General features: G+C 45.6%; 1 protein-coding gene across 1 annotated transcript; it reads left to right on the top strand.

The window, feature by feature from the left end:
* Positions 1-22,861: 22,861 nt before the first annotated feature.
* On the top strand, positions 22,862-58,356 carry sbk1 (SH3 domain binding kinase 1). The gene is made up of 4 exons (XM_088937029.1): positions 22,862-23,907; positions 45,343-45,554; positions 50,184-50,386; positions 51,209-58,356. Exons 1-4 carry the CDS (start codon positions 23,870-23,872, stop codon positions 51,986-51,988), a joined length of 1,233 nt encoding a protein of 410 aa, XP_088793155.1. The 5' UTR covers positions 22,862-23,869; the 3' UTR covers positions 51,989-58,356.
* The last annotated feature ends 9,483 nt before the right edge of the window (positions 58,357-67,839 follow it).

The following is a 67,839-nucleotide window of genomic DNA, read 5'->3' as shown; positions in this document are numbered from 1 at the left end:
CTGATGTTCAGCGCACACGTCTGCGTTGAAAAACCAGTACGAGCAAGCCTTTCTGTGCGATTGGAGTCATCTTTGCGAGCAATAGATTACGTCAGCAAATTAAGCCCGCATTTATTTCTCTTCGTCTTTTCTCCGCATGTCTTTGTATACCAGGATTCTCCTTGCGAATTGCATTCTTTTTAAGGGGACTTAGAAAAGGGTTTTAACACTTATTTTTTTAATGTTTATATTAAATAAACAGTAGACTCCATCGCTGGATTTCAAACTCAATGCGGCTACATGCAATTTGAAATAACGATAACGCTCCCATTTCTGCATTGAAAAAAATGTTTTCTCCCTTAGTTTCTATTTAACCGCCCAATGGGGTTTTTGCAATCAAGGGTGTTATACATAACAAATGATTACTAATTTATCACCCACCTGCTCCAGAAATGCATATACCCGAATTTCTCCACCCTTGCTACTGCACTATCTGGGTAATTTCTGTGTTTCTTAAAGGCATAGAAATTAGTTAGCATGCAAAAGGAAAGTGACACTGAAAAAAAGCATCACAGTAACCTCACCGCGTATGTAGAGGTTATTAATGAGGTCACAGGCCACATTTGAAGTTGTCAGCCTTCTTCAAAGGGCGAGGTGTTCTCATGATATCATCCACAGTGTTCTGTGTGCGGGAATCCTCTTTGAAACATTATGTCCAGCTAATGCCTTCAATGTTCAGATTGAGAGGAAATATGTAGCGCTCACAGAAATACTACCTGAAATGATACTGTTACGGACGTTACAATGGACATTACAGTAAATTTACACTTCTCTGGCTTCGAAGCACGGAGTAAAAACAACGGATCGAAGACACGTTTCAGGGGGTCTGAGTGATATTGATCAAATTGGACTGTCTGGTTTACCTTGGTTAATTAAACTCTTTGTAAGTCATTACAAGTCATTAACAGCCCAGGACCACAAGATAAAAGGTAGGTGAGCAGAAGCAGGAAAAACACAGGCCTTGTTTGAATCAACCACAAAGGCCAGATTCTAGTTAGGTGTTTGAATCTTATTTAAAAGTGCTCTCCGTTCTGTTATTTTAATTTTTGTAGGAAACTCTGATTTCCTCCATAAGGAATCCCCAGGTTAAAAACGTCCTCCCCTCGTTAGGGGATGCACATTTTTAGACAAGGGAAATAAGGCCACATCCTCTTTGGATCATCTGGATTTAAAGGAAAGGACATTTAATTATGGGTTTTATTCTGTTTTATTCAGGATAGGGGTTTAGCTCTCTTATGGGCCTGTTTAGGCATTATATATAAGTTTTCTGAGCACTGGGTTAGCTGTCTGGATTTTTCTAAGTTGGTCAGGACGTTGTCCTCTGAGATGCCTTGTTTGTAAGAAGCGTTATGTTTTATGTTGTATGTGTGTAACTTTGTGTATTGTCTAGTTATTGTCTTTGTTGGTAAATATTTGCATGTCTTAGTTTGCCTCTCGTCACCAAAGTGCCAGAGAACACAGAACTCAGGTGTCTGTAACTATGCCAATCTCTTGAGGATATTCTTAGCATATCTTTTTGGGTGTTATGATTATTTATTTTAATGATTGATTATCCCACTCCGTATTTTCTATTTTTATCTCCTCTATTTGTAACAATACGATTCCAGTTCAATAGATCCAGCAGGTTTCACTGAACTCAAAGTGGGGAGCCTAAAAAGACTATTGGTTTAACATGCTCCCAGCTGGGGAGGGAAATGTTTTCCATTTGTCACTTGGGACTTTGACCAGAGACGTTGCATTAGAGAAGCAGGGGATTTAAATTTCATCTGCCTGGTAATTAAAATGTCAAATATAATTTGCGTCTCAGAAAGCGCCTGCGAGCAGGATGTCCTGGTGAAACCCCCCGAGATGAAGTCCCACACGCCGGCCGACATTTCATTTCTGCTTCTCTTCCTTCACACTGTCCAGATGTCCTCAGTGGGGGAGTTTGTCGCATTTCTCATTTTCGGTCTTTGTCGAGCTGCTCCTGAAGTGACTCAGGTCTGTCTCGACTGGCGGAAAGACCTGCTAATGTTTCAGAATGTTTCCTTTCCGACTTTCACTCTGTCCCAGTCAAGTGAGCTTCGATTCGGTTTCTTCTTCTGCTTCGGGCTGTATTTCTGTTGCACTCTTCCTCTCATTTACTCGGTAATTGGATGAAGACAGATCGTCTTCAAATGTAACCGATACGTAGGCATGGAGGAGCTGGGAGTGACATACACAGGCAGGCGGTTATAAAGATATAAGGTTTAGTTAGATTTGAAAAAGTTGAAGCCACTGTCCTAAATTCACCTCAGAGAGAAGGATCCCAGGTCAGCCATTTGCTGACAAGTTACCCGAGATCCTCCGAAGCTAGCTTCTTCTGAAACTGGAATTGTTCGTGAACTACCTGGATAAAAATATTGATTTGGTCAAAGTACAGCTGAGGCTGAAAGACTATTTCTGGTCTGCTTTTCAGACCTAGACCCGCAACAGGACAAGAAAGTGTGCTCATTTGAATGGCTGGAACACCGTGCTCTGTCCATGTCACACACCTCAAACCTCCGCAAATAAAGCAACATAATAATAATAAATTTCCACTGAAAGGACTCCCCCCCGCCACCAATGTGCAGCCCCCACCTGGATGATGTGACGGCAGCCATAGTGCACCAGTACACTCCCCACACACCAGCTCTCAGTGGGGAGGAGAACAGAGTGATGAAGCCAGTTCAGAGATGGAGGATTATTACGAGGCCATGACTGGTAAAGGTCACAGGTGCCAGGATGGTAGGTTAACATTTCTACTCTTTTCAAGAAATGCCCTGAGATTTTTAATGACCACAGAGAGTCAGGACCTTGGTTTTACATCTCATCTGAAGTACAGGGCCTTTTTTCTAATGACCACAGTTTTACATCTCATCTGAAGGACACTGCCTTTTGATTTTACATATCGTATAGTGTCCCCATCGCTATACTGGGGCATTATGACTCCCACAAAGGCTTTTTGTATACAGCAATGGCTCCTGCTCACCCTTTTAAATACTTTTTCCCCATCTTCACTGCAGCACTGTTGGTTCCGGATTTCTTCACATCTTACACACAGGAGTTTGCAAACACCAAATACCAAGTTTATTTATCTTCAATTCAATTCAACTTTATTTGTCATTGTACTTACACGGGTGCATAGTATAGTGAAAAGTGTTTCTCATTAGTCTCTCAGGTTCAGTGTATAAATAGAACAGCAGACAAAACAGTAGACAGAAATACAATGACAATAACAATGTAAACATCAGGATGTTGAGTATCTTGAGCTTGGTGTTTTGTTTGGATGGACAGTATGCATGTACTCTGTACTTCTTATTATTTAGGAAATTGCACAAAGAAAATCACCAAATGACAAGGCTCTGCCTGCAATAATGCCGACCCTTAATCTGTTTTGCTCAGATCGCAGGTGGAAAGGCGGGATCGCAGCCATGTGAGGATTTTTCTGCTTTGTTCCTGGCATTTTTCTCCCGTTCAATATCGGATAAGTAACCTGGCCATGAGCAAAAGGACAGTGTTCCCAGAAAACGAGACGCCTGGAGCCAGTCATTCGAAAATCAATTCCCATGTCCAGTGAAGGCCAGGGAAAGGCCGTGGTTTTTCAGTGGAGGAACAGGGCGTATTGATCTTTGCTGTCTGTGGGGCCAGAAGGAGATTTGACAAGATTCATAAACATCCTATAAAACTCTATTAGGGACTTTAGCCCATAAATCAGTATGAGTTCCTCCATTAATCCAACATGGGCCCAAGACTGGGGACAGAGATAAGTCAGACAGATTTGCACCGCAGACCTGTTGAAATCCTATAGGGTTTTGCTCTGAAACCCATTACCAGTAATCTTGCAGTTCTTTTTTTTTAGTCTCATCTGCCTTTTTCCCCCCTCCACTCTATGACACAAGAACTATGTTGCAAACAGCGTGGAACACCTCCTGAAAACTTAAAATTCTTGTTCTGTTCCACGTTGTCTCGCTAACTTGTGGAACGATTTTCCCAGTTGTGACGGAACCGCAGTGTACAATCCACTCGTTTCTGGTTAATGCTGAGAAACAGGCAGGTTTCCTGTGGGAAACATGAAGAAGTGGTAATATCACAATCCCTGATATTACTGTGACGACGTGCAACATTATTACTCTGTAGTTCTCGTCTCTAAATCTACCCCTTCCCCTCGTTAGCTCTCTCAGATCCACACCTCGTCTTTGCTCTGCGGCTAGAATGCCTCTTCTATGTTTTACCGTGAATAACAGACACGGGAGAAGAAAGCCAACTTTGTCGCAATGCAGAGCACCGAAGAAAATGTCCTAATCACGATGACTGACTCCCCTTCTGTTTCAGACACAGATCTCAGAGGGGTGGCCAAGGCGCTAGCGAAAATGAAACCAAATTACTCTGTGCTGATTCCCTGGGATCCTTCAAGAGGCTAAAAAGTCCCAGATCAATAAGTTGCTGGGCGCTGCACGCGCGTTAATGGACTGCTAGGACTCGCCTTGCCTATTAGGTTGTGTTGATGAAGGGGAGAGGCCGAAAGAATGTGGCTTTTTGATCGCTCAGCTCCCTGGTTCTGTCGATACAGCTTCGCAGAAGTTACCAGCCTCCAGTTGCCAGATATGTATTAATCTTCTTCTGGGGCTTGGCATTCATGTGGGAGGAGGGATTCTATAATGCATCTGGGCAATAAATGCAGGAGACACTCTGGCCAGGGAAAGAGTCACTGTCTCCTCTTCAGAATGGGAATAAAACAAGGGAATAAGAATCTGATTCCTAGATTCATCGGCTTTAAGGTCTTTTACAAGACTCTGCCTTGATCCAGAGCTGCAACACCAGCCAACAGCGCTCCAGTGGATTTGTGAAAGATGGGCCCAGCACAGATTGCTGTTTGCTGATGTCAGTGCACGAGCAAGCATCCACTGGTAAGTCCTGTCACTCAGATACAGCCTGTCTGGTGATCCTCAGTGTTTCCTAGTGTTTTGTGAATGAAAAGCAGTACCCATGTTCTTGAAAAGGTACCTCATTTCCACACTCTTTCTTGGTCCAGAACTAAAGTGCTGAACTTATCCAGATAGAACTGAACCTAAAATTGACAGCAAAATTTGGATCCCCCAGAGCGGAGGCAGGGATTGAAATCTGTTTTGTTCTTCAGTGTGAATCTGGGAAGTGTCATACTCTCAAGACCACTCTGAGGAACGGCAGGCGCATGGCTTGGTGACAGAATGAGATGTACCTTTTCTTTCCTCCAGGTCTCCTCTCTGTGCGGGTTTTCGGGTTGCTTGAGATGATGATGCAAACTGGGAACAGTATTTGCCACAGCCACGGAGTGCTGCTATTGTTTTCAGTAAGGGTGGAGAGGCAGGACCGGAAAAGACAATCCGCTCTCATTTGGATGCGGTTGCTCTGTTTCGCTGCATGCCGGGCAATAACTCTGTTAAAAAAAAAGATGAACAGGAATTACAATGCAACAGAAACATCAGTGGGGTTAGGGCCAGGAGAGGTGGCAGGCAATGAAAACGATCAAGTGAGTGCCCGGGACGCTACTGTTTTTAATTTAACAAAGTGGCGAGTAATGAAATCACAATGCAGCTTTCTGTCTCTGTTGTAGTTCCTGCATGAGGTTTGACTCCAGGATGGAGGATGGAAATACAACATGCTTTTGGAAAATTAGCTGACTGTATCTCAGATGTAAATACTTCTAAGACTATTTATTCTACAGGTTTGTTTGCCACTTAGTTTTGTATCAGTTATTATACTGCAGTGGTTTGTGGCCAGAGACGACTGTCCTGGTTTTACAATGTATCACGAATGAGGTAGTAACCTTTGGTCAAAACTTGCACGTAAATTTAATAGCAGTCCCGGCTGCCTGGAATACCAGCACAACCTCATCACTGCTCATCATACTCTTGAAACTTAAAAAAAAGTATCTTTCCCCAAAAAGAACAGTACACATAAGAAATTCAAGCTTATTAGATTCTGCTGTGGAGTTTTCTGCTTGGTTGACAATCAGACTCGTAGTATATCTTGCTTCTCAACAGAGGCGTGCAATGGCCAAATTCGAATGCAGTCATTCCTACCACAGCTTCCTACTTTTCCTTATAGGAGAGATTCTATCCTGGGGAGCTGGTTAAATTCCACTCCAGGATTGCATGATATGGCCTCCATAATGTTCCTCTTTATTATAATCCTAATCAGGTGCTCCTCCACCGCTATGTAGTGGGCCTGCTGGTGCAGAATGGCTGCTGTACGTTACCCGCACTTCAGTGCAGGGTGAAGAGGGTCCTCTTTCATGCAAAGTGCTTGGGGATGAAAACACTGTATAAATGCGAGGAATGCAAATACAACACAGGACGTCTTCTTTCATCGACTCCACATCTCCTTCACTTTTTTTTTGCCCACAAAACAAAGATCATGTGTAGGACCTGTCAAATATTCTGCAATGCATAACTACAGGTGCCCAGATGAATGTCTTAAATGCAGATGATTGCAATCATCAGCCAGTAGACTTATCACCTTGCAGTACACAGCTGGCAGCCCACTGAAGCTCACCAGGTGTGAGCCTGGCCAGTACCTGGATGGGAGACCTCCTGGGGAAAGAGGTGTGACTGAGACCGGCAGGGGGTGCTCACCCTGTGGTCTATGTGGGTTCTAGTGACCCAGTAAAGTGATGGGGACACTATGCTGTAAAAAGGCGCTGTCTTTTGGATGAGACATAAAACCGAGGTCCTGACTCTCTGTGGTCATTAAAAATCCCAGGCCTTTTCTCGGAAAAGAGTAGGGGTGTAACCCCGGTGTCCTGGCCAAATTTCCCATTGGCCCTTACCAATCATGGCCTCCTAATAATACCATCTATGAACTGGCTTCATCACTCTGTTCTCCTCCCCACTGATAACTGATGTGTTGGGAGTGTTCTGGTGCACTAAGGCTGCTGTCGCATCATCCAGGTGGGGCTGCACATTGGTGGTGGTGGAGGGGAGACCCCATTACCTGTAAAGAGCTTTGAGTGGAGTGTTCAGAAAAGCTCTATATAAGTGTAAGCAATTATTATTATGATAAAAAATGCACATCAACTAGTGTTGGAGAGATGAGCGGTTGTCAGAGTTCTGCCCCCTCTTGGGTGCTCTGGGTAAAGCACGACCTTTGTCAGTGAGGCTTGGAAAAGAGGGGGGCAACAGGGAGAGAGCAGGAGGGAAGAGCCTCTTGGTGTAGTGGAAGAGCTGGCGTTCCCCCTCAGGGTGTCTCTGTACAGCAAACGGCTGCCGATTCGTTCTGACAGCCGGTTGACCTCGGCAGCAGGCAGGGCCCAGCCCGGAGGCGTTCTTCCAAATTGGAAGAGGACGGGTCCTGGCAGGGACGTTTAATGCTAACCCACTAGCCCTCAGCACTGCAGGAAAAGGTCAGGGTGTCATGTTCAGGAGAAGGATCTGCTCGGGTTTCCTGTCGGAACGTCGGAACAGATCTTGGGCTGGCAAACTCAACCTTTTACGACACACAAATGAAAGGCCAGATGATGTGCTAAAAGGTCTTTTTTTTTTACAAAAACAATATAACATGCAATTAGTTCGCAAACACTCTCTAACTCACCTCACTCTCCTAAGAGGCTGTAAGTGCTGTTGGAAAGAGGGGAAAGAAAGAAAAGAAGTAGGAAAAGTAAAAAAAAAAATAAAGGAAGTAAAAAGTAAAAAAAAAGGAAATTATTTTAGGTATTGGATTGATGTGCAGTAGCATGTTGATTTCTGCTTCATGTAGTAGTGCTAATTGACAGTCAGGATGAACTCATTATAAGCCAAGCAAGGCAGGAAAGTGGTTAGCATTGCTACCTTTCTGCTCTGGGGTCCTGGGTTCAGGCTGGGATGTGGGCTGCTATCTGTGTGGAGTTTGTATGTTCTCCCCGTGTTTGTGTGGGTCCCCCCTGGGTGCTCCGATTATCAGGTAAACTTCTCTTGTGAGCAAGGCCTTGGTGAGAGAGAATCAAAAATACACAACTGCTATTTGTTTGTGTTTCAAGTACCTGAGCTCTAATGTAGTGAATTTGGGGTACATTTCTAAACATTATTGTGCCCGTCAAAAGGGAGTTATGTATTGTAATGCTGGAATGAATGATATATTCAGTGCTGATATTTCAATAACCAGTTTCCTCCAGTTTCCTTTCACAGTGCACAGACATCCTGGTAGGTTAATCGGCTTTTGGTGTGAGTGTGTTTGCGTCTGTGTGTGTTCTGTGACGGACTGGTGTCCTGTCCGGGATGTAGCTTGCCCTGCACCCATTGCTTGCTGGGATATGTTCCTTCTCCCGCGTGACCCTGAATTAGAAGCAGTTAGAAAATGGATGAAAAACACAAAGAGCAACCTAAAATTGTGTGGACATAGGGTGTGATTCAGGTCCAAGTGATCTAACAGAAAGAGGCAGGAGATGTTGGTTCTGCTTTAGTCCTACTTTATCGTTACATCTGTGCCAGTTTTCCTCCCTCCAGCCTGCTCTGTGTGAATAGCCCGTGATTTGTCCCAACACACAATTGCTCTCCCTTTCTGTCTCTCTCACAACCACGGGCACCGCTCCAGACAGAGCCAGCCCTCCAGGCAGAGCAGCAGACCGGTCAACCCCACAGGCACCGTGTGGCATGATGGGATAGAGGAATGGAGTCGCTCTGCCTGTTCTGTTCTGGTAGGGGAGACAGACAACCCCGTGACGTCTGCAGGTCAGTGAGGCTTCGCCATGTTCTTTTCTCCCCTAAGCGTTTTTGAAAATGCATTTCATTCATTGTGCCCGTTCGCTGGCTGCCTTATTTCATTGGCCGTACTGCTCAGTCAAGTGTAACCCCCTTGTCCTAGGCAGCCGCGTACTGTGAGAGGCAGACTTCTGTGGGGTACACTGGTATTAGTTAACCATAATTGCTCATATTTGTTTTTCCCCTACTGAAGTTCAGCATCCTCTTGGGTGACACATGGGTGCCGTGCTACCCCAGCAGCTCATTACACAGTAGATCATGAAGACATAAGGAAATGCTTCACTAGGTAAATCACATTGTACTAGTCAAGAAGGGCATTGTACCCAGCATACCCGAGTTAATACCCCCTACCCATATGTGCAGTGTCCTGGGACCAAACAGTCAGGACTCTGTTTAACATTTCATCAGAAGAGGACTTGTTACACATGTCACAGGGACATTTCTCTGGAACTTCTGGTTCCAGGGAAAGGGAAGAGCCCCACCAACTGGTCCACAAATCACTTACAGTACCAGCTTGACTTTCCTTAATGGTCTGTTGACCATCTCACATGAGATCATAAAACGTGCTGTTGAAAGTCCACTTTTTCCCACAGTCCTAGAGTGCATAATCTAGCATGATAGTAATGTGATGATTCCCCGTTGTCACCTCTTCCAACTCAACTCCACTGGTTGCCCATAAAGTTACAAATTCAATATGAAGTCTAGTGACTGACTTTCAAGGCACTGAACAATCTGGCCCCATCATTCATCTCCGAACTCCTCCGTGTTCACACTCCAGCTTGCAGGCTCCGTTCAGCTGAGGCTCACTTTACGTAGGACTAAATCTCAGACTTTTGGTGACTGTGCCTTTTCTGTTGCTGCTTCATTGTGTGGCATTATCACCCTTCCTCAGGCTCTTCAAGGAAGAGTTTTCATCCTCTTCAAGTCTGATTGCCCTACATTCTATCTGTATGAACCTGTATGTTCTTGTTTAATATGTAGTTCAAGTAGGTATCTGCCTAGGCTGCAAAGGAACAAGTAAAAGGTTTACTCTATGCTGAAAAGTGAAGAAAGGAAACAACATTTCGGCTGTGGAAAAAACCTTTTACTTGTTCCTTGTTTAATATGTTTATTTTTTTCTTTCACTTTTTTTGTATTTTGCTTTATCACTATGTACAGTGTTCTTGGGTTTGGAAAGGCGCTTTAAAAATAAAATTTCTTCTTCTTCTTAACAACAACAAGTGACGTAAAAGACTTATAACAATCTTGAGATTTGGTATTTCATTGCTAGATTTTGGACCAAAAATGTTTAATATTACTCATTAACAGGAAAGTTAAGTTAGAGACTTTATATATATGATATAGAAAGACAAGAAGAGGACTTTTTGCCCTCAAGGATTTTAATTTCTTGTGTCCATCTCTGAACAGTCGTGCTGTCATCCTTCTCTGCGAAGTCTGCACTTTTTAAAAATGGACGGCAGAGGGCGCTTTTGCACCACTGAGCGTGTCTTGTGATCACGCTCACGAGAAGTGGATCGGTCTAATCTTGTGTCGGGTTAATCGGTCTTGTTTAAAAAGGTGATAGCAGGGCAGGTGTTGTAAGATTTGAATACTCCACGCACAATTCATAAACAAGACTACACTGAATCGACACCAAGCCTTCAAAGACAAAAAGGCCAAAGGGTCTTCATCTTGTCTAGCCTTTTTTCCCTTAAAAAAATAACCTACAGTACGGATGTCCTATCAATTTCTATACATATTTCCCCATCCTCCATAGAACAACTCCAGCATTTCTGTTGACCCATTTAGGTTATTAGGTTAGTCCCGTTACTATAGAAAGATTGCAATGCAATAGCAACTAACAGAAAAGAAGAGAATCTCTGGACTAAGCAACCCAGTGAGGGACTGGGAGGTGTAAGATCATCTCAGCAGATGAGGCGGGTGGGTGGGGAGAGCTGGTTGGAGGAACGCTAGGAGGGGGGTTGTGTGTTTTTCACGTTTCTGCTTCAGTGAGTGAGAAGGAGGTTCTGTCAATAGCTGGTGTCTGCCCTCATTAGGAAACAGCAGCTGGTAAACACACACCAGGTCTTCCTGGTGCTCACTAAATCTGTGTAAAATTGCTCATAATAATAATAATAATAATAATAATGAATAATTCCTTATACTGTTCAGCGCTTTTCTGGACACTCCACTCAAAGCGCTTTACAGGTAATGGGGACTCCCCTCCACCACTACCAGTGTGCAGCCTCATCTGGATGATGCGACAGCAGCCATAGTGCTCCAGAACGCTCCCCACACACCAGCTGTGTGGGACGAGAGCAGAGTGATGAAGCCAGTTCATAGATGGACAATGTTAGGAGGCCATGATTGGTAAAGGCCATTGGGGAAATTGGGTCAAGACACTGGGGTAACATCCCTCCGTTTTACGTCTCATCTGAAGGACGGTGCCTTTTTTTCTACAGTATAGTGTCTCCATCACTATACTGGGGCATTAGGACCCACATAGACCATGGGGTGAGCGCCCCCTACTGGTCTCACTAACTCCACTTCCAGCAGCAACCTTAGCTCTCCCATCCAGGTACTGGCCAGATTCACACCTGCTTAGTTTAGGGACAATCCTCCTGGAATCCTGGGACAATGCTCCTGGAGTGCTGGGACAGCGCTCCTGGAATCCTGGGACAAAGCTCCTGGAGTGCTGGGACAGCGCTCCTGGAATCCTGGGACAGTGCTCCTGGAGTGCTGGGACAGCGCTCCTGGAATCCTGGGACAAAGCTCCTGGAGTGCTGGGACAGTGCTCCTGGAATCTTGGGACAGTGCTCCTGGAATCCTGGGACAGTGCTTCTGGAGTGCTGGGACAGCGCTCCTGGAATCCTGGGACAAAGCTCCTGGAGTGCTGGGACAGCGCTCCTGGAATCCTGGGACAAAGCTCCTGGAGTGCTGGGACAGTGCTCCTGGAATCTTGGGACAGAGCTCCTGGAGTGCTGGGACAGCGCTCCTGGAATCCTGGGACAAAGCTCCTGGAGTGCTGGGACAGCGCTCCTGGAATCCTGGGACAAAGCTCCTGGAGTGCTGGGACAGCGCTCCTGGAATCTTGGGACAGCGCTCCTGGAATCCTGGGACAAAGCTCCTGGAGTGCTGGGACAGTGCTCCTGGAATCCTGGGACAAAGCTCCTGGAGTGCTGGGACAGTGCTCCTGGAATCTTGGGACAGTGCTCCTGGAATCTTGGGACAGTGCTCCTGGAATCCTGGGACAGTGCTCCTGGAGTGCTGGGACAATGCCAGGGCTCCCAATCACTCCATGTGTTTGATGTAGCAGTATTAAACCGGTGGGGATCTGCGACCTGTGCGTCTCCCACCTACGACAGCTTCGAGTAGCCGGTCTGGATTTTAGCGGGGTCCCCAGGAGAACCCCAAGGGACTGCAGCTGCAGGCAACCGGCAACGCCCCAGCCCTCACATGGCAGCACTCAACGAGCTCTGCAGGAAGCTCTGGGCTCTGTACAGCCCTCCCAGCTGGCCAGACCCATTCCACACAACTGGCCTCGGGCTGTTTCGCAGACAGCAATCATTGCCGCGTGAATCTTACTGAACACTAGGCAGCCCCACAGATCGCAAGCACCCCAGATGCAGGTGAAAAGGTGGAAGACCAGGGCAAAACGGAACAGACGGAAATCACCAGAGATCAGGTGGCCCTTTGAGTGCAGCCACAGACCAGGAAGCATTCTATCTTTTTACTTGACGTGACCCGAATGGGTGGCGAGGTGGCTGAAGTCATTAGCAGCAGAAAAAGAGCAACACTAACCAGTCGAAACGCTAACCAGGGCTTGTGGAGTCAAACAGGGCCATGGCTTACCAGAAATACCCGTCCACTGCCGGGCTGAATGATTTTTAGCAGGGATAAACAAGGCATTATGTCACCAGTGATCAGGGAGAAGGCAGGTGGCGCCCAACCACCTCTCTTCCGCCCGGCAATGACAGCTGGCACCCAGGACATGGATCAGGGCTTCAGCCTGAGTGGGGGAACAGCAAATCCCCTTTTATATTACATCTCTTCACTCGATTCCAGGAGCGGACGTGACTCCCGGGGCAGAAGATTTGAAGTCTTCCAAGATGCAGGCAAGCGTGGAGCTTCCATGATGAAGATATTTTGTACCTGTTGCCTTTTCCTCAGGACATCAAGATCAAGTTCAAAATGCATCGTACTTTGAAAAAAATGAAAAAAACCTTTTCTAAATTTCACCTATTGTAAGTCTTTCCCAAGACAACACCGCTGGCAAATCCTGAAACTGAATGAAGGAGTATATGGAGGAATATGTTTATAATATGTCTTTATTCCGTATATGTCTGTGCTTATTTGCTGATCAAACTAGTAACATGGCTGTAACATGTATCGTACAATGGCTATCATTGTCTCAGTGCAGTCAATGCAAAGCTAGCAATGCAGTCTTAATTGTTCATTGTTGGGAAACCCAAAATCTTTTTTCCATACATTTCATTGGAGTGAGCTAAATTGTTGTTCAGCACAACTTAGTACAAGTCCTATCTCTGCCTATGTAAAGTACATATATTAAGGTGGTGAACATGTGTAACTACCATAAGACAAACGTACAATTTTTTTTTCAAATAAACCTGTCATCAAGGCACATGCTTTTATCCAACACCGATCACAGACTCCAGGGATGAGAGAAATGCACAATCCTTTCCTATTATGTAAGTAGCAGTAGGACTTAGGTTTATATCTCATCCAAAGCAGAAAGTTTAAACTAGAGAAGCTTACGTACATTACAGTAGATCACTGAGGGAGGCACACATTGAGTTGTTCACTGTGGTAGAGGACATTACAACTAATTAAAAATATATTTTGCAGACATGTTTATCCACTGCATTGTTTATATTGTAATATGCTTATATATGCATAGGAGCTATGGTAGCTCAGACAGCAAGGGCGTCCGGCTCCTGCCAGAAGGTCCCGGGTTCAATCCCAGGTAGGGGCAAGTGATGTAGCTTGCTCTGATTTCTTCAAGATGGCTCCCAGGTCCACCCAGCCTGCTTTCCAAATGAGTACTGGGGGATAATCCTTCTGGGGGTAATAGGCCAGCCAGAGAATGATGCTGACCACCTCACCTCCACCTCCACCTCCAGTGTCAGATGGCTGAGAAAAATGGTGGTCCTTGCCCCCCATTCCCCATGGGCCTTTATGGCTTGAAAAGGGATGGACTTATCTTATATCTGTACACCATAAATACAACTGGGTCTTAGGGACAATACAGACAAACTACTGTGCCTGATCAAAGCATGTGACAGTGCCTTAGCAAGGATTTGAACCCACAACCTTTATGAGGTAAGTCCAGAACCCTAACCACTGCTCCACAAGCTCTTTTCCTTTTCTGGCCCACCCTATCTCCTGCTGTTGGTGCTAGCTGTCAATACTGCAGGCTCAGAACCATCACTGGGTCCCATCTACCAATGCCAAGAAGCAGCGGTCAGCCAGTTAGTTAGTCAGCCAGTACAGGTGCTTCCAGTATCAGCCAGGAAGCTTAGATTCCTCTGACACAAGCGCAACGTTTTCTTTCAAATGTTGCACCAGCATTTTTTTGACACTGACCTTCAACCATGTGCCAGAGCAAAAGTATGTGATGCCGCAGGGGGCTGGAATTAAAAGGCCAGTACTTTTACATTCGCAGCACGATCCGCAGACGCCTGCAAGGCAGCCGAACAAACGCTTTTTCAGCGCACGTCTTCTGGGGAAGATTAGAACTCTGTTATCATATCTAACTGCAAAATAGCTTGCTGCAGAAGAGTATCTGTGGCATCTGTAACTCAATTGGGAGGACAGAGGAACAGAACGTTCTAAATAAATAAGCCAAGAGCCTCTTGAGGAGTGTTCTGCTTGGGCTATTTATTAAAGGAAACAGAGCTGTCACACAGCAGGATAAATGAAAAGACCATCACAAGCTTCTAGGATACAGCACTCTGTGTAAGTGGCTCTCAGGACTCCATGTACCTAGATATTTTGACACAGAGTGGTTTTGCATTGAAAATGCTTCAGAGCAACAGCCTGCTGTATCAAAACCTGAAGACTGAAGAAACGAAAGAAGACACAGAGCCTACTGACACTGACACATCCTCTTCATCATCAAAAACATCTGTCACCCCCCCCCCCATGCTGCTCTCCACATGGCTTGCTCCCAGACAGTGTCAAAATCTCAGTTGCACAAAGCTGTTACATGCAGAGTCTCTCATAGCTGTCAATTAAGCCACACTTCATGTGGCCAAGTGAGGTTCTAGCGGACAAGTGAGCAGAGAGAAAGCCTCGTGGATGTGCAGCAGTTGCCATGAAAACCGAGCACCCATGGCCCCGGTCATTTCAGGCAAAGCTGTTTTGAAAGGACTGTGAAAATATGAGACATGACAGGACAGGAGCAGAATGGGTCATGCTCGCAGACCGCAGTGACCTTTTCCTCTGTGTTTTTCGCACCCTCCTCCAACACAGAGCTGTCACACCCTCTGCAGCCAGAGGGCGCTCCTTCTCTGTCCTGTCCCTAATTTCCGGTCTGCTGTCCTTCCGGTCCCTCTCTTTCCCTTGGGCTATATATTTCCGGGTCTTGCACTCTGTCCTCGCTCAGCATTGACGTTCGGATGTCCTGAGACCCGCCTAGCACCAGGGCGCCCCACGTCCGCTCCCTGAGGGCATAGGTTTCTATACAGCATTCCTGAACTCTTTGCACTATGAGCCCGGGCCTTTTTCCCGTCTCGCCGCTACGCATATGGGTCTTTTTCCGCTCTCCTGCTCCCCACGGTTAGTCCCTTTGGACGTCCGTGACAATAGCTTCTAACACACAAAGGGCATGCCAGCTGTTAGAATCACCGTCAAACCTCTTAGAAAAGAGGTCCTAGCTGCTGGAGGTCCTTGTTGGTACAGACCAAGGGTTCCTGATTAACATCCTCAGGGTCCGGCAGGCTTATTGTACTCAATGCTACAATTAGGAGATGCATTTTAAGATTTAATTGGACAAGATAATCCGCCTTAATACTTTTGCACAGGTTTTAAGATGCTGACGTTTTAAAGAGCCCAAGAAAACATGGTGGATTACAGTCCCTAAGACCCAGAGCTGAGGACCCATTCTGTAAAAGATTCTGTGAGATTGTCCTCATCACCCCTGCCTAGCCTGTCCCTTGGATGTGCCAGTTGAATAGCCCTGTGTTAACTGGGGTGATTACCCCAGAAAACGCCCCCTCTTGGGAAAAGAGGAGGGCATATCAGGTAAATCTGAAAGTGATTTGGAGGCACATGCAGAGATCTCTGATAATCATCCTTTGCCAGCGGCAGGCTGCAGTGAGCTGATGTGTTTGCAGAAGGTATTTTAGCTGCCTGATAAGCCTTTCATCTGATGTGGTGGCTTTGGCACCTAAGGGTGTCCAATGGAGCCAAGCAGTGGTGCGCAAGTGTTCAATCAGGGGTTGGATCAGCAATCTCAGCCAGAACCATCACATGGGCTTGCACTACGAACTGTTGGACTGAACGAAATGGACTTGGACTGTCAAAATGAAACTGGCCTGAAAGAAATGGCTGCCTACATCTAAAGCCCAGAGTGATCACTGATCAGGAAAAGGAGGCCCACCTTCTTCTTTACGATAGCAATGACTGGGTCTTTAAGCACAAAGCAAGGTACAGATCATAACATCATACCATGATGTTCTGAAATTTCTCTTCCAGCTGCTGAGACAAAGCTAATAAATCACTCAATTCCTCCGTCTGATGCTGTATTCTCAAACTTAATTAATGCTTCAGAGGAACTAAGCTCTTTATCTGTTCCAGGGAAAGATTTTAAACAATCCCGGGCTCTCTGCGACAGATGCTGCTTATGTAAAGGCTTTCTGGATTTAAAACCGCACTTCCTCTTGTTATTTCGAAGACTCGCTTATTCCCAGACAAGAGCAGAATAAGACTCCTGCCTGCCCAATATAAGACCAATACATTCTGTGACTTTGGTCGTCACATTTTAGAACATGTACAGTATTGCTGCTCTGGAAACTGTCCTACATTGACAGGCTGAAGGAACTGGAACTTGTGAGTATGAGAAGACTGATAAAGGTATTCCAAATCCTCAAAAGCAGTGAGGAAATCATTGCACTGGACGTCTTCGGGATAAACAGTGGAACAAGAGCTAGAGCACAGGTGGAAACTAAAGTAGATAGAAGTGCAGATCAAACCAGGAGCAGGAAGCACTTCTTCATGCAAAGGGCTGTGGGAATCTGAAACAAGCAGCCAAAGCATGTTTTTTAACCTGGTACCCTGTCTTTCTTCAAGAAAGATCAAGGAGATCCTTGGATTAATCACCTAATATCCAATGAGCTATGACCTGCACTTGTTTGCGGCCTTACCTGTGTTCTTCAGGGCTTGAGACTCAGGTGCGGAGCCAGTCAGCACTGGAATCGCACGGGTGCTGTTGGTGGTGAACGTGGTCTTCATGCGATGTTTCCTAGCATGTCTTTCATGAGGACAACTTACAGTCCAAACAAGTCCCATATTTAGAGTTTAAGTGTTGTATATAGCAGTTCTGCCTCGACGAGCCTTTAAAAGAAAAATGTACGTTAACATTTGGGATTAAATAAGTCGTACAGAAGACATTCCGAAAGAATATGTGAGATGCACAAGATCCAAGTCTCTTCTTTGGTAGAAAAAACAGGAACTACCCTACAGGCTTCTTCATCATTCGTTTTGAACTTTCTTGACTCCTCAGGTCAGGAGAGGGAAATTTCCACCTTTTGTTGGAGGCGGGGGAAAGAAATTCAAAAATTCAGCCCAACCAAAACAGAGTGAAAAGTTTCAGCTTTGGGTTTAAAATGATTTATATATCTGATGTGAAAAAAGCGTCGGACAAGAAGATCTTCATTTCAAACACAAGGGCTAACACTGAAAAAGTAATCAAACAGGGCCCCCACGCTAGGAGGAATTTGTGCACATGTGTGTAACAGTGTGGAGTAGTGGTTAGAGTTTGGTATTTGTGCCTGGAAGGTTGGAGATTCAATTTCCAGATGAGATGCTGCTGTTGTACTCTTAAAGTACTTCACCTGAAATCAGCCCAGCTTTATAAAAAGGTATAAATGTAACTTTGGTTAAAATAGCCAAATATGTTAGTAGACAAATTAGCCATGATATAAGAATTATGGTTGTCTTTCTCCTTGATGTTATTTATTGTTATACTGCAAATAATATTAATATAGAATTTGTAATTAAGATATAAATACAGTATTTCTATCTCCTTGTTGCTGCTCTTTTTTCTAATTTCTTGCCATTTTGCATTATTTTCTCACATCTGACATACTCTGGGACATCAGCTGGGGGCATTTATTTATTTTTGTATTACTGTTCAAGAGAACCTGGCGCTGTTCAACGGACCAAAACGTTCTGAAACAGAGCATGAAATGGAGGGGAGAGGGAGTGTAGAAGTGGAAGAGGATGAATATTAAAGCGCTTGATGTCGGTGTCTACACAGCAGTTGTCAAGGACTGAATAATTCACTCCTTAAGAGCTGGAAAGTGAGGGTTTGGTTCAGTCATTAACACCGGCCCCAGGCTGAGTAGTTATCAGGAACATTTTAGCTCTTGAACTCAAAATACCTGCTTTGCACTTTCTACAAACACTTTAGAAATTAAGTGAAACATCTACCCCAGTATTCAGGGTGGCAGTGTAATGAGCTATAGATTCTAACCCAACTGCTGTGCTGCTGGACCTGGGGCAGATATTCTTCAGTCCTGCAGTCGTATAAGTGTGTAAAAATGTCTAATGTGAAAGGACACACAGACACCATGATTCTCATTGAAAAACATGCAAAACAACCTCCGCAAATAGCTTTAGGTAAATGTGCCATGCTAAATAAATTCATAATAATTAATAACACTCTTTCCCATTAAAGCAACCCCCAGCTGGTAAGAGTCCACACAATCCCCACTCAGCCAATTCTGATAATCTGCTGCTTCTTGCAGTCGAGAGTGAGGCTGTTATGGGCAAAACATAATAATAATAAACTGTATTTTATATAGCGCCTTTAAAGGTGGCTTCTCAAAGCGCTTTACAGAATGTAAACAACAATAAATAAAAAGAATACACAAGATAAAACACAATTTCAATATACAGAGGAGACCGAGGATGGTGGTACTACGTAAAGGCTCTTCTAAAGAAGAGGGTTTTGGGTCTGGAATTGAAGGAGTTTAGAGAAGGTGACTCTCTGATATCCTTGGGCAGAGAGTTCCAGAACTTGGGGGCATCACAGGAGAAGGCCCTGTCACCCATACAATGTAGACGGGCTTGGGGGACAGTAAGGAGACCAGAATTAGAAGAGCGAAGGTTGCGAGGTGGGGAGTAGGGCCATAATAGTTCAAAACATACGCAGTTGTCTTTCCTACTGAGATCCACAAATACTGGACTGGTGTAAGGTCACTGTTATTAGGCATATAGAAAGTGTTGAGCTGGATTTTTTCAGCCTGACTGTGCCACTACGGTGCCTCACTGTGTAATTTACGGTGGTAAATTTGTACTTTTTCCTTCCATTTTGAAGCACTCTTCAGCTGTGTGTAAATAAATGTGTGCTTCTTTGATTACCCAAAATTTGTATCGCGGTTCCACTAGTCTTTATTCTGCTTTTACCAAAGTATTGCAATAAATTCACTAATCAAGAATTTGCTTTTGATTCCACTGTTTTCTCAACACACCTGGTGACCCTCAGAGCTTTTTTTTTAAAAGCTGCAAACCCTGGGCTGGGGACTGGGAGAGAAAATTCGTCGTTGAGTCTTTACTGCCTGGACACGTTCAGCGTTTTTCTGGGTTACACCCCACAATGCAAGGGCCCTTATGAGACAGGATGGACTGGGCCCAGATGAAACCCGCCCCCCACCAGGGTTTCAGCTATCGAAACAGAAATGTCCGCCACTGGGGTCGGGAGTCAGCCGAACTGAAGAGGGTCGGCTCACGTGGCTCTTTCCTGCCGACAGCAGGAAGACTATCACGTGTCGGAAAGCAGGGGGAGGAGGTCATGAAAAAAAGTACGTTAACACCCTAGGCCATGGCCGCCTCGTCTCCTCTCCCATCGACCTGCACCTCTGCCTTCGGCCCCAGGAGAGACTTTGACTTTCAGCGTGATTTTTTGACCAGCTGGCTGCTCGAGGTGACCTTCAGAGAAAAATGGTTCGGACCTCCCAGGAAAGATAAGGCACCCATGCTCTAAAACACTGGAGTAAAAAGCCGACAAATCGACTTCACTCCCTCACAGCCTCCCTTTTAGCTGGAATCAGACATCGGGACAAGTCACCTGACAGCAGCGGATTGGAGCAGCCCCAGTACAGCTGATGCCCTTGTCTAAAGTTTACAGTGGCGGATTTTCAAGGTTTGTTTTTTCCTGGATTCTTTAACTCCGAAGTGTCCTTCGTTTTGCCTTTTACAAGGAGCAGCTGAGGAAATGGCGAGCCCATTGGAAGGCTGGGACTTAAGGCGACAGCTTTGCTCCCAGTGGGAAAACAAGGAAAGGAATGGGCTTAGTCAGGCTGTCCACCTTAAATCCCTCTGCTGCTTGCAGCACATTACACTCATGTGTCTTGTTGACTCTGCATACAAATTCAAATAACGAACCTGCACTTTCCCTACATTTACATGGCTCTGACTGTGACTCTGTAGAACTTTGCCATGTTCTACGTTGCACTGGGGCAGAGCGGTGGCACTGTGGCTAAGGATCTGTGTGTGTAGCTGGAAGGTTGCCGGTTCAAATCCTGTGGTTGGTAGAGGAATCCTACTCTCTTGGGCCTTTGAACAAGGCCCTTAACCCCAAGTGCTCCAGGGGTGCTGTATAATGGCTGACCCTGTGCTCTGACCCCAAGCTTCTCTCCCTGCTCTGGAGAGCAAGCTGGGGTATGTGAAAAGACAAATTCCTAATGCAAGGAATTGTGTATGACCAATTAAGTGATCTCTCTTGTACCAGACTGGCTGGTGTGTTTGCTCTTCAAAGCACCAGACCCTGATGTGCTGGGAGAAGCTTGGGTTCGAGTGTGCAGCTGAGTTGGGCTGTGGGTTAAACAGGGCGTTTTCTCTTTCTGTTTTCCTCTACTTCTTCCTTAGGAAGTTGATTAAGGTCATTAACACGAGAGCTGGAATTAAACCAGCAGACAAACGGGCACTGAAGATCAGGACTGGACCTCCCTAGACTACAAGGCTTTCATGATTTTGCCATTACAGATATTAAACAAGAGGTGTTACTCAGCTCTTAAAGCCCTTAAAACCCTTAAAGCATAAGCTATTGTAAATGATGGCAATGGCCATGAAATGAGGCTAGTACTACAGAAGAATACAGTAACGAAAAGATCAATTAGTGGAAAATGTGAATTCTATGGCAACCAATCATTAAGCCAAGACTTCTCACAGACTTCTTTCTGTCCTTCGTCAAACAAGAAACACTTCCTTCCTCTTCCTTTTTCCCATCTTTCCCTTCTTCCTCCCACGTTAATCTTGCTGGAGACCTTACCCTCCCTTCTCTGTTCCTGCCCGAGCTGCCAAACAAGCATTTTTGACCCACCGGCTCTACGTTCCTGAGCTGAGTGACAGCTGTGTTTCTCCACATGTTGCCCAGAACACCCATTCTTTCACCTGAAGATGGACTGTGGAAGATTTAAAGACTTGGAAGGCCTCTTCTGACCCAACAGATCCTGTAAACCCTCGAGATTCTGGAAAGACATTCATGGCTCTAGTTGACGAACAGTGGATTCCTGTCAACAGGGATGAAGACGAGAGAGATGATTCAGTGGACGTAGAAGATCAGGCAGGATTTCCGATGGATCAATACAGTCGATTTGGTAAGCCAGTGTGCTCCTTCAAGCTCATTTATTTCAGCAGCAGTCTGTCTAAAGCTGTTGATTTGGGCTGTACCTTGACGCCAGATCGAAGAGAAAGCACATACAGTCAGACAGCACTCGATTCGCCCTCAACACACAGCAGTGGGACAGACAGGAAATACATCTGCCAGCAATCCTAGATCATTCATGTCAGTCAAAACAAAAAGACACAGACCTCAAACAGAATTAGTGGGGGTATTAATTGGCCCAATTAGATGAGATAAGGTGGATCTTCTGATTTATTTTTAGTTATTTTTTACAACCTCCCACGAAGAGGAGCAGCTTGAATGGAATCCGTAAGGTTCTGAAATGTCGGCAGCCCACACTAGTCACATTACCTGTGCGGGAATGTCTGTAGCAGGGGTTGTGATGAGGGTTCAAGACTGAAGTGCACTTTGCCTCGGTTCCTTCGGTATTCCAATAGGACTGAAATCTGGGGACTGCTCTAGCCCAGGAAAGAGATACAAGTTTCCTGTTATATAGCTCGGGGCTGTCACGTCATCCCTACTGCTGAGACAGTCCATTCACCTGACACATTAGTCCACAGTCATCGAGGCAATAGTGGGTCAGGATGACTTGACTAGCATGGATGTGGTGGTTTGGGTGACTACATGGCAGATGATCTACTGTAATAGCACCTGACTGCTACACAAAGTTTCCCCATCACAGAGACAGGCCTCTGCCCTTGCCTTTGGTTTTCAGCCCACAGGAGGACAGTTCACACCAACTGGGAAATTTAATAACGGGGAGCAAAGGAAAGAGGGAATCATAGCAGTCATAGCCTTGCAGTCCACTGGAAACAGAGATCTTACAGGTCAGAGTTCCCTTCCTAATGCACAAAACTGGCACAAAAATAAGAAGAGTTTTTTTTCCATGGGCCGGGGATGGGAAGCTCCAGTGTGGGACGCTCTTTTATACAATTAAACAGGACGATTCAAGCCTCAGGTTTATACACCCGCCCCGATCCGTATAATTAGTTCAAGCGATGAAGGTCAAAGCGGAAAGGAAAAGCAGAGAGCACTGTGCCTTAGAAAGACTGGAGGGAGATACGGAGTGCTGGTGTTCAACTCTCTCCTTCTCTCTCTGTGCATATGCTCACGAAAACATCGAGACACCGAAGCCGGTGGCGTTTCAACAGAAAGCGCCGTTCGCTCCAGCGGAGACCGTCCCCGGCGCTAGGACCCGGCGCTAGGAGCCATTGCCGGGAGGTGGAGACCGCCAGCCAGACAATGGAAGAGGGAACAGGAATGAAAACGCGATGAATGAAAATCCGAATCGCAGAACAACACGGGGATTAACAACAAAGCACCGCGGCTACTGGGGAGACTAACAGGGAGAGAGAAAAAACACTGCCCGACCACAAGGAGCTGGGGAGGAGGGAGGAAAGGGGGGAAATTGAGAAAACTGTGATTTTAACAGAGCACGGATCGCAGTTGACATGAATGACCAGAGCCTCCGTGAATTAGTTTGTTCGTTGACCTTCCTGAATTAAAAAAACAACAACAACAACATATATTCTCATTGTTCCACCGCCCGCATTCATTGAAACTGGGCGAAAGCACACCGCGACTGGGACCCGGGCGGCCGAGGTGGTGACAGCGAGTGACCCCAGCGCAGAGCAGGCGAGGTGAAGGCAGGGGCTACACCGCGTCGCCAGGAGGCTGGGCTGCCGGCGCCCTGCTCGACGGGCTGACAGCTCCTCTCCGCCACGGTACTGGGAAGGGGTTCGAGCACCGCCCGAGAAGGGGATCGGATCGGGGCGGGAAGGAAGCAGTCCCGGTCCAGGAGCGAGCGGGGGGCAGCCTGGCACACCTGCGACTGGACCCGCCACACCAACCCCCCAGCCCAGCCAGACCACCGGGGCAAGTGGAGAGGTGCAGTTAAGAGAAAAGAGTCCCTTCGTGGAACATCCTTCATGAACACCTTCTTCACGCCTCTGACATGACAGTCAAGGGACCACAGGCTGCCGAAAAGTATTAAGAATACGCATCAATCAATGCAAGTGCATCTTACAGTATAGTTGTGGTCGAAGATTTGGTTTTGCATCCTTTGCTGTTTGCAAACGGGACTTGACCTATTGAAATATTTTTTTTTGGGGAGGGGAAAGGACTCGGTAACACTGCTACGGTCGGAGACTCCAGTCGGTCGCTCGTCGAAGAGCTGTGCTCGCGTCCGCGTTATTGTCGGGAACTGAAGCGTCGATCCGGGAGCTCCGGGCACAGCGCTCAAGGAGGTGCGCTCACAGCGGCGGCGTGGATGCAGGACCATGGGGGAGAGAGACAGGTCGCCGGCAGGTGAGCGAGATGGGATGCCAGTGGCGACCCTTTGCCGTCTTTCTTATCGCTGAGAACTGTTGTACCTCTGCTCTGTGCGTGCTTTCCACATGCTGTGCTCTCAACCACCCTCAAAACTGCCTTTTAAGCTGCCAGATCTAAATAAGAAAAAAAAACCCGAATTATACCGTTAAGATTATTTAGCATTACAGCCTCCGATCTTCAAAATGCACGTATTTGTGCCTCTTGATAAACCCATACACAACCCCGTTACAAACAAAGGACGTTTCCTGGTTCTTACTCATCTATAACGACCGTTCAGCACATTTGGCCACGCCGAAGAATTGTATTTACACGTCGCGTTAAGACGTCCCCGGGGAATTTCAGCAGCCGGCCCCTTCCCGCTGCTGTAAGGTGACTCCCCTCGAACCCCGGCTCATCCCTCCTCCGGGGCAAACTGGGCTAGCTCGCTCCGCGCTGGCTGACAAGCGAGGGTCGCCCAGCGGTTACCTCAAGCTTTACCGGGAAAGCGAGCGCCCTCCGTCTGAGCGGTCAATGCCTACTAGCTCATTCAAGCGCAGCGCGCACAGACCCCTCGGCCTTACCGGCTCTGCCTGCAGCTCGCAGCCGCTGTGCCCTGCAAGTCATTACCCGGAGCCTTCAGTGCGCGCTCGAGTAAACCTGCGTTCAGACACACGGACGTGAAATTATAGTTGAACACACGCACACACGAGCTTCTAGAAATGTACGTGTTTAATTTTCTGCTTGGGAAGTCCAATTTATCTATCCCAAGGAAGTTAGAAAACCTCGAGACGGTGCTGCCATCCCCATCGACGCGGAAGTTTGTGAGGAAAGTGCCGAGGCAGAAACTGGGTTGACAGTCAACAGCGGGGCGGCGTGCGAGCGAGGAGTCGTGGGAGATGGGCGTTTGAAGACGAGAAAATGTGAAGACAACTGAATTCCGAGAGGGAAGGGGTTGATAAGACAGAAGCACAGGCTTCCCTGTTTGAACGGGGCTCAGCAGACAGTGTATATCAGCGGTGCTAATATGAACAACTGCTAAAATAGGACAGCTGGCTAACAGCTGAGAAGTGTTCAGGTGTTACACTGATGCCGAAGTCAAGTTCTTTTTTTTTCTGTTGAAGACTTCGACCTGCCGTATCGATTTTGTCCTCTACAAAGCCGCAGAAGGATTCAGCGGCGGCGCCGTGCTTGCAGGTGTCCTATTTTAAATCGCTTTGTGCAGTTCGGTGCAATTTGGCAACTGCGGTTGACTGGCTTTTAAAACGCAGCTGCAGTTTTGTTTTGTTTGTTTTTTTTTTCTCCTTCTGTTTCTGAAGGGCCTTATTTTGTTTGAAATGCAGGTCAGACTTTTAAAAAACGCAGCTCTAGCACATGTAGCCTGGTCTTGTTGGATTTCAGAAGTTAAGGGAGGCTGGATCTAGACAATCCTGAGATGGGAGAATCATTCGACCATTTTCTAATTACTTAATCCAGTTCAGGGTCGCGGGCAGGTGGGAGATCTTTATGGAATGCCAGGTTACTGTTGCAGTGGTGCTTGTGGACCAGTAGGTGGCTCTCTTTTCCATGGACCAGATTTTCCAGTCTAATACTGCAATATTTTGTCTGGGAAACATTATGCTGTCTTGTACAGTAAGGACAACCCTTCATTTCTCCCTTAATTCAACAGGTGAAGCAATTCCTCACTTTACAAAGAAAACGGAAAAAACTAAATGTAGCTGTAGGTATTGGATGTGTCAAACGTGCTTTGCATGGGGAATAGTGCCCAACAGAAGGTGCACCATTACCATCACTCCACCAGGGGGCGATTAGCAGAAATTAAAAATTAACAGAGCAGTTACTCACATGTAGTAAAAGAAGCAGGAGGTTCATTGAGGTCAGCCTATAGTGGGTACATCTCAAGAACATCTGTGCAGCTGGCTCACTACACTTATAGGTTCTTCCTAGCGCTTTAAGTCCGAAACTGCTTCCTGTAAGTGCCAGTGATGGGAATTTGTAAGTTAGTTGTCGAGAAGAGATGACAACCACCTCCTGTCTCTTGTCTATTTAATAAAGGCCAGATATGAAGAGGGCCTTTGTCTCAGTTTCTTTTTCGACTCCTTGAAATCCTTGTCTAACAATCCATTTTCGGCCTCTCAACGCGCCCAGTCAGCACTTCACCCTCCAGCCTGTCTCCACCCTCCTGGAAACACCTGCACAGAGGAAACACACGAAACGCCCCAGCGGAGTGCTCCCGAACCTGCTCGAGCAGAAGCGTGTGCCTCTGTGCAAGATTTGCCATTTGGCAGTCGGACTGGAGCACAGATGGGAAACAACAGAGCGTGCTCCATGTGTCACACTGTGCTCACAATGTCTGCCCCCTTTCCCCATTAGCATAAAAATGAATGGCTGGATCAAAAAGACCTCTAAATGCTTTCTGAAGTGTAGCTCCTTTGTATGGGACAGCACTTTCAGCCGTGCCGGTACAGAAATGTAATTTTCTACAGAAACCACTCAGACGGCACTACAGAAGCTGCTAAAGTCCGTACCAGTATTAGTCATCTCTTTAATTCAGAGTGCTGTTTTGTTGCATTTTAATGGGCTGTACTTTATACTAATGCCTGGAAGACAGTGAAGCCATCGATGGCTGGAATAACGGACATGTGCCAGCAAAGGGTTGAGCCATCCTCTAAAAGCGGTACTTTAGTACGAGGAGAGGCAGGAAGAAGGCTCCCTTTGGGCTTGTCCTACGCATTCTGTTGCTTGTACCGTAGTGCTTCTATGTGACAATCTCACACCTCCTGTTTCCTGAAGCGTCTTGATGTGCCAGAAACCAGGAGAGAACAATAATGGCAGGCTGCTGGTGTTCAGCAGGTATTTTAAGCATGAGCCAAGACAGCTTGTGTAGAGAGGCCAAGCCAAACCATTGTTAACATTTCAGAAATGCTGAAAAGAGGAGGCATCGTTGCTCACGCCTCTGAACAGCTGAACCCTTTTACAGATTTCTAAATCAAAAACCGTTTTCCCTTTCATGTTCAGTTTCGCTTGGTTTTCTTGCCTTTCAAAGCAAAAATATAATAATAATTAATAATTGCTTACACTTATATAGCACGTTTCTGGACACTCCGCTCAAAGCGCTTTACAGGTAATGGGGACCCCCCTCCACCACCACCAGTGTGCAGCCCCACCTGGATGATGCGACGGCAGCCATAGTGCACCAGAACGCTCCCCACACACCAGCTCTCAGTGGGGAGGAGAGCAGAGTAATGAAGCCAATTCATAGATGGGGATTATTAGGAGGCCATGATTGGTAAGGGCCAATGGGAAATTTGGCCAGGACACCAGGGTTACACCCCTACTCTTTTCCGAGAAGCGCCCTGGGATTTTTAATGACCACAGAGAGTCAGGACCTCAGTTTTATATCTCATCCAAAGGATGGCGCCTGTTTACAGAATAGTGTCCCCGTAATTATACTGGGGCATTAGGACCCACACAGACTGCAGGGTGAGCGCCCCCTGCTGGCCCCACTAACACCTCTTCCAGCAGCAACCTTAGCTTTTCCCAGGAGGTCTCCCATCCGGGTACTGTCCAGGCTCACACCTGCTGAGCCTCAGTGGGCTGCCAGCTGTGAGTTGCAGGGTGATGTGGCTGCTGGCCAAAAACCTTTTCACTCGCTATCTTGTCGACGCAGGTAACCCCCCTCAAAACAGAGTCTGTCGCTTGACCCAGCTTGACTACAATTCTCAAGTAGATAACTTTCACATCATCTCTTCAAGGGCAGGGTGCTGTCTCGCTAAGTTTCTATCCCTCCTGCACCAGGCTTTTCGCTAAGTGCAGACAATCCAGTAATGAAATAAGTACAGGGCAGAGCGGAACATTTCAAACAAACTGCACAGTAAATTAAACACAATAACAGCGGAGAAGCCATTAATTATTAACATGAGGGCAGAGCTGGAAGACTGAAGCAGGTCTTTTAATAAATAGGCAGACAGAGAGCAAAGAGCGTTCATGGCTTTAGTGGGTGACACAGCTACATGGGAGGAGAGTTGAAGGCCACATATTTATTGCTGATGCAAGGATCAGGAGTTAAATGTCCTGTGGTGTTATTGTATGTCAGCTATCTAAGCATGAGGTGTAAACTGTGAACTTCTGTTGACTGTCAATAGGGGAAAAAGCCAAGCTTCCAGTAGACTTCAGACAAATCCAAGGTATGTTGGGGAGTGGTCCAAGTGAAATATTAGCAGAAAGTGCATCGTTCCTGGCCAGAATTCATCATTCAATCCTAAAAATGGAGGTCTGGAAGATTGCGATGGAAGACTTCCATCGCACAGCAGCTTAATCCCTTTTCCAGGTTTACCAGCTCGCTCGACAGGTAGGTAATGTCTGTTGAGCCAGAGCTTGTCCTGGTTGCCATGGCGTTAAGAAAACAGCGAGGGCTCACTTTGCCAGATGGAGCAGAAAGGCAGACTCTGTGGCCTCCGCGCGGGTCTAAGCAAAACTATCATTTTACTGCTCCCCCTAGATAAACCAGCAGGCCGCAGAAACGAAACTGTACTTATAACCAGACGTTCACTGCTGTTTGTTTCGACAGTAGGGTTTTTACAGTCTGCAGTCCATTAACTCCTGGATCATACGCAGGTCAGCTGGCTTTAATAGATAAATGTTAACTTCCCTCTTGCTTCTGTTTCTTCTAAAATGGAATAGCTGGATTTAAGAACTCAAATTCAAAGCTCCTTATCAGTGGTGATTTGAAGCTGGCTTTACTAAAAATCACAATAGGATCATTTACATCTGCTCTGATTTTTGTACAAACAACACTGCGTGTACACTCTTCACTTGAGTGAGAATTCGTTTCATATTTCTCTACTCTCACAGATGCAGAGGGGTGCTAACGATAACAGCTTATAGCTGATACTTTCGCTTCTTCTAAGAAACAGCTGGTTGAGATCCTAGGATCAGTTTACTACTAACTACCAAATGTGCTAGATAACCAGAAATGCGTCCTCTCATTTGAAGCCATTTTATGTTCTTGTAGTCTTATGACAGGCTCGAAGTTATCATAGGCTGCAGAAAAGACTTTTTTTTTTCACATGGAGCCAAAGCTTTGGCTAACAGACAAGGTTGATTAGAGAAGCACCCTCCAGATCTCCTGAAATTAGGTCAATGACTTTATGCAGACTGAGTGGAGTAGGCCTTCCAGGGCATGATGGGTAGGTGTGTTTCGCAGCTCTCCGTGTGCTGTATTGGGTAACCGCCTCCTCTATTATGCTGTGATTATTAGACTAGCATGACACAATAGCATTAGTTATAGATTACAGGCATGTGATGAGACCCATCTGTAGCAGAGAGCCAATTTTATATACTGTCACCTCAAAGAGGTGGTATTAGCATTGCTTTTCAGCTGGTGTAACCGTAATATACTTCCCCAGCTCGTTTCCTGTCTTTCCAAAGTCTTTTGGCCACATCAGCTAACCGTCTAGTCCAGAGATTGAAAAGCTAGTCCTGCAGGAGGCTCTAGGTTTCATTTCACTGTTGATCTTAAGTACTTAATGGAGCTAATAATTTGGATAAATTATCTGAACACCGTTGTCTCCTCAGGTCTTAAACAGCTGCCAAAGGCAAATTACCTGTTAAAACCTGCTGGACTCCAGCCTTCCAGGACTAGAAATAGTAGAAATAACAAATGAGCAGCAAAGTAGGACACGCAGAACTGTATCTGCAACAAGCATGGAGTGAACTAAGAGGAAAATTCAGATATTATAAATTACTTCTTACAGTCTAGCAAGTTATGATTCATCATGGGTCAGCATACAACCATTAGAAACGCAAAAAATGGATCTAGTGAAGTGCACATTTTTGCAAAGAGAACAGTCTCTCTTGTTCAAGGACAGCGTATTTATACTTTATCAATCAATTGAGCAAAATTCATCATGTAGCTCCTGGTGGTGTTGAGCATAAGGTTCCAGTATTTTATTGTACTTTCCAGACATTGCGGTGGAAAGAGATGTTGACCCCAGCATATCCACACATATTTATAAGAATGGGAACACATTGCCAGTGCTCATGGGAAGGAGAGGAAAGTGAAAACCAACTCATAAAAGCACAATGCCTTTGCAAACAACGTATAAATAATCCGAGTGGCGCTAGCTGCTATCCCCAGTGCTGGAGGAGAGCTGTTTCTAAATTCCAATTAGCTTTGTGTCATTTCAGTTGAGTCGCTGCTCATTTGGGAGGCTAACTTTCTGAGCATCTGCGGCTGTAGGCGATGAAGGCAGGGCCTGAGTGTCCTCAGATCGCCTCCTGAGCAGGCAGGTGAGTGGCAGCGTGGTGTGGCTGCGCAGATAAGGGCACTGCTGGCTGTGCGCCCAGGCCCCAGTGATCAGGGAGTCAATACAGGAACACCAAGGTTGGGGGTCAGTCCTCTTGTCCCTGCCAATGTTGCAGACAGGGTCTGGAGTCCAAGTCGGGTTTTGTATTAGACCCTCTGCTTTGCGGTAAGAGCTGGAGGAAAGAGGAGGCGTGGTATGGGAAAACAGTGAGCGAGGGAGACAAGGAGTGGCGTCCACATCCGAGCAGGTCCTAAGGAGGGTCAGGGCACAATCCAAGAGTCCATTAGCGGTAGATCCATCCTGAGACGTGACAAGGTTCAAATCCCTGGGAATGGGGAAAACACGAACAGACAACTGACATGGAGATCCTGGGATAACGGGGCGAGAGGTTCCTCCAGACCCCGGGCTCAGAACACGGGAGGTGTCGGGGATGAGGCCTGTGCCCTCAGGAGACGGATGTAGGGTATCCTGGTGCTAGGCGGGCCTCGTGACTTCTGTACCCTAATGTTGAGCCCTGAGCCCTGGAGGAGCTAAGGATAAATAGGGGGAGAGACAACAAGGCACACCTGGAACACGTATATAAACGATCACAGGGAGCTATTGACAGGAGTAAAATGGAGCACCCTCTAGGGGAGGGATGTCAACTGTAACAGCCAAGGTGCGCTGACTTGAGGTCAACAGCTGACTAACCACTGTTTAGGAACAAGTAAAGGTTTATTCCATATAGAAAAGAGAAGAAAGGAAACACAATGTTTTGGCTGTGGAGCCTTCTTCGGGTGTGGTCTGTTATTCTCTTTTCAGCATGGAATAAACCTTTACTTGTTCCTTTGCAGCCTACGCATGCTGACGCGGCTCCCTACTTCCAAATTTCACTTCCTCTTTCCTCAGACTTCCACTCGACTCCTTTCTGAACACATTTCTGTAGTACCACGATAAGACTGTGTGGACGGCGACTTAGGAGCATTTCAGCTTCCCATGACAAGAGAGAGGGCCTCTTAGAAACTCTGACGCTATGACCCCTTTAGGTTCCTGACGTGACAGTTGGAATTGGGGGTTTCAACTGCACACACAGCAGTTGTAAGATATAAGACTGCAAGAATCGAAAATTGGACAGACTTGGTCTCGTCTACGTGTAAACACTTGTGAACAATCTATCCCAGTACTCGGCGCTCTCAATCTCCTCCCCCTCACTGGTGATGGTGGGGAGGTTCTGGTTCTGCTCACTTTGCCTTATGGCCAGGCCAAGTGAATCAATTGCAAATCCGGACCGGACTTACTCACCAAATTAAATCGCTCCTTGGGGATTGTTTCAAGCTGTCAAAATAAATAAGTCGCACGAAAATCGAGGAAACCACCCATGCAAAGCATTTACTTATGTTGTGCTGTTATTGTTCTGTGGGCGACATGATTAACATTTCTGCCAAAACGTTTGCTGGGACACTGGGATCAATTCCCGGGATGGTGTCTGTATGGATAACTGTTTGTTCTCCTCTTGTTCATGTGGGTTTCCTTCAGGTGCTCCTGTTTCCTCCCACAGTCCAAAGACATGCTGGTAGGTTATTGGCTTCTATACAAATTGGCCCCCAGTGTGAGAGTGTGTGTCTGTATCTGCCCTGCGATGGACTGCTGTCCTGTCCAGGGTGTATCCTGCCTTGCTCCCAGTGCATCCTGGGATAGGCTTTGGGCCACTGTGACCCTGAACTGGATAAGTGGCTATGATGTGATGTTATTGTCCTGTGCCACATGCAGTATTGTCGGGAATTAGAAAAAATCTGCTAGACAACAATTTAAACAGTGCAGGATCATTAATCGATGGAAAAAAGTTACGTTTGCATTGCAGTTTTCAAAACTGGCACTGCTGCCCTAGAAAGAGTACAAAGATGAGGGACCAATTAAAAAATGATCTTACAATATTGGGTAGAGACTGAGACAACCTTACATTGCACTTGGTTAAAAAAAATCGTTTGCAGACACCTTTCTAATGGAAGGAAGATGAGAAGCGGTGGTTTTTGAATTGCTTGAAGTTGTTGTTAATCAACATATTTCCAGTGTGTCTTAAATTAAATAAAAGCAACTACTGCTTGATGTAATATATCAGTACAGCCTGATCTCTCTGAAAAACGCAAGGTGTGTTATTAAAGATGGGTCAAGCGTGCTTTTAATTGGACGACTGGAGCCTGACAACCCCGTAATTATCCTGACTGATGTGAGGAATAGGTTCAAGAAAGAGACACAGAATTAAAGCTCATCTTTGAGATGATAAAAAGCTCAAATTAAAACCTCCTTTGCTATAATCCATTTTGGTTCACAGTATGGCCCCCTTATCCTTGTGCTCCCAGCAGCAGCGGGTAGTCTTGACAAGTATAGTCTTGAGACGCTGGATTGCCGTTAGAAGGTAAAAGGAAAAGCAAATTCCTCACTATATCAGCTTAGTGCCTGCCCAGACAAAAACTAAATTTGCAGACATTTTCCTTTCTCGCTACTTTGCAGTTGTCACGCGGCGAGACAGACGTCAGCCGGGATGTCGTAGTGCCAGGTTGGGGGATAGCTGTTTTGAGTCTTCTTGTTAGCATCTGTCTGTCCTCACGCTGTGAGTGACCAACGCTTCCTGCCTCCGTATGGCTCATGGCTCATCTGGTGGCCGGGACCGTGGGAGGGGAGCGGAGGCATGCACTCTGAAAAGCTGGGAGAGGTGGGGGTTACTGACAGATCCGGAGTGGCGAGACAGATGGCCCAGCTCCTTTTGAGTTCTCTAGCCCCCACCTCCCTCCAAACCTCCTCCCGCCCTCACCCCAAAGCGGAGCAGCTGACTGCTCCTTTTTCAGAAGGTAATTAATTTCCAGTTGTCAGCTCCCTCTCCCACCGTCCTACATGGAGAGGCCCGGCTGCAGAATCGCACACACTCCTTACATCATAATTAGCCTGCCTTCAGATCCCAGCCAAGGCGGCAGGGGCACAGATGGTCCTGATGGAACGCACAGACCTTCGGCCCTGTAAACTTAACGTGCCTGTAGTTTGTGCTGCTTACTTGTCACCTGTGCGTCTGTGTGTTCTGAATGCTCCTCTTGCTGTTCGTTTTCGCCCCTGAGAAAGACGTCAACCTTAACTTGCGTACGAGCCTTGGTGAGGAACCAGGGCAGGTGTTGCAAAGGGTTCTGAAGCCCGTCAGCACAACGTTGTGTTCTGGACCCTGTGAGACACCAATATATTTCACCACTCGAAGTAGTTGTTGCCGCGTAGGAGGTGCCAATTATCCGAGCAGCATTTTTTGTTGTGTTGTTTCATTGTCAAATGGACGACTTGATGTTTTACTGGGAAATTCCTCACATGAACAATACTTTTAAGACGAAATGTTAGTTCGATATTCCGTTGCTAACGGTATTGTGACCTACTTTTTAGGGGGCTTTAATGACAGTGGGCAATAGGAATGATCAAGAGCAAGCTTTGAAACCAGTAGTGACAGTTTCCTTTTCTCCTGTCAGACAATAGCAAATTTAGAAATAGAAAGCTTTGAAACCACTTGGGCTCTGGGATTCTGTTAAAAAAATCAATCAAATGTTTTTTTCTCCCTCTTTCTTACTTCTTGTAACCTAGCAACCCAGTCAACCCCCCCCCTCCTCTCCTAATTTGTTACCATTGGCTGATCCGTGGTTGTTAATGGGGAATCTGTGCTGGGAAGGAGGCCTACAGTGGTCCCCTGGGCCAGCTAGGCAGGCTGTACATCCGGAAAGAGGAGCTGGAGGCTCTCGGAGACGTCTGCCCTGATTGGGATTAATGGGGAACCCAAAGCAGGGAGGGAATGAGCTCGGAGCCGAGGATGGGCTCCCATTACAGGCTGGTCAGGAGGAAAAAGCCCATTATAAGTGCATAATATAGCTGCCCGATTCTCATTAGCAGCTTGTGTAAAATGTACAGGGTCGATGGCTGGGCTCTGACCAAGCGTTTCCTCCAGCCACAGTGACTTCTTCATAGCGGAACCGAGCGCGATGGCATGAAGGCACAAGACAAGCCTTCAATTGTGAAACACAAAAAACCTCTTCTGAATCAATACCTGTGCCGCCGAGCTCATTAAGAAGAGTTTACTCTTCTAGTCTGACGTGACCCTGGAAAGCCTCTCAGGGCATCGAGAGGGAATATTTCCTCCTTCCTCCTCCCGATCGGCAATCCTGTTCACATTACAGACTTTATCCTCTGTGGCTTTGAGGTGGGTGCATACTGGCTATAGCCCTGCTTGGCATTATGTGGGCCCACAAGGTACTGTCACACTGGTCCCCATACCTCTGACCACTACTGCTCAGTGTTTTCAAGGAAGGGGCAGTGCAGGAGGTGGGGGTCCGTTTTTGTTGACAGGGTGCTGCAAAAGGGTTCCCCTTTCCTCTCTGCAGGGCCCGAGTCTGGGGGTTTGGGGGCGCATGTGAACAAGCCATGTCCCTGAGGCAGAGAGCAGCCAGTTGCGCCTCTGGGCATCATCTTTTGCCGACAGTGATGCGGAGGGGGGCTGGACTGGAAGATCTAAATGGAGATATGATCTTCCTCCGAAGCTTCTCAGAGTGAGGGAGCCCACCGGCTGTCTTTGACAGTCCCCTGCAGGAATCTTATTGGAGGCCCCCAGTGAGCAAAGTCCATCTCTGTGTTTTCATTTCTTGAAAATCCCAGGGGGCCCATCACTGAGCGCCTGCCTACTAACTCTGTGGCTTCTTTTTCTTTCGGTGAAAAGCTGTTCCATCAGACCACATGTCCAATGTGTGGCCCTGCCCTGATATCACCTCACTTCACCCCTCTCACTCTTGCTGTGTCCTGAAGGACGTTTCCAAGGTCAAGCTGTAGACCCCCTGCCTGAATACTCCATTACACGTGGGGATGGAGTTCAGTGCTCGATTTTCCTGCCTAGTGGGAATCAGAATGATTTAAAATGTGCAACAATTCTCAACTGGGTTTTGATTTTTTTTAGTGATTTTGTAGAACAATCTGTGCATTTGTACAGCTCTTTGCATCACAAGGATCCTGAAGTACTTTGCACATACAGATGAGACCCACTTAAAACCCTGATAAATGCTTTAAAAAATTATGTATTTAACTGGGCATCTTATACAGAGACAACCATGTTAAATAGCCAGTGTATCCTCATGATAATAAAACACAGGGTTCTGATCTGATCTTTAATGTTCTTTAAACCCTTCACTGCTAAAGAGCAGCCTTACAAGTGGACAGGCGAATGGAGTTCAGGCTTGGGGGTTGAGAAGATTTTGTCATTTCAACAACACAATCTTAAAATCCGGTGAAAACCAGTGTGCATCTGAAACAAAATAAAGCATGACGGGCCACGAGTTAATTTTTTTACAGCAACTGTCATAACTGGTATGCAGTTGCAGTTACAATACAAGGCACCCTTAGTGTAAGGCAGTTACAATATAAGATGAAATGAAATAATGCACTGGAAAGACGTATGTTCCACGTGTTTCACTGAGCGAATGTTTCATAAACGTAGGAAAGGTGCCACTGGTAAGTCCATATATCAGAAATATTGTTTAGCACACTTGCACACTTCACGCCACACAGTAAAGGGCAGATTCACTACAGAGTGAATAAACGTAAGTGGCCAGAATAAATCTGGAGAGGAATAAGGACAGCCTGGCTGTATTCTACAGGCACAGGTAAACTGGGAAGAAACAAAGAAGTACTGTAGTCAGCGGCCAGGGGGAGGTCCTCATTTCCAAACCTTTCTAACTGGAAATAGGACAAGGGCAGAAGCTACTGTATATAGTACAGACCCCAGGAGAGAACGTCCCCGACATCTGAAACTCTCGGCTTCATGTGCACGGTACTGTACGAGCTCCAAATGAAATAGCTCTGATGGGTGTGGCGATGAGACTGTGCCTTTGTTCCTTTTCTGAATTGTCTTCTCTTTGACTGAATAACATTACTAAGGCTGAGACACAGAGAGCCCTCGCTCTGCTATTATTGTAGTTATTGAATTGTTTTAATGTTTGTTGTTTTGTCCTAGATATTTTGCAATAGTAATCTGAAATGTACAGTAATCCAATCTTTTTTTTTTGTGCAATCACTGAAATGGATTGCCTCATAGGTTACTGCCTTCACATGAATTGAAACGGAGAACTCACGGTGGAATTATTCTAGAAATTGTACGTTGGATGTAATAGTATGAAACAGAAAAAGACAGAATGATTCATCAGACCCCATTTGAACTCACCCCTGATGTATTTCTCCTTCTTACCAAAACAATGCTTTAGGGCCCGAAATATGTCATCAGAGTCAAAACACGCAGTTATTCTGTCCTGGAAACAAATGAGAAAAACAGGCAGCCCTCAATCACATTGGCTGTATGGCTTAGCTTTAACTCTGCTTGTCAAAGGCAATTAATTCTAATTAGCAAAGCTGGACGACTGGGGCTTTAGCAGAGGGTGGTATCTTTCAGAGACAGACAGTGCTTTGGAAGATGGACTGGATAGAATGAGAAAAAACCTTACAAACAATGTAAGTATATCCGGCACTGGAAGTCTGGAGAGAAAATAGGTAAATTGCAGTCTACTTCCAGACGATCCTTGAAATTGTAGTTTTGTGAGTCTTTATTGGCAAACTCTCTTTTATAGACTACTGTACAGCCTGACCCAGGAAGCTCTAGTGTTGTTGTCTGCGCTCTCCCTGGATGTGAGTGGGCATGCAAGTGACCATGGGCCACAGGAAGTCCTTTTTTATAGTGGTGGTGACTATGGCAACAGTTGCTGCTGGCGATATTGGACATGGACAGAAACTGGATTTCTACAGTGATGTCTCTGCCCAAACAATCATATAAAAATCCACATATACACATTGAATGACTGGGGTATCTACTGTAGGCGTCATCAGTCATGTTCTCTTTATGAGTGTTTTGAGTTGTCACAATAAAATTGTATGATTATTATAATGCCAGGTCAATGTCAAGTGAGAATGTCAAAGAGACCAATCACCTTGCTGTTTTGATATATACTAAATCGTACAGGAGAGAACACAAGAGCTTGTTCCAGACGCCCACAGCCTTTTACGTACGAAAGTGCATCCTGTTCTCAGAATTGAATGCTCTTCCCCCAAAGTAGAACCAAGATGCCTGTGATCGACAGAGAAACCTTTGTTTTTGTACAGCCAGGAGAACAAGCTTTAACCACCAGTAGTCCATTTTCATGTATAGAAGTTTTTTTTATTAATAATAATAATATTATAATTGCTTACACTTATGTCGCGCTTTTCTGGACACTCCACTCAAAGTGCTTTACAGGTAATGGGGACTTCCCTCCACCACCACCAATGTGCAGCCCCACCTGGATGATGCGACGGCAGCCATAGTGCACTATAGTTACACCCCTACTCTTTTCAAGAAACACCCTGGGATTTTTAATGACCACAGAGAGTCAGGACCTCAGTTTTACATCTCATCCGAAGGACGGCGCCCGTTTACAGTATAGTGTCCCCGTCACTATACTGGGGCATTAGGCCCCAGATAGACCACAGGGTGAGCATCCCCTTCTGGCCCCACTAACACCTCTTCCAGCAACAACCTTAGTTTTTCACAGGGGGTCTCCCATCCAGGTACTGGCCAGGCTCACACCTGCTGAGTTTCAGTGGGCTGCCAGCTGTGAGTTGCGGAGTGATATGGCTGCTAATAATATTTATAATAACATGGAGGGTGGTGCAAAGAATGTAATGAATATAAAAGAAAACCAGATATGATAGTTAAGGCTAACAGCAACAATGAAAAAAATAGTTTTTAAACTCCTTGTTTTAAAAAGTATTCGACTCTCTGACAGTCTACGGGAGGGAATTTGGAAGATTTGGAGCCATGGCACTGCAGGCCTAATTGCCCATTGATTTTAAATTAGTCCTTGGGCAACATCCAAGTGAATGAGGCCATTATGTACTGAATTAACTGATCAAAAGCATTTGACTTGTCGTGTACAACACTTTGGTGATTTAGGTGTTTTAAAGATCCAAAGCATTGAGAAGACCTACAACGCTATAAACAACTGAACTATGACTATTAGGCCACACAAAACTGACAGAAAGTGACAAAAACATGGAAGAGAGAGACACAGCCCCTAGAAGGTACAAAATACCCAGAGCTCTATTTAATCACATTGGAAGGTGTTTGCGAAACCCTGGATTTAGATGAAAAGGCACTACAGATTAATGGGACCTGTGACAGTCTGACGACACAATTATTATAACTCCACCGAAATCAGAAGAATTACAATTGTGAAATCAAGAACTGCACGGAACTGCAATTAATGTATGTTTCAAATCGGATAAAATGAGACCTAAAGTCATAGCTGCTACACTAAATATACACTTCGGTTGAATATAAACTAAAGTGATATCTGCTACACTCCCACGGTGACTGAAATAAAAACCATTGATATGGGGGATGTCGATACGGATGTATATTTCAGCTAATTCACAGTGTCCTCTGAAAAACCAGATGAAGGGGAGTCACAATGAGTTTAAAGGCTTTAAGCCGCTGAATGGTGGTAGTTGTGGCTCGAAGGTTGTGTGTAAAATTGATTCAGCCACACCAGACAACAGCAAGAAATTCCAAACAAGAGTTTGGGATAAATCAGGTGATTGTGGATGAAAATGACTATTGGAGAGCTGGAGTGTGTATTCTAAACAAGACGGTGAGGTGGAGACAAGGCTTGATCTAGAAGAAGCTAGATAAGAAGAGCTGCAGGCGCCAGTGTGACTCTTCATCCAGCGGCAGGTTGATTAACACTCCTGGCAATGATGAGGATGAGCAGGAGGACATGTTGTGTGCTGATCAACTAGGCTGGCCTGCGCACACAGCCATATCACAGAAACGGTGCGCTGTGACTCCATCTGTTTGGGAACCAAATCTCAGTTCTCTACAGCTCACCCCAAGTACCCCAGCTATTTAAATACGCCTGTTATCTACATGTCCCCATACGTACACACACAAAATGAGTAGCACATCTTTCTTTTGAAGCTGATTGGCTCAATTAAAATTGCACTTCTTTACCCAGAGTGAAAAATATCCGCATTCGGCACAGTTTTTCTTGTTGGCAGTTAGGGTGGAGTACGTTGATGCTCATATTGACGGACATGCTTTAAAAATAAAATTAGTTCCGTTTATAATTAAAAATGCAAGAAAAGATGTCAAAGGCTGTCGGACGTCCCTTATATCCTTAAAAAAATGTCTCCACTAGATCCTGTTTCGAAAGATCTGTTCTATTACTAGGTTTTGAGTAGCCTCAGTAGTAATGATATCGCACTTTGATATTGTTTAGACTAACTCAAAGCACTTTCTAACTACAGCTACGCTCAGAATCACAGGGCTCTGTGTCTGTGTGCAGCTGTATTTAAATGGGAATGTGAATGGTTAAGATGAGCGGTTTAATTTGGAGTTCTTTTCATAGCTGGTACAGAGCGTGTTTCTGTCCTTCGGGGCTCAGTAGAGAGGAGACAGAAATGTCAGCGGCTTGGTTGTGGCTTTGGAAAAGCAGTAAGGATTAGGCTTGTAGACCACTAAAATAATAGAAGATAAAATCTGTCCTGCTCTGTGTGCTCGGTGTTAAAAATGCAGCTCTGTGCCATATGGGAGTCGGCATGTAACTACTATGGCAAAGCTCTGAGTGTGAAATCAGAGCAGGCTCAGACACGTGCAGCTGTGATGGGTTGTACTGGACATCATGCTGATAGTTGTGCACCAGCTGAATACTGTAGCGAGGCTTTGCCATGGATGCCAAGCTAGTGGGCTGTTAAAAGTGGGACGTAGCAGATTGCAGACGAACACCAGCTCTCTGCTGATCCTGCAACGAAGTGTCGCTGTCATGTGGAGTAGGGAGATCCACGCCTGACTCAGTGGCTGGTGACCGAATCATGCATCCTGCCATGCCTTTGGCCTAACTGACCACAGCACGAGCGTCTGTGATCCTTTTGCACGTGTGTGACAATTGCTCACCTTGCAGCAGAATATCCAGGGTGCTGGTGTCCCCTGCCGCCGTTCCTCCGTCAGGGTGAGTTGGGCTCCTCGAGGATGTTCTCACACACATGCTCCTGGGACAGAGAGCAGACACCCCTGTCTTGTGAACTTTTCTGCTTTCCCCATACACAGCCGCTGCCCCCTCTGCTTCCACGGGGTGTGTATGACACTATAACGCCTGCTGCTCTAGTCTGCAGTTCACGTCAGAACGCAGTGTAGCTGAGCCACTGCAGTCCTCAGTGTGCTGAATTCATGTGACGGCTGTCTGTCGTGTCCGACGATGACGGTTGTACTTTGTGCAGCTCGTCTGTTTGGTAGACGAGCCGCACGAAGAAACCTGTGCAGAAGAGCTTTTTGAAGGGGGAAAGCCGTTGCACAGGGGCAGTCCCACTCTCTCGGCCTCAGCAGCCTGGGTCCAGCGGTACGAGTTGTCGTCACGACTGGAGCCTTCCTTGGTTGCGGTGGACGGCCATGACGCCTTTCTGTGCCTCGCCACGCCCTTCGCTTTCCACGGAGCGCTCCTTGTGCCCAACCTCCAAGATGGAGGACCTGGCGCCCGACGTGGGACACGAACCCACTACCCTGAGGTTATGAATCTCAAGCTCTACCAACAGAGCTAGTCAGGGGTGTTTGTGCTGAATTAGTGTAGTCCACACTACACTGTGTTCTCCATTGTGTTGTCCTATGGAACACATTTTTCTCTGCAGTAGTACACAAGGGGCACTTTTAGAAGCTCCTATAAACACAACGTTTCGGCCTTGAAGCCTTCTTCAGGCTCTTATAAAGGGATTGACTGCTGGTTTAGAAACCCACCCCCCCACCCCATCCGAATGGGCAGCTGTCTCTGTGTTCAGTATAGAAGGCAGCTGCACTGAGTCTGATCTTAAATCGAGACGAAATTTTGTGTCTTTGTGTCTCTTTAAAATTTGGAATCACCAATCCTCCTTCATTTATTTACCAAGCTAACCCAGCCCCAGATCATTAACCAGCTCGGATTTCCCGCTGCAGTCCTGATCCCAGGTCGCGGACAACATGTGCTTCCCTCCAAAGCATGCGCCATCGGAGCCACGGACCACTTTCCACACTGTGAAACCCCACGGCGCACACAGGAGAGCTGCCAAGGGTTACTGGGAGCTCTCGCTGCAAAACACAGCAAAAGCACATGTGCCCGGCTGGTCACAGGGGGGCGCTGTTGCGCGACACGCAGAACAGAACTTCATAAAAAGTGCTCTGCCCAGCTATGCAAATTCCTTTTCCGATTGTGTCCTTCCTGGTCCGAATTACAGGTGCTGGTCACTGATCCTGGAATAGCCCAGGATCAGACAGGCAAGTGAGTCACTTGAGACTTGAGAGGGCCCAAGAGTACGTCTCATCTCTTCTCCAGCATCTGTTGTTACAAGTTGCTGAAGGTAACAGGGCGCAGAATCTGTCCACCCAACTGCTATCTTATTCTTGTAGGGACCAGTAGGGAGCGCTCACCCTGCAGTCTGTGTGGGTCCTAATTCCTCAGTACAGTGAGGCATTATGCTGATGGAGGGTCCAGAAAAACGCTACATAAGTATAAGGAATAATTAATTATTATTCTCTCCAACAGATTTTATGATTCAGATTTTAAGAATTCATTAATTTTCCATTCTTCTTCTTAGTTGGAGGAGGCAGCCAGTTAATTGTGATCCACAAGAAAGAACGGGCTCTGAAAAGTAATGAGGTTTTCTGATACTCGCATTAGTCAGGCTTGTCTGAGTGGATTTTAAGGTAACGCAAGACCAAAAAACAAAACAGGGAAGCTTGTCTGGAAACCCTATGGATTTGACAGCTGAAGAATTGCGGCTCCGTTCGACTGCAGCAGACGCGTGCACACGAAATGCAGCGTTTTTATGTTTCTAACCTTGTTTCTGCTGGGAGAATGTCCATTCATGTCACTCATTCCCTGCTGAATGGAGATGAAACAGCACTTTCAGTTAAATGTGTTTGTCAGGACAGCGTGACAACCATTTATTTTTGGGATAGTGTTAAAGTTACATGACTGACATAAGAAAGGACACAAATGATAGGTGACAGTTCGTCCCGTCTGGCTCATTTGGTTGTTAGTAGTCAATTTCTTGAAAAAAAAAACCAGTGTATTAGCTTTAGCAGGACAACTGGATAACTTGTTCCATTCTTTCACGGCTCTAACTCAAGATGTACTTCATAGTCCTGTACTTGAAGGAAATAAATCTGATAGTGAACTTTGTTGAATTATTCAGGCTTAAATGAAATCTTTTGTCTGCTAAACAGGTGGGGTTCTTTGACTTTTTACATTTGACGGATGTACAATAGGGCTTGCTATTGGATTTTACGGATGGAAAGGATTACAGTGGTGAGCTGATTTTGGTTAAGAAGCAGTCAAACTAAAACAATGTGTGTGTTGGGGGGCTTAAAAAGATAGTTGACCAGGATTCCCAAGACGCTGATGTGCAATTGACAGAACGTAGAGGGAAACAGCAACTCTAATGACTTCCCAGAAGCCTGTAGGTGTGCAGTTGACATCAGTGCAGAATGAGCCACTCCACCAATTGCCCATAACTCTCCTGCAGGGCATGTTGGAGCTGGGAGTGTGTCTAAAAATGGACGGCTCAACATGCAGCCGGGTTGAAGAAGGTTCTCTGCCCTTCTTAATTCTTTCCTGTGCAGTATAGGAGTCATTGCCGTGAGCCCAGATGTACGCCATGGATTGGCCATTCCACATTGGGTGGGTATCAAAGAAAAACTACAAAAAATAATGAGGGCAATAATCTGGTGGCAAAACTGGAAAATCTGGGATGAGGTGTTTACTTTCCTCTTAAATAAAAAAAGAACTGAAAGAAAAGCACAATAAAAATAATTGCTTTCAAAGCGACAAGAGCTTAATGAAACTGGAAGTAGGACAAAGGAAAAAATGAGACGGGGCTGTCAGGCAGCATGTACCAGAGAGCCCCGCAGTTTGGCACAAATTGCGAAATTTACAGAAATTAGTTGGCTTTTTTTCACCCACAAAATAGAGCAGGCAGCTGCTCCTCTCTCACTCCTTCATACAGAACCTCCTTTTAAGTGGAGCCTTTTTAAAACTGCGTAGCAAATGCCCAGGTTTATATCCCTCTTCTCTGAGTCTGCTTCATCTGCATCTAGAAGACATCTGATACCAGAATCTGCTTCAGGCCTGTCCACCATCCTGGGCTCAGCCTGAGTCATTCGGTAAAGCATGCCAGAAATTAAAGGCATTCTGCTTTATACCCATGCTAAGAACTGCTTCTCTTGTGCTTATTTTAAAGAACATAATCTCGTGAGGTATCCTTTGATATCTGGCATTTAGAGGTATACATGTACAATATATGTATTTATAATGCTATTAGAATGCTTGATTATTATGTTTTAGCTTTTCAGTTATCCGCCTTTGAGTCACAGAATAGATGTTTATTTTTAAACGTTGTCTTGATTTTTGAGCTAAAACTTGACTGGTGTCCAGGCATCCCTCTTTCGCAAAACAAAGGAACATTTTTCTAAAAGAAGATGTCGGTGTGTGTTTCGCTGTGTAATGCGATTAAGCCATCTGTTCAGGGTGTCATGTCTTCTCATTGATAGACGCTTACAAAGAAACCGTGGGAGAAGGAACTATGACTTGTCAACCCCTCGGATTTTGAAAGCAGGCTTATCTTTAGTCATTACAGTGATAACAACAACAAAAAAAATCTTTGCAAATTCTTTGCATCCTGGTTGTTGTAATCTAAGCCGTTAGAGGATGAGCAAGTGTTGTCTGATCACAATTACAGCACATCTCAGAATAGAAGACACAACTGAAGTGTGTGTTTTTCTTTCTAACAATGTGTTAACGCTCAGCAAATTCCGCACTCGGCCTCTTTTCCATCAAGGTAAGGACCGATTTTTTTCTCCGGTGCGATCGTGTGCGCGAAACGCATTTCGGAATTATTCTGGCTGTCATTTCTGATTAAACGGCAAAGGCTTCCCAACAGCAGCCGGCTCAGATTGTGGGAAGGGAGGAGCTTCATTGATCTCGGCACGGAGATACTGACTACGGCTCAGGCAGGAAATGCGATTTCGTCTTCTGCATTTGAAACCTCATTAGCTGTACAAGCTGCAGAGCTATTCTTGACATTCTGGGAGGGGGTTGTTATAATGAGCGTTCTGGTAATGTGAGAAATGTTGTTTGCTTTCAGGCATAGAGAAATTAGGGAAATAAACATAAACAGTGAGTAAAAAAAGGATAGCAAGACAAAGAGGGAGGCCACTGTTTTCAGGTGTCTGGAAGACCTTTTTAATGCAATCCTGTATCACTGCTCATATGTGTTTGTTTTCACTATAGCTAGTGGTGGCTTGAAGTGTGCAGCATGCTAATTATCATCTCTTTTAAACATGTTCCTACATGTCAGATGTCATTTACAATGAGGAGCCTGTTTAACCCTTTGTCTGTCTGCTCTGCTGGGTGTCTGAGAGACGTTCACCAAAGAGTATCATTGTTGTGTTTGGGCAAAGTTTGAACTCCTTATTTTCTCAGCTCTTCCTCAATAAAGTGTCAGGGGTCTGCTGCTGCTGCTGCTGCTATAGGAGTCTCCAGTTCAAGTTCTCTTTTCCACAAGTTGCTGTTGCATGTGGTGTAGTTTGTAGACCAGTAGGTGGCGCACTTCCCTCCGTACCAGAATTTCCTAACCTAGGGCAATGACAGGAGACTCTGTCGGACTGTAGGAGGTGCCATCCTTGATGTGATAAGCTAAACCGAAGTCCTGACTACTTGCTCATTAAAGATCCCATGGCACTGTTTATATAACAGTAGGGGTGTTATCGCCGATGTCCTGTTTAAATTCCAATCTGACCCTTGCCCTCAGACTTCCCCTTTTGCTCAACTGGTGACACAGATTCCTTGATCTCTGCCTGATCTGCAGTGGAGGTGCTGGTGCAGAACGTCAGCTTTGTGTCACCCAGGTGGGTGCTGCTCTTTAGTTGTGAATGAACTGACCTCCTTCCTGTATGTAAAGCTTTGAGAACAAGGGGTCATTTTGGGAATTCATTTTTTAACAAGGTAAAATCATGCTAATGGGAAAGGTGGGGGAAAAAAAGCGTTGCACCAAGAGTTGATGGATGCTCTTGCCTTATTCGTCCCAACAGTGCGAAGATGAGCCTGTCTCCAGGAGGAGGGGGGTGCGGCGGGGGGTCTCCGACGGGCAAGGTGGGGTGCTGCGGGGTGCCCATCGAGGACATGCAGGCCCTCGCCATCACCTCGCTGCCGGCTGCCGACATCCACAAGCACTACGAGCATATCCGTGAGCTGGGCAAGGGCACGTATGGCAAGGTGGACCTGGTGGCACACCGCACGCAAGGTGAGTGCCTCCAGTCATTCACGGGGGTCATACAGGGGGGTCGGGCAGTGGCTCTGCCTGGAATAAGAGCAGGAGAACAGTTACTTAACAAGAGGAGGTCATTCTGGCCTGACTGGTAGTTAGTAGCTCAGTGATAATTTCACTAATTTAGCCAGTAGCTCTATCACCCTGCAACCAACAACTGCTAACCCCCTGAACCCTGAACCCTGAACCCTGAAGCTCAGCAGGTGTGAGCCTGGTCAGTACCTGGATGGGAGACCTCCTGGGAAAAACTAAGGTTGCTGCTGGAAGAGGTGTTAGTGGGGCCAGCAGGGGGTGCCCTCCCTGTGGTCCATGTGGGTCCTAATGCCCCAGTATAGTGACGGGGACACAGTACTGTAAACAGGTGCCGTCCTTCAGATGAGACGTAAAACCGAGGTCCTGACTCTCTGTGCTCATTTAAAAATCCCAGGGTGTTTCTTGAAATGAGTAGGGATGTTACCCCAGCGACCTGGATTCATTACTCTGTTCTCCTCCCCACTGAGAGCTGGAGTGTGGTGAGCGTTCTGGAGCACTATGGCTGCCGTCGCATCATCCAGGTGGGGCTGCACACGGGTGGTGGTGGAGGAGAGTCCCCATTATCTGTAAAGTGCTTTGAATGGAGTGTCAAGAAAAGCCCTATATATGTGTAAGCAATTATAATAATAATAATAATTATTATTATTCATTTCACAAATTCACTTCACTTATTCACCTACCTTTGATATTTAACCTGACCAGTACAATTTCTTCCAGAACCTGGAGCTCATAAAAGCTGAAATAGGAGAGTCTGCTATGGGAGTCTTATCCTGCACCCTGCACAGTCACAGACTGTGCCGTTCTGTACTGTATAAAGAGAGCTGTATAACGTCCATCTCAGGCCCGATTATGTGGTGTGTGGAAAGTACAAGCTGTTTCCCTGCCAATCCCTCTTAAAGTGCCATTAAGATAAGTCCATTTCCAGATCGCAATTATCACTGCATGGCATTTATAACCCTGAAATTACTTGGCCGTAACCACATTGAAATCAGGGGCTCTGGCTATAGGAATGAGTATAATACAGTAGTTCTCAAGGGTGTTAAAAATTACACTCATGTATTTTTTCTCAATGTGCTAAAGTGAAGGGTGCTGGGAGGGGCATGAAAAGAGCTTTATTTTTCCGAGAAACCGCAAACAGGCAATTTTGCCAATGGGCGTCACATTTTAAAGACACTTATTAAACAGAAATCCGAGTACTAAGGGGTAAACTGTGTATTCTATGCGACACAAATAACGGCTTCAGGTCTGAATGAAACAATACAATTTTCTTTATACTGGTTAAAACACTGATTTATCAAAATGTTCAACCATCCATGGCTAAGTGCCGTAACCATGGCTAGTAATGTCCTTAAAAAGAGCCCGAGCTCTCGTTCAATTGCCAGTAGACCCAGAAGATGTCTCACTATGCTTGCAGGCATCATATAAGATTTGCGCTTGTTTTTGCTAACTGTGATTCAGTCGAACGGATTGAACAATGATGTTTGATGGTGCTTGTCAGCATTGCGTATTAAACAGGAGCACATTCATAAAATTCACTACAACGTATGAGTCAGCCCGTGCTCTCACTGACTAAATGTGACTGCCCTTACTACATATATTGTATATCTGGAGTCGCACAGTAGTGATGGCGACGAGGAATTTCCTTTCACCTAAGGGGAGATGTTGTCGTTGGGCACCTACATTTTAAATGCAAAAATGCTTTCAGAAAAAAGCCTTTTTTTCCTCTTGATCTGTAAAACAAAGGATTTTTTGCTGTAAAACATACTTTGCAATAAACAGAAAAGCCAGTGATATCAATGCCAATGAGAAATTGGGAGAACTGACTTTGCTGGCCAGATCTAGAATGAAAATGGCATTCATTTCATGGGATTGCATCATTTTTTCAAACAATATTACTTGGCATGAGAAATCCCCCCATCTTGATATTTTTTATTATTATTATTATTTATCCTCAATATTTTTCATTGTTGATTTCATTCTTTCATCCTTTCCTTAACAGCAGTGTTGAAGCAAACACCATCACATGCTGGAACATTAACAAAAACGAATATTGCTAATTAACCCAGGATTAATTGGGCTCAAAAAAGAGATGATTGATTCAAACTATGCTAAATTTCCCCGATGTTAAGGCTGGATTCAAAACGTCCTGCGTGGAGTTTTAGTCCCAGGCTAATCTGGCATGAAGGTGTATCACGCATGCCGCAGGCTTCGCCAATACCATGTAAGTAAATCTTTTAAATGTACAGCACCACCTAGGGACTGCGATATCTCTGGATCCAGCTGCAGGAAACTTCAGCCGTTAATCTATTCCTTTTCATTGTTGGGAGTAACTAGAGCACTGCACTGAACAGAAAGCCTTCTTCTGTAAGGTTTGTCTACTGTCCTGCCCCTAGTTTGAACCCCTCTGATAAAGAAAGTGGAATAAAGTGCAAATTAATGCTACAGTAGTGTCAATTGGCACAATGTATTTCCACAGCTAGTCTGAGTTAATGTGGATTTTGTGTTAATGTGTTTCTAGCACGGTCTCTGTGGCGCAATCGGTTAGCGCGATCGGCTGTTAACCGAAAGGTTGGGGTGGTTCGAGCCCACCCAGAGATGGTGGAAATGTTTTTTAGGGTGGAGTGGTGGCACTGTGGCTAAGGATCTGTGCTTATGGCTGGAAGGTTGCTGGTTCAAATCCTGCATCTGAAAGAGGAATCCTACTCTGTTGGGCCCCTGAGCAAAGCCCTTAACCCCAACTGCTCCAGGGGCACTGTACAATGGCTGGCCCTCTGCTCTGACCCCAAGCTTCTCTCCCTGTCTGTGTGTCTCATGGTGAGCAAGCTGGGGTATGTGAAAAGACAAATTCCTAATACAAGAAATTGTATATGGCCAATAAAGTGATCTTATCTTATCTTTTATCTTACATCTGCTGTGAGAACAAAACCATCGAATATCATTTGAATTGGCACAGTACTATTCAACTGCCCAGTTCATATTGCTGGAAATAACATACTGTCCTATGTGATGAATATTCCTGAATGAAGGAAAGGGACAGGAAGGACCCCATCCGACCGATCCATTTGAAGTTTTTCCATTTGCTGACTCCTGTATTAATTATAGTGATGGAGCAGTAAGGCAATTAACTTATACAGTCAATGTGACATTACTCGGAGAAAGGGAGCAGAATTCTGGATGTGTTCTGGTATTCTAGAGAGTGCAGCTGATAAAGCACAGAATGGATCACACGGCTCTGCGACTGGAGTCTGATCCTTTTCCCTGTTTTTTACCCCCCTGTAACAGGGAAGGATTTTTATGCAATGTGTTTGGCTTAGGTATTGCGTTATGTGTGAGGGATTTGTTGTGCAGTGCCTCAGATGGATAACAGAAGTTTGCTAAGCTCTCCATCCTCAGATGATCATATTGGACCTACTGTGTTGTTAGCAGCCTGTTTCGTTCCAAACCCTCAACATACGTTTTTTTCTCATGTTGATACTGAAAGCAGCTTACAGTGGAAGACAGAGGAGGAGGTGACCAGCAAAAACAAACCTCCAAAATGTTCTTTCTTCAATGAAGCTGCGATGTATTATGTTCTTCTAAGTATAACGGAAAAGTTCAGCTTCTTATCGAGTGAAAAGACAAGATTTGATTAGACTTGTTCCACTGTTCTAAAAGTGCTAAATATACAGTATCTAAACATGAATTTAATTCTTTCTGTAGAGCTGGGAGCCAGTGCAGGAAGACCATGCAACCAACATATGGTCTTCACTACTCTTAAAAGGATGCATGAATAGATAGTGACAGCACAGATGTGAAATTTAGTTTTTTAAATGAGATCACAAAAAGGCTCAGTGGTAATCTCGGAGATTGTCTCAGAGCTTTAGTCTGCTGGGCGTCTAGCTCGGTGCTTCCTTACCCACGGCTGATATCTCTGTTATTGACTGTAAAGAAGCCACAGTCACGCACGGTGTAGCACCGGCGTTGGGCATGTCTCTTTCAGAGGCAGCAAGTCGAATCATTTCTGTGTTTTTGTGAGATGAACCCAATTTCATTTTCTGAGACTCAGGTTTTCTGTATAAACAAATTTGATTATTCAGGGAAACACATTGTTATTCCCGAACCGTCATCGTAAACATCCCTTGTTAAATAGCGTGGCCTGCTGTACAAAAACATAACTTTATATTATACATACTGCTGTGCAGATGTTCCTTATTTAGAAGTTTGGGTGAGAAGCAGAACAAATCCACATTCGGTTTCTTCAACACTTGAAGAAACTATCTTATGGCACGCACTTTAAAAAACGTGTTTCAATGGCCTTAGTTTTATTTCAATTTTAAGGACATAGTGCCATAAACAGACCCACCACAGACTGGTTTCAGCTCTCATGAGCCTTGTATTTAAAAAATTCAAGGGTGTTGCACAAAACAGGTAATGGTTAGGCCAGTATCATACATGTTCAGGTACAGTATGTTATACTTATGGTGTTATACAAGCCACTCTTGAAAGTAGAACATCTGGTCTATCCTGAACTTTGTAGCCCATGTACACTGCCCCCTATCCCTTACTGTATCCGTGTGTGTGCTGCCTGCTCAGGAACCAAGCTGGCTCTGAAGTTCGTCAACAAGAACAAGACAAAACTGAAGAGCTTCCTGAGGGAGTACAGCATCACCAGCAGCCTGAGCTCCAGCCCCTTTGTCATCAAGGTGCTGGACGTGCTCTTCGAGACAGAGGAGAGCTACGTTTTTGGGCAGGAGTACGCCCCTGCCGGGGACCTCTTCGATATCATCCCCCCGCAGGTAGGTCACTTTGCCCTCTTAGTAGCAGCTATTTGGAATTCCGGTGTTTTCCTCGAGGTCCCGATGGGAGATGGTTGTACTATACCAGAGTTTGAATTCCGAATCCTACTCATTGTAATCCAGAGTCACACACCTCCTGATTTGGGACATAATCTGGAGACTAATTTTACGTACAGATTAAGCAAAATATAGATATACTTATCTTTGCAGTGAACGATACTCCCCTCGCCATCCTTTCCTTTTGCCGGAAGCTATATCACCCCGCAACTCAGCCCACTAAAGCTCAGCAGGTGTGAGCCTGGTCAGTACCTGGTTGGGAGACCTCCTGGGAAAAACTAAGGTTGCTGCAGGAAGAGGTGTTAGTGGGGCCAGTAGGGGATGCTTGCCCTGTGGTCTGTGTGGGTCCTAAAGCCCCAGTATAGTGACGGAGACACTATACTGTAAAAATGGTGCCGTCCTACAGATGAGACGTAAAACCGAGGTCCTGACTCTCTGTGGTCATTAAAAATCCCAAGGTGTTTCTTGAAAAGAGTAGGGGTGTAACCCCGGCATCCTGGCCAAATTTCCCATTGGCCCTTACCAATCATGGCCTCCTAATAATCCCCATCTACGAACTGGCTTCATCACTCTGCTCTCCTCTCCACTGAGAGCTGGTGTGTGGGGAGTGTTCTGGTGCACTATGGCTGCCGTCACATCATCCAGGTGGGGGCTGCACACTGGTGGTGGTGGAGGGGATCCCCATTACCTGTAAAGAGCTTTGAGTGGAGTTTCCAGAAAAGTGCTATGTAAGTGTAAGGAGTTATTATTATTATTTTATCGCAGGTGGGCTTGCCAGAAGAGATGGTAAAGAGGTGCATCCAGCAGCTGGGCCTGGCTTTGGACTTCCTGCACAGCAAGAGTCTGGTGCACCGTGACGTCAAGCCCGAGAACGTGCTGCTGCTCGACCGCGAGTGTCGGCGGGTCAAGCTGGCCGACTTTGGCATGACGCGGCGGGTGGGCTGCCGGGTGAAGCGCATCAGCGGCACCATCCCGTACACCGCGCCCGAAGTGTGCCAGGCCAGCCGCACCGAGGGCTTCGTGGTGGACTGCAGCCTGGACGTCTGGGCCTTCGGAGTGCTCATCTTCTGCATGCTGACCGGCAACTTCCCCTGGGAGGCGGCCCTGCCCTCGGATGCTTTCTACGAGGAGTTCTGGCGCTGGCAGAAAGGCCCGTGCCGGCCGGGCGTCTTTCCGTCTCAGTGGCGCCGTTTCACCGATGACGCCCTGCGCATGTTCCAGCGGTTGCTCACCATCGAACCCGAGAAGCGCTGCGCCGTCAAGGAGGTGTTCTACTTCGTGAAGTATGAGCTGATGAGCGAGCTGCGCCGCCGGCCCTCCTGCAGGGGAAAGAGAACAGAGAGGGGCTCCTGTAACAACGCGGCGTCTCGATCGGGCCACAGACACCCCGAAACCTCCTCCGGCCAGGCCTCCAGCACCTGCCTCCGCCCAGCCCCCCTCAAACGCAGTGTCCTCCCTGACCCCGGCCTGCACCCCTCACCTGGGCGCCAGGAGAAGGGCAAAGGTCAAATGGTGATGGCAACCGCCATAGAGATTTGTGTCTGAATCCGCGTGACGGATGTTGTCCGCGCGCCGTCACCAGCCAGCAGGAGGCTCCTCCCCCAGGGCAAGAGGCTAAGGTTCCTGCTCTGCGGGCCTCCCAAATTCTTTCTTCTTTGCTGTGAGTAGTAGGAAAACTGCTGAATAGCCGTCCCTCAAGAAGCGCCTGCTGGAGAAGAGAATATTTAGACACGTATACTTCTGAATCACCTGCTTTGCTGTAGTTTTCCACTCAACCAGAAGCAGATTTGTGGGGACTCAAGACTTTAACTTAAAAACTTAAGCGTATTCATCATATTGAACTCGTGGCAGCACCTGCTAGTTCTGTGCTGTCTTCTTTAAGACGTACTGTGAAATCTAGTCATCTAGACAAAGGGATCCATAGGATCCTTCACACATTGTCCATCACGGTCCGAGTTCTAAGAGTTATGTTTATTGAATAGTGAAGAAACATCTGATTATTAGAATGGGATTTTCCTTTTCATCCAGGAGCAGCTTCGAGCATTTCACCTGCTGTCATCTCTGTCCTCTGGGTTAGGTCATCGTTTTATCTCCCTTGCTGTTCTTCTCCTGCACTGCAGGTTAATCTCCATTTCGCACGTTCAGCTCACTGAAACCACTCACTGGCTTCACGAACCAAACTACAGAAGACCGTGTGAGTCTGCATTCATCTCGATGTTCTATCCAGAGGCCTGGGCGTGTACTGGGTAGGTTTTCTAATGTACCTGCTCCAGGGAAGGCCAATGATTGGAGGGACATGCAGGCTTCTGCAAATGTCATGGCTTGGGCAAACTCCAATTTCACTGCTTGACCAAGATTCCCAAATTTTCCATGGGAAAAAAAAACCTGTTAAAATGTGTCAACACAGAAGTGTTGAGATTGGTCTAAGGAGCACAATGTAGCAACTCCCGACGTTATCTTCTGGCTCCAGTTTTTATCATGAAGTGTCTTAAGAGTGCCGAGGCTCCTGGACCAAGGCGATTTGCACGCTCCTCTGTGACTGTGTCTCACTCTCAGGACTGCCCTGGACAGCTGACGTCTTCTGTTTTCTGAAGGTCATAACTTATTAATTCATTAGTCTGTCTTACAAAATCATAGCTGGGATTTAGGATGATTTAAAACAGATTTCAGAGATATTTAAGCCCATCCCTTTGACACAGAAGAACTCTTGGTTTTAAAGACTGGGAATGTGGCTCCTGTGGCTAGACTGCTCTCCTAATGTACTCGTGTGTCATTGAGCCCCAGTTCTCCTTTCCTATATGGCTCCCCAGTCTATCGTAGGGCTGAGGTGACAGCTCTGTGCAGGTTCACACAGATAAAGTGTGTCTTTACTGGAGGAAAAGAGGCAATAAAATGAGGTTTAACATCCTCTAGGGCCATGTTTTGTCCACAACCACTAAAAATCTGTCTATCCCTGTGTCTCGAAAAGTGACTCATCTGCCAAAACAGAGAGCACTCTGCTATTTCGTGAAGCTGTTTCCTGTAAGACTACCTGAACCAGATCAAAAGAAAAACATGACACCTCCTGCTGTTCCACCGCCATCAGTTTTACAAGGCATTATCAGTATAGTGTGGCATTTTCAGCCAATGTATTCTGTTGTGTCACTGATTTTTCATGAAAACCACAAGGTGTATGAAGTGAGAAACAGGCAAGTGGAAGAAGAAGCTTTCTAGAAGGGCTTCCCATAGTAGCAAGGGCTACGTCATCTGTTGTATCATGATGTGAATTGAATGTGGAGAACAAGGTGAAATGAACATATCTCTAATATGTTAGGGGATACATCATAATGATAATGATACCAGGTCATCTGGGTGGGAAATGGGGTGATTCACAGAGATCCATGAGTGTCATTGCACCAAAGGCTCAAGAGGGTTCGAGCAAATGGCTACGATTTCCACCCTGAGCCACCTGTACATTGAAACAGGAGACCTGAAGAATGTCTCCAGTGAGAGAGAAGATATAGGAAGCAGGCCTGCGTGTTTTGTGACGGGCTATGTTAGACCACGGGCATCAGGAACCTGCCCCAGCATCCACAGTTTGGTCAAACGCTATGTGTCGGGCTGTGCTGTCCCCTGTCTCCAGATTTACCAAGTTAAGAAAATGTGTATGTGTGTGTGCGACCAAACTGTGTGCGAAGAGGAGAAAAGCACAAGCCATAGGAATAAAGAAGGTCGCTGTTGTCAGTACAAAACAAAGTGCAAACTTAGAATTTCCAGGACACAGGTAACAACTCCCAAGGGTCTATGAAAAAGCATGACATATACATTCTTACCTTATACAGGAAAACACACTTAAGATCTCAACAAGCCACAATCATTGCTCAATTAAATCCATTGGGGGCCAACGTGCCTATTGATTTTTTAACGAGTAAAGCAACACCAGTTATTTTTATTATAATCCCACAGAATTTGAAGTTGCCAGTTGCTTTAAGACCCACTTGTCTGCCATTGATTCCTGGACCCTCTCAGGAGAGATTCAGATGTGCCCACCTACACAGGCTCCCCAGCTCGCCAGAGGAGACCTGACTAATCAATCCAAGCCGCTCCAGTCAATTGCACGTGGCCACTTGAAGAATCCTGGTCACAGTCAACTAGTGACACCTGGGCCACAGAAATCAATCTGAATTCCAGCTGATCAAATTTGCTGGCTAAGCCAGCTGAGAGCCCCTAAAATCCTCTTTGTTGCGTTTGTGGGCCCTGCAGCCTGAGAAATGTACAGTCATGTTTCCCAGCCTTTTCCACTTTGCTATTGAGATCAGGAATGCGGCCATCTGGAATCAACCTCTTGCAGCTCCAGAGGTGCTATAATCCCAACTCCGATGAAGTCAGAGAGCGCACGTGAGCAGGAATTCCCAATGCAAATACTGTGAACTTTTGCATAGGAGGTATGAAATGTCTCTTTTTCGCTGTATGTACAGAGTGAGTCACCTTTTAAAACTTCGATCGATGAAGAAAGGTGGGGCTTGCATTCAGAATGCCTGCTCTGCAGGACAAACCCAGTTCCCCTACTTTTCCTGCTGGGACTTTTAAATGAGCCTCCCGAAAGATCTGTGTGGCTCTTAAAAAAATCATTGTGCTGATTCCTCGTTAGGAAAAAAATGCATGGTGCTTGTAAATGTTTTATGAATAGGGCCCATAGCTTCTCTTTCAAAAATATTGATGCTGAATACCCATTGTTCTCACTGTCACAGATGTCCAACAGCTGACTTGTTGACAAACAGCAGAGTGAAAGACTACCTCTTTAGAGATTTTCCCACAGCGAGCCTGCATAGTACTGTATTTTTGTGACCATGCTCCTTTTTGGATCTGCCATGTTTTCAGAGTGTGTGGACGCAGCGAGAAGCGATGGATTTTGGGCTGCGGGAGTCTGAACCAAGCTACTCAGCCATGTTGATGAAGCTGATACCCTGGCTTCTTTCAAGAAAGGGCTGGATAAGATCCCTACTGTAGATCCATTGGCAACTAAGTACCAAACAGGCCAGATGGGCAGACTGGCCTCCTCTCACTTGTAACTGTTCTTATGTAAAGGCCAGGATTAACAATACTCAATCCATCTGCAGGCTGGGATTCTATCCTTGCTGAATAATTGAGAGTTCAGTAATTGTCGTGTTATAATCTGGTGTTAGTAGAGCAAGGAGGAATCACTGGAAAAATGCAAGGTAAAAAATACTGAGGGAAATGTTCTGGGGCAGCTGCCTGCAGAGTTGAAATCAAATCAGACCAATTCAACTTTTGAGCAGCAGATTCGGCACCTGTAAGGCTTTCTGTTCTCCAGATCTCGACCTACTCCAACACTGCATTGGCAACCCTCACAGGGAAGCAACTCAGAAACGCAAGAGTGTCAGGATAGCTCTGCCACAGGCGTTTGGCAGCTGTTCTTATAGTAGTAGAAACGATGGGTGATGGGTTCCTTCTTAGAAAATGCACTGTATGTAGCAAAAAAACAACAATTAAAACATTTATTTAAAAAACTAGCAAGGAAAAGACACTTTGTTTCTTTTTTTTTTTAGAAATAGCTTTGTAGCAACTCTGAGGGCAAAGGTGGGAGTGGACAAGGGTTCACCTATGTGGCCAGACAGAGCTCAGCAGTGTTTCAGTTTCCCCATCAAACGCTCTGCGGGATGCGCGAAGCTTTGTTGGAGCCAATACTCTGGTTTCTTTCAAGAAATGTCTGGATGTTGAAAGGGAAAAGTTTACCTGCTAAGAAATGGGCAGGAGAGGTCGATTTTTTTTTGTTTTTTATGACACAGAAAGCTCAACGAGGTTGTGGGACCAACTTTTCCTCATTATGTCTTCTGAATCAGCACTTCTGATACTCTGTGGACTCGGGCCTGGTCATACACTCAGTGAGCTTTTATTCCTGTTTCCTTCAAAGTCCTCTCACTGACTTCACTTGGCTTTTTCTCTCTTTCGCTCGCTTCGTCTTCTTTCTGTTCTTTTGGCATAATTATCTCACTGTCCCCGGGGGATCGGCTGAGCGCGTCGTATCTGGGCAGGGCTGCAGTCTCTTGGCTCTCTAGCTTGTGTTCAGTTTCTGAAGATAAAACAGCACAGGCCGCACGGGGAAAGGTCCCGCAAGCAGTCGCTGATGAAGTGACCCTTCAAAAGCTGTCCTTCATCCCATCTGTCTTTAGAGGTCTTGCAGACACATTTTCAAGAAGCTAAATATCATTAACAATGCCTATCAGCTACCTCAGGAGATTTCTGTGATGGTATTTTTTGATCCAGGTTCTTATTTCTACAGATTCTTATTTCTACAGAGATAAAATACACATCCGTAAGAAAAAAGACAGATGAATGGCTTGCAGAGTCAGCATGTGTATAATTACATCCGTGACTCGTCCATAGGCTGAAGCAGGAGAGACCTGCATCTTACAAATAGCAATTGATCCGGAACCATAGAGCAGTGGACCTCATTCCTGGTCCTGGAGAGCTCAGACTCCGGGTTTGACCATAGGCCTGGGCACTGGTGTAATTGTGACCAATGAACTCAATGATTGATTTGATGAAGTCCTTAAGAGCAGGTCTGGGACAGAAGATCACTACCGTTCAGTGAAATTAGCAATTAGAACTTCATGGCTAAATTAATCCAGAATTGTTTTCCATGTGGGATAATCTGAGATCTGATTTTGTGACCCTTAGATGCCACAACTCCCATGACAGTGTGTTTCAGGAACTACCCACCAGGAACTCACATAGGGTTCTGACATTACATCATCATCACCGGGAAGTGATTTAAAATTGCAGTCGTGAATGTCAACAGCTTTGGATCTCCAGTCTCGGAGACTGAACCCATTTACTGGCAGATATCTGTTATCTGCTCTTAAAATGCTCCCAAAATAGCAAATCAATATTCAGCTCTGTTAATTATAATCTACTTTTCCCCTCGACTGGTCTCTGACTGCCTCTGTGTCTGTTTGATTGCTGCATTGTTGAAGGTGTCGAAAGTGCTGAAAATCACCCTGGAACGGCTTATCAGATGAGACTACAAACTGATTTCCAGTAGTCCTTCTCCTTGTGTGATTTACAAAACTGCCCGATTTCTTTTTGGCAGACACAATGGGGTCCATCTGGAGTGATTGAGGGTCGACTTTCTCCTTCAAGATTACGTCTCAAGTACATTTGAGGCGCGTTGATCTTAAACCTGCTGTGAACTGACTGCATGTTACCTAAGGCGAATTTCACAATAGCAGGAGTTGAGAGACGTGTCTCTGTTTTAAAGGGCGGCGGATTAAAATGGCATTTGGGATTGCGATGTGACTTGACGCCCCAGACTGTTAGGACCTCGAAGGGGTCCGCTTCTTTAACGCCTGTGATTCGGAGTTTTAGGCGATACAATTTTTTTTTTTTAAATGCTCATTTCCAATGTGGCATCCAAGCTTTTTCAAACAAATGGAAGCCTTGGCATTTTCTCTTCAGGAATCTCTCTGGCTGACTGCTATCTCCAACACTGATTGAATGACAACCAGATGAGGTTGTTGGCAGGGGATGTGGTATTCCACAGAAATGGCAGACGTCTGGCCACTGTCAAGCTCTTGTCCACAAGCTCCCCCTCAGGATTTAGGAATACTATCGCTGCCTTAGATTCTTAATGTCTCTAATAGTGCAATAATGTAGAGATGACAGGAGTATTTTAACTATGTTATGTCATTACTACTGTTTACCTCAGTTGTGTATGGAACTCACAGTTAGTTTTTCACCTGTATATGTAAATGTACATATATACTAATTCTACAGCACTGAAAGGTTATGATTCAGTAGGATTCCCCATGTGTACTGAAATACCAATGTTTTTTTTTCCAGTTTTGATTTGTGTTTAGGTGGTGTTGTTTTTTTTCCCTTCAAGGACGAAAATTAAAAGTTGTGATATGAAAGCCCTGTCTCTTCCGTTCTGTTCACGTCTCTGCGTAGCCATGGTGACCTGGCCGGGGGAGGGGTGGGGTGGGGGGAATGGGGCCTCCACTGCGTCTCCCGGGCGATCACGGCGCTCAGGCCCGAGACAGCCATGGCGAAGCCCTGGGACAGCTCAACGCATGTAGGGTCGCCGTTCCTGTCACCACGCAGGCGGCGTGTCTGCGCGACAGAGCGTCATGGGTGGCTCTTGTTGTGTGCAGTGAGCTGGGCAGCCGATTTGAGCATGATTAACAATGAACACGTCCGTGGGGTGGTTTTGATGAGGAAAAAACATCAATATCGGGACAGATCTCTGTAATGGTGTCTTCTCGCGAATGTGAATGGGGGAATCGGCAGCTGGGATACATTAATGACGGAAGAATAGCCCATTTTAGGAAGGTGGTCAGGACATTGACAACTGCTGTTTCGGGTTGCGCAGACCCAAAGCCAGTAGCACACATGTGCTGCCACAGTGGGCAAAGTAGTTGACTGGTTCAGTGCCAGCTCCCTGCAGACCTCAATTTTTGGCCTTAGTGCCATCACAGGCTGGTGATGCCCAGCCCAGACACCGCTGTTGCTGTCTGCCATGCTCCCCTACACCACCTTTTCAAATGCGATGCAACATAAGATCTACCGTTTACCGACGTGTGTTTCCATCACAACACGAACTGATTTTTAGCGCACTGATACAAAGCGCCGGAGCCAAATGCGCAGCCGTGATTAAAGATGTCGTGAATGCCGCCGCCCTTCTCATCAATAACATTTTTGGGGGGTCAGGGCGCCTGTGAACTCTCCACAGTTTCATTATCATGCAGGAGGAATCTCAACAACGTTAATGTTCCCGTGCACTTCAGCGCCTGAAGCTACTTTCGTGTGGGCGTTTGTTCCATGATTTGAAGGCCATTTTGAAGGGCAATTTGAAAAAGCAAGGTAGGTATTTTCACAAGTGCCCTGGTAGAATGAAGACATTGGTCTTCAAGGGGATAGTGGCTGTACGTCTGCTGTCCTACAGACTCCGACACTAAACTGACATGAGCAAGACAGGCTGAATGGCCATCTCTTCTTGTCTTCCTTACAACTTTTCTTTTGTCCTTCTTGATGCGGGCTGATAGTTCCATTACATTTTTATTTGGAAGGGCAGGAAGTACATTTTTATTTTAATTAGACGTGCGTCCTGATATTACGCACAACCTGCTGTCTCCTGTGCCATCCACAGTAACAGGTGCGAGGCGCCAGAGTTTTAAACGGCCCGTGACACATTTAAAAACAGGTGTAGCGGAATTCAATTAGCGCACACAGTCTGAGCACTTGCAGAACGATCAGACTGTCTTGCCTCCTTCTGTTCCAAGTGGAACGGTCTGGGAAATCGGCTGCTCCCATCAGAAACAGCGAGAAAACTTTAGCTGAAATCAGTTTCGGTATCTGCAGGGAAACTTAAAGAGAAAGAGCACTTGACTGCATCTCTAAAGTGATTGAATGATCCGTCTCGTGCTGTTTCTAGTGCCCCTCCATCGAGAACAGAAACAAACCTGCACATCAGCTTAGGGAATATACTGTATTAATACTTAATGATAACTGGCTGAAAATGTTTCTTTCCAGGCCTCGGGATGCTTTCCAAGGATTATCCTTTCTCTGAATCTGGTGTTGGTTTCTTTCCAGACGGTTAAATGAATACAAACAACTTAACAGAAGCATAAACCCAAGCAGACAACTCTGCCTGTCGTTATGAAAGCTTGGTTTTCAAGACTTCGTCCTGCATCGTAGTTTTTTAACCCTACTGAGAAACCCTAAAAAATAAATCTAAAACAAAATCACAATGAAGCCAAGTCAGGCAAGCCTGGAGAACAAAGCAGCTACCTGAAGCACAAAATGTAGCTGGAGGAGAATCTGTCTTAGGAGCAGATGATCTGGCTGGAGACACAACACAAACCCACAATCCCTCATTTCCAGTTGACATTATCTTTCTGCTGAGCGCCCTGTACTGCCAGTCATGAGAGATGAGTGACAGTAGGTGGTAATTCCCTGACAGCCTGACATTTGCAAACAGCTCGGAACCTTATCTTTCCCCAGTGCTTCCTCGCAGCTACAGGCGGGTGCTGACAACCGTCTCCCAGCATGACCCACCTGTCAGACTCCATAGCCAACTCCACCAGCCTCACTGGGAGCTACTGCTAACTAGATTAGATTCATATTCATTCAAGATGGCAGCAGGTTTGAGTTGCCCGGGGAACTCAGATTAAGGGACTGGAATGTTAAAGTTTTAAATGGGAGGATCATGGTTTACGACGGCTTTGCTGGCTCAGGTTCACGATCACTTGGCGTCACTGACAGAAGCGCGAGTTCAGTTTTGTGTCGGCAGATTCAGGAGAGGAACGTCAGACCACCCTTTCTCCAGCTGAAGCAGAGCTGGAAGTGGGTCATGCACAAAGACAATGGTCATAAACACACAAGCAGACCGACAGCAGAATGACTGAAGAAGAAATGTCTCATTTTTTGCACTAGCCAAGTCAAAATCACAGGACCCGAGTTGAGCAGTTCATGCAAGGAAAACCTCAAATGTCACAGTTCTGAAGGGAAAAATGAGCCTAAATTTGTAGAAGCCAATGCAAGAGACAGAAAAAGTTGCAGAAAGTATCTACTTGAAGTCGTTGCTGCTCAGGGAGGAGCCATTAGTGACTGAATCTAAAGTTTTACAGAATTAAGAGGAAATTCACTGTTGGATCATTTTTTGATTAAGTAATCCAAATATATCTTATGGTCTGTTAAATGTTTAATCATGTTATGTTAATCTTTTATGAAGACTTTCAGGAGGATCTGGTAATGCTTTCAGTATAAAATATATCATTATACAGACTGGCCAAGGGGGGTTCATAGACCTTTCCACTATACAGTATACAACTAAGATTCATGAAGCTAGTCTATCTTAGGAATGAAAAGGAAACTGAAAAATCTTTCAACTGACGAAAAGATTCCTGTGAAAACAGGAGCCATTAAACATTTGTTTGCAAAAAAAATGCTGCATATATTTTAAGCATTAAGAAAGTCAGCCACAGCTCCAGATCTATCTGAGCAAGCCTGTGTCAGCTTTCTCCCAGACTGACCTACTTTCTTCTGTTCATCGAAGCTCCTCTTTTCCCAGTATTGGTTTCTTTAAGACATCTTTGTGCTGTCAGAGATCCCAGCATCTTTGAGCAGGATGAATTGTTCAACAGATTTTTTGTCTCGTGCTGAGCAAGGTTGGAGCTGCTGGGGCGCAGTGACAATAGGGTGACCACTAGGCGCTTCTAACAAAAAGATACTTCCCTTGTATTGTGATTGAATGATTGCATGGAATGTGGACATGAGTCTGAGTCAGTTAATGAGGCACTGGTGTACCTAGTTTAAACATATAAAAGATAGATCAGCTGGTCTCTTTGGTGATGGTAGACTGTGGATGCTGAAGGGGTTTGATGCTGGCTGGCTGCAGTAGTGGACTCTGTTTTTTTTTTTGTAAGTATGTGTATTCTTCTATTTGTTTGGAGGGGAAAAATAGGGTAATTATCATGGTGTGTACACAGGATACAGCCCTTCACATTCAGTCAGAAATTCAATATGGTCAGGTGCTGCCCCAGGTGCACAGATGTAAAGTGGAATTTGGTTACGAGATAACTGCCAGTGATGCAGTTTGGCACGTTGTGCAGTAGATTATCATAATACATCTCCATACACCCTCAAATTGGTACCTTTCTGTATAACCTCAACCCTGAATAAATGTGGAAGGAAAGGGTAGGTGTGTGTGTGTGTATATAAATCTGGATTATAGTGACTAAATGTGATGAAGTATTATTGGTGTTTACTTTGGACAATGCATTGTACAGTTTGGGCTTAGAAGTGAAGTTTGCTCCTCCTCAATGACCTTTCACTTGAGTGGACTCTGGCTTTATTTGAGCAGGGTCTACTACTGCAGTATAAAGTTTAATGAGCTACAGTGGGTGCCTCATACCGTCCTTAATCCATCACTTCTATAGAAGGTGTGTGTGAAATGCTCATTTATGGGAAGTCTCAATCACAATTCACTCTGATCATTGATGCTTTGGTGCATATTCTGTGAATGAGATTCTATTGACTTGCTGGATGGATTAATCAGTGTTTAAATTGTCCTTCTGTGACAGACTGGCCTCTGGTTGTGGATAGATAAAGGAAATTGATCGTGATGACAAGCAGGAGACATGGGGGCAGTATGGGTATATATGATATTCTGCCCTGGAGTGTTTACAGCATCAGCGCTTAGCACCAGCAAGGCGATAGGCATGTGCTCACATGCTGGGCAGGTTCTGTTCAGAGCTACCCAACTGGGAAAAATATGTTCATGGAGGAAAACTGTGAACAGACCAACATAAGCTCTGTGAGTCAGCTGCTGTGCTGTTAGACATGTGAGGGGGGGGGGGGCAGTGAGAGATGATGTCAGTGAATGACTAATGGTTTATGGGCACAGAGCTTGGTGAATCCTGTCATCTAATTTTGCAAATGTAACTCTGGGGAACACCGACTCCATCTGCCTAATTATCCTGTGGTTCGTTCCAAAGTAGGACCTCCAGGGTTGTTTAGCACTCTGAAGGTTGCCTGAACAGGGGAGGAACCCCATTTACCCATCGACAGAAATGACAGGATTGCATCAGTGATTCTAAAGTATCTGCCTCCAAGCAAGGGCCAGGAGTCATTTGTCTTGATATCCTTTCAATGGCTGCTTGGCAGTTTGTGTATTTATTTATTTTTAGCAGAAGCTGAATCGGTTGGACTCCTGTTAGGATGATTTTGCACCTTATAGTGTTTTTGAACATTTCAATACAGGTGGAAAATCTTTCACAGTATGCGAGAGCTGCATGGTGCACAGCAGGCGCACAGGAAAGCGGGATTCTTTGTATACTAAAATCATGGGGGAAATATCTGAAACTTCATGCAGCTTAGAAACCCTTAATTATGATGGTTAAAAATGATGAACGATGCGCAGTAGCTCCTGATTGCTGTAGAAATAAGTGGGGGTTTTAGTCTTTAGGGGAAAAAAAAGAAGCTGAAGAATAAACTAGAGAACATTCAAGCAGTAGAAATTGCCCAAAAATCAGGAGAGAACCAGAACGTTTTTGAATGAGACCTGCAGGGAAGTGGATTCAGGATGCCGTTTGTGTCAAAGCAGGCTTCTCTTCTGTTGTCATACAGACCTTAACTTAATTGGCATCTCTGTCTTTAATTACTTGAAGATGTATTTACATAATGAGCAGGAAATCTGCATGATCACAGAGCTGAAGCTGGAATTTTAATGCTGCTAAGAAGATGCATTCCCTCCCATCAGATTGAATTGTGCTGCTTGCTTGAATAGGGTTTGTTTCTGGGGTGGGGGGCTTCTGTATGGCGTTTGGTTGGGGTTCCTCCCACCTCCAAAAACCCTGTGCTGCCACCTGGGATGAGTCACAAGCAGGGCGTCAGATCCAGGTGGGTCACTAGCTAATGGCCACCCCAACACGGGCCGAAAGGTTCCGAACTTGCTCTTTATTTACAATGTGCAAGTACACCACCACCAAGACAGTTCGACTTGTCCTTGAGCTCCTGGCTAAACTTGTACCGGGGTTCTAACCAATAAACTGGGTAGGTAAGCTGCTTACTGGCTTCCGTAAGAATAAACAAACCCTTATGAGCAGAATCTTCTATTGTCAGTGGTTATTCCTCATGCAGAGGCTTGTCCTGTTAACTCCCTTGTTGGCTCTGGTGCTGTCTACCCTGCTAGTTTGGTAGCTGGCTTATATAGGCTGGAGAAGTACACACAGTTGCTCCCCCGGCCTACTAGTGGCTGGGGGCTGCAGTTGGCCATCTTGGTCAGGGAAAGATGCAATGATAGTGGGGTTCCTGAGGGGACAAGTCTCCATTCTTTGTGGATTCTGCCCCTGGCAGCATTATAAGCCCCAGTTGCTGGGCTAGTTAGTCTCTTTATCCTCTGTGTATGACCTGCAAGCGACCGGCATCAAGACCAGGGTGTATCCTGACATGCACCCTCTTCTGGAATGAGCTCCCGGTAGTGATCCTAGCCAGGAATAAGTCCACTTCCGATATTGGATAGAGGGGCTTGTACTAATAAAAGACTAAATTTTCACTCCAGTTTACTGAAACCGGAACCTGTCATGTCCATGTTTGAGAAACTTTTTTTCCAGTGCGAGCAAATAAAAGGTCTTTCATACGATGCCTTGAGGTGGTGCAAGGTGACTATTTTAAAGATAATCTCTTGGTCCAAAATGAAGGATGAGAAACACTTCAATACTCCTTGGAAATATGCAGGTGTGATTTTGTATAGTTATACAAAACATTTCCCATTCATGGTCATGCTTTGACGTATTGCTGTATTTTCATTTCTGATATTGAAATGGAACAACATAACTATGAAGTTAAATAACAGTTGATGTACAACACTGGATCAGAGAAGGGGTTGTATTGCCCAAGTGAGGGATGATGGCCAATTTGCTTGGGCAGCAAAAGAGTTGATCTGAGTCTGTCTGACCAGGCTGTCCCCAGAAGACTCAAAGACCATGTATTGCAACTCTTCGCAAGGGACAAAAATAGGGTCCAAATGAAAGTATCTAAACCAATCGCTCACTGACACTTTCAGACTCAGGCCCTTAAGGACAAAAACAGCAGAGCTTTAGACCACAACTACATGCAAAGAAATATAAAGAAATCTGAACTGGGTCAGAGTCTTCTCCTTCAGTATGGAATTAAAGGGGTTAGCGGAGTTACCCACACTGCTGGTTGAATGGCTGTCCCAGCAATTAGAACAAGACAGTCTGCCATAGTCTCATACTGGTCACTCACTCAAGACCGTAGCCTGACAAGGCATCCTTCCAGCCTCATCAGGTGTGTGCACGTCTCTTGCAAAGCAAAATGCCTATTCTGTCACCCTCTGGAACAGAGATGGGTGATCATGGTCCTGGGGAGGCAGGTTTTCTAGGTCTCGGCAACTCGGCTGTACTTGAAGAGCTCGGCAAGTTGTTTAAAATGGTTCCATTAAGCCAATCAGCCACAATAGAACGATATCCTGCAGACACACTGACCCTCCAGGACCAGGATTGACTTTCCCTGGTGTGTATGAATGTACAAGCAGAGAAATCCACATTTTAATAGGTCGCATCCCACGTTAAAAATGAGAATGCCCACTGTGCTGTGAGCTTATTTCTGCTGCTATGTTCTCCATTTCGCCCTAAACTCTTCCAGGCTGCCAGGATCAGGCTCCTTTGGTTCAGTCACATACTGAAAAGCTAATTTCTTCAAATCATTTCTTAATGGGAGCACTTCAGGGCTCGTTTCTCAGAACCCTTCAGCTGCAGGTACCTGTGCTTGTTAACCGTAATGAGCAGAGCAGGTCAGGCCAGGACTGGGGCTGCATACAGTATGTTAAAGGTACAGTGTCTGTAACATTGCTTCTGGTCTGATAGCTGAGCCTCTACCAAAATCCATGGTTGTTTTTTATTACAGACATTTTCATGGTTCTAATACTTCAAAATTTCTCACTTTCAGCTTCCAACAAGAAGTCCCTTTGCACTTTACTGTAAATGTTTTTGACCCAAGTGGTAAAGACCTAAATCCCTCAGTTTTAACCAAAGCAGTGCTTTAAGTTTTTGTTTTAATTAATGCTGGAATTAAATTGACATGAAGCATCTGAATCTGTTGTGTAGTGAGCACATTCCTCCATCTATAGCTGCAGAGTTTGAGAGGATTGTCAGGCAGGACCTCTTGCCTTGTGAGAGAAGATTCAACCCCTTGTTTGCTTCCAAAAGTAATGGGACTTTGTAGTTCTAGGGTGTACAAAGGAGTATGTCGCCTCCTGCATGCAGAATTTGATGTGTGAATCATTTTGTTGGCCACAGGAACTATTTCAGATACCTTTTCATCGGGTGATTTAAAGGAGAACTTCAGGTGGGTCAGATTATGCAAGGCCAGAGTGAAAGTTTAGCCAGGACACCTGGGTTAAAGTCCCTGCTCTTACAAACAGTCCCCAGTGACCATATTTCAGGGGCAACTAGCTCTGGGTTTATACTGCAGGTCTCTCTGTTTCTCCAGTTTCAAAACAATGCTTCAACTTGTCCAATTAATATGCTAACCGAGGACTGAGTTGGAAAGACCACTAGAAACCCATGGACTCCCAAAGACTGGAAATGTCTGCCCCTGTCAAACTGGGATATTGTGGGTCAGGTGGGAAGGGAATCACCTACTGTTTAACCAGTACAGTAGCTTGCTGATTTTTTCCTTAAAGGTCTCACATCCCAGTATTAAGTAAGCCAGGGACTATTCAGCTTCTCAGAACTGGCTGAAGAGAGACTCATGTTCCTAGTTTGGATGGAATATGCAATGGCTTATAAGTATGGGTTCTCATTTTAAATATTTTATTTTCTTAAACTGGAGAATTCTGGTTAATGGATTAAATGTTTTACCAAATGTGACTGTTTAGGTTGAGCCAATGGCATGTATCTCTGAAATGTCTTTTTTTTGGGAACAGATTGCAGCACCACTTAGTTAAGACAAAGGGCTTTTTACCTGCAGGTGTGTTGCAATTTAAGACTCTGCACTAATCCTCCTTGTGGCTTCTCCTTTCGGGTGAGATGCTGTTACGTCCCAGTGTGTTGTCTGTGTGTGTGTTTGTTATGTTCCACACTGCTGACCTTGATTGTTCTCCCTCCCCCATTGGTTCATCATTACACCACTGTTTCAGTATGATGTCATCATCAATCAGCTTCTCAGCCAATCAGAGTGCATCTTATTCAGTATATAACATGGAGGTCCTCAGAAGGAAGAGGCCTTTTGTTTGACGTTGGCGGGTGTGTTTTGTTGGTTTCTGTTTCTCTTTGTCCTTTCGTTAGTTTGAGTTATCCTTATTTTGCCATTACCTTGCCCAATCTTATTGTATCAGCCTCTGTGTTCTTTTGTACCCTGTTACTTGTCTACTCTTGGTTGTATTAATAGTTTACTTGTGTATTTGTGTGAACTTTTGTGTATAGAGTTAGTTCAGGTTGTTGGGTACATTCTACACACTTGATTCTTGTATTAGGAACACTAGTTTAGTACGGGTGAGTGCCGTTTGTCTTGGATGGTTTGTGGAGGTTAGCTAGGGTGTTGAAGACGTCAAAGACTGTGTGTTTCGGGTTTTCTTTTGTAGTCAGGTTAGCTTTCCCTCACTTTCTTAGCCAGCTCCATTTTGTTTATTTTCTTTTCTTTGGCAAGACTTGTTCCCTTACCCTGTGTGTTATTGTGTCCAATTACAAACCAGGCACTTATTCACCTTAACATCATCACTTTTGCACTGATCCTTGTTATCACGCTTCCTAGTCCCTCATCAGAACCCACCTGCTTCCAAAAATTATCCTAAATGTTACACCCCTTTACCCCTAGACACTTGGGGTTGTAACAGATGCTGATTGTAAATGACTCTAAAACAGCAGTTGTTG

This window comes from Atractosteus spatula, chromosome 18 (assembly GCF_055471065.1).
Source record: "Atractosteus spatula isolate fAtrSpa1 chromosome 18, fAtrSpa1.hap1, whole genome shotgun sequence".
In the NCBI taxonomy this organism is placed as follows: domain Eukaryota; kingdom Metazoa; phylum Chordata; class Actinopteri; order Semionotiformes; family Lepisosteidae; genus Atractosteus; species Atractosteus spatula.
The sequence above is the reverse complement of the archived record's forward strand: the minus strand, read 5'-3'. Positions and strand labels throughout refer to the sequence as shown.

Coding starts and splice junctions, on each gene's coding strand:
- sbk1 (XM_088937029.1), top strand. CDS start 23,870: ATGCAGGACCATGGGGGAGAGAGACAGGTCGCCGGCAG. Junction 23,908..45,342: donor GAGAGACAGGTCGCCGGCAG/GTGAGCGAGATG, acceptor TCGTCCCAACAG/TGCGAAGATGAGCCTGTCTC. Junction 45,555..50,183: donor GGTGGCACACCGCACGCAAG/GTGAGTGCCTCC, acceptor CTGCCTGCTCAG/GAACCAAGCTGGCTCTGAAG.